A 71966-nucleotide genomic window follows, 5' to 3' on the forward strand; every position below is an offset into this window, starting at 1 on the left:
AAGAGGTACTTTTACTGAGTTTGAAATGATAGCAGCGAAAAAAAAAGCAAGATCTGAGCCAAAAGGCATGAACGTTACATATTGAAACTTTCCCCAAATTCCTCCCTCCAGGGACCCAGGCTGAATGTCCAATCCCCATTCCATATGGTGTCATGTGGGGCACATCTTCAGGTGCTTTCACCCATGTGGTATGCCAAGACGGTTGACTTTGACTGGGAATAGACTGGGTCTATTCAGCTGCACAGTGGATCATGAGACCTGTTCTGTCCACCCTCGCCTCCATCCGAATGATGGCTTAATTAGCCAGCACTATCAGCTCTGGCAGCAGAATAGCCAGTGTCTGCCAAGAGCCTCCGTTATCTTCCACGACACTGGTGAGTCACCTAGAAACAAACTTCAGCTCTTAATCAGTGGATTACAAAGAGACCCAGCAGCTCTCGCTGCCTTTTACATCTTGTGGGATGTGGCTCCATGATTCAGCACTTCCTGGGCCTGCCCCACCCTTGCTTCTGTTGTTCCCTCCTCTCCTGCCTACGAAATCTAGGGTTCAACCAAGCCTGATTGCCGTCAGCTGGGTCTGCAGGTCGTGGCCTGGGGGGGAAAGAGTCAGGGAATGGAAGCCTCATTATCTCCTCCACCTGGCCTGCTTCTGGCTCCTGGAGCTGAGCCAGGGAAGCCGGTGCTCCCAAGGTAAGTCCTGACGGCCCTTCCCCCTCACTGTCCAAGTCACTTTCTGGCAGCAGGCCCGGCTCCAAGTCACTTTCTGGCAGGAGGCCCGGCTTGGGGGGCACAGACACAACAAGACCATCCCTCCCTTTTGGTTCACACACAAGCCACCTTCACTCCAGCTCACTTCCCCACCCAAATGCCAATCTCCCCCCCCTCCCCGTTACTATGGCAGCTGATAGCAAGCAAGCATCAAAGAGGCTGACAGCAGGGCTTGACTGATGAGCGGTCTTTCTGTCAGATGATTTCTTTTAACTCACCTCACGGCATTCATTCTGGATCTTAAGGCAAGGAAGGCAAAAAAGGAAACACCAAAATTGAGGATTCAGAATCTCCAACCACTCCCACTATGGGGACTTCCCCTTCAAAGCCACCCACCTTCCTGAGTGGAGATGGTCCCTTCCCCACAAGGAACACAGTCGTAGCAGCAAGGGGGCTCCCCTTCCTGAGGCACCATGAAGGAACCAAGATGGCAGCTCTTCACACATTTCGATTCAGGGAGGGACTAAGCAAAAATAGAAGACATGTCAAGGGCAATGTGTAGAAAATGTGTTGTGAACATCTATGACATATGGGCATATGGGCCTGTTAATCTAGCTGATCTTCCAGTGATATTATTTTCCACTACCAGTTCTCCAGAACTGGTCAGAACCTGCTGAAACCCACCTCTACTCTGGAGGCTCAGAAGAGGAGGCAGTGCAGCAGAATCAGTCCGGCAAGACTCTGTCATTAGAGCCAATCTTCCAGAGACCAGTTCTGCTACACCTGTGGTTTTGAAAAGAAATGAGGAAGAAAAAATTCTTTCACCTGATTGAGCCATTTGGGGGATACCATCGCATCCTGGTCAAGAGTAAACATGGCTTTTCCTGATCCCTGTCTTGTTAGGCTCCCAAATTTTGCCCGGACAACTGACTGATTGGGAAACTGGGCCCAACTCATGATGTCAAGATCAGCAGACAGCTCTCCACTCTCATCCAGATATAATCCATCCAAGGAGATATTGTAAAGCTGTGAGTTTTGCAGGAAAAGATGAAGCTAAAACAAAAGAGATGAGGAGAAATCTCAGAAAATAGAGCACAGATTCTGACAGGATCATTCTACAGAGTTCCACTATTCCATGTATATATATATTTACTGCCATGCTTATATTTAGTGGGGATTTCTGTATGGTCCATGGGTGCAATTAACGTAATCAACAAAATACATAACGTAACAATAATAAAATGAAAGGAAAAAAAACCTTAAAGGACATTAGCTTAGAAAGGTTATGAAATTCATTTACTATGTATTGAGGCTCAGACCATGAAAAATATTGCCAGACTCCCTTTTATTGTATAGTTATTACAATAAAAGCAGTCCTGAAACCAACTATACTGGTTTCTTAGTCTGGTCTACCTTTTAGGGCTGATATTAATTTTGCAAGTTCCAATATGCTGCCATCTTGTCTCATGTTATCTTTATGTAAATTAGGGAAGGTTTAATGTTATAATGCATATGAAAAGGGCCATGTTACCAATGATGTTTACACAGACTGTAAATAGGGTGTCAGGAAAGCTAGATCTCTGAATAAAATACTAAATTCCATGGATAAGTTTAAGTTAAACAAAAATAATTGTCAGATCCATGTGTCTGTCATTCTTCATGGAAGAAGGGGATGGGGATCTGGAGTTATCACATTTAGTTCTTTTCCTATGTGTCCTAAATATCCAATTTCCTGCCTGGTCCTCTTTGTATAAACTTTAATCTGATTTATAACCATTGCCTGGCACCAGGAATGCCTGGAGAATTCTCACATCTTGGGAAATGTAAGGGGAGTGGGGAAACGAGTGGATTATAAAATGACCCCGAGAAGCTCTTCGTATCTGTTTCTCAGAGAGGCTGATACAGTTCATCTTCACACTGGCGGATTGGTCAGAATCCACATTGGAAGGTGGGAGGGGGTTCCTAATTTCCTTTATCCTGAACTGCATGCCCTGAGGGACCCCAGAGCCTGCTTTGAGTTTTGACTTGCTTTCATACCATTTAATAAAAGGCTCCTTTTGAAACACAAAGTTCTCAAGAGTTCATACTTTCTTGGAAGGGGAGAGGGGAGAAGCTGCTCCTTACAATAAGAATGGCACCAGAGGATTATGCAGAGAGAATACCTGCCATGGCTGTAAATGCCGAACAGCCAACCGATCTTTATCATCCTTCCTTTTCCTTTTGAGTCTGGATGAATACACAGCATTTAAGACCCTGGCCACAGTCCATATAGAGCCATAAATGATGTAGCTGTCAAGAGACAGGATTCCTTCTATCTGCTCTTGGGGCAGAGCTTCTACATCCTTATTCTCTGGGCATCTTGTCCACCCTTTCACGGACAAGCCATGCTTGGAATATGAACAGTGAAATGCTTTGTCCTTAAATTCTATCATAGCCTTGTAGACAGATTGAAAATCACCATAGTTGGCATTTCTACCTGTCTGGATTAAGAAGGAAATATAGCCATAGATGGATGGAATAATCAATGTAGTGTATCGTAAATCCAAAGTAAAATCCCACAAAGCTGAAGTGATCCAGATTTTTCCAGCTGTGGGTTTTGTGTAAGCTTCAATGATCTTCTGAGTAATGAATATTCCTCTAATGAAGGAATCAATCTCCACACAGTAAACAAAGACATTGACTTGACTCCATTTGTACAATTGAAAAGATTCAATATGTAAATGAGAGGTAGTTACGGGGATGGTTTGGGATAAAACGATGCAAATGCCATTCCTGACAAGCAGAGGAGTCAAACTTCTCATGAATCTCTCTCCACCATCAGAGTCCGGAGCAACCAGACCAACCAACGTCCACCTGAAATGCTGGAGCAGTTTGATAATTGCGGGATACTGAGCTCCTTCTTTGGGCACCATTCGGTAGAAAAAAGGGAAAAGAATTTTGTCATTCAGAGCCTGTGAAACAGGAACATAACTGATCTGAAAAGGGAAAATGTATTATTTGTTGAGTCAAATTCAGGCCAAGATATTGTATATATCTTTATATACCAAATATATAATCTCTCTCTCTCTCTCTCTCTCTCTCTCTCTCTCTCTCTCTCTCTCTCTCTCTCTCTCTCTCTCTCTCTCTCTCTCTCTCTCTCTCATCTATCTACAGTGGTGGGATTCAGCCAGTTCGCACTACTACAGGAGAACCGGTTGTTAACTTTGTGAGCAGTTTGGCAAACTGGTTGTTGGAAGAAATCATTAGGGTAGAGAACCGGTTGTTATATTACTTGAATCCCACCACTGTCTGTCTGTCTGTCTGTCTGTCTGTCTGTCTGTCTGTCTGTCTGTCTCTCTCTCTCTCTCTCTCTCTATCATCTTTATCCCCATTCCTAAGAGGTCTGTAAGGGGCTTGCATAAGCGCACCCGTGTGCCTTCCGTCCCTGTCCTACTGTCTTCATTTATTCATATCCATTTCCTGTATTAATAGCCATGTTTTTACTTATTCCTGTTATCTCATACTGTACATGTTTGACAAACTAACTAACTAACTAACTAACTAACTAACTAACTAACTAACTAAATATTATCTTGAAGTCTAAGATAACAATCCTAGTTCTAGCATGCTAGAGGAAAGCAGCTCAGCAAGACTATATACATGTTTTTTGTGGTTGGTCTGTTCATAGGTTACACCTCCTTCCACTAAGCCTTGAGTGTGCAATGTTTCTTCCACAAATACGAAGAATCTAACTTGGATTGGACCAAGGTATTTCAGATCTGACTGGATTAACATTTACTGTTCTTTGTTAATTTAGAACCACTCTAAATTGCGTTAGGCCAATGGTTTCAATGATGAAAAGCTGCCCTTTAATTTCATGGAAAATTCAAAGGAGGAGTAGGCCTCTTCCCCCAACCCTTGCACATACCTGTGGGATTTTATAAATGCCCAACGTATTTGAAATCTGGATGGAGATACCATCATTGGACCCATCCAAAACTACCAAGGGTCTTTTATGACTTCCACACCTGTAGTTCGGAATATTTGCCTCCCCAGTGGAAAGCAAGTCCAGCAAAGCATCCAAAGTCATGATTGAGTTGAAATGGTTTTCATGGAGGTTGTAGCCCAGGGAGATGTTGGTTAAGAGCTGGAGATCCCGGTTGATCTCCTGGATGGCAAATAGGAAGGAGAGAATTTTCCAGGAAACATGGATCCCTTCCTGGAAATCAATACATTCCACAACATCATTAATGAAGATAATCTAATTTTTGGAATGTCTAAATGTAACCAAAATCACTGCTCAACATATAAAGACAATTTGAATGTTGTAAATAATAAGGCTTCTGGTGGCTCCGCTCTCTCCGAAGGACGCCCTAAGGGTGCCCGCGCTGGGATTCTGTAAAAGCCGGCGAAATCAACGGCTGAAAGTACCTTCCCCGGTAAGGGGAAGGGAAAGAACAGAAGAAGGAAAGGTAGAGCTCTCTCTAGAGGCCCCGTTTGGGGGACTCGAAAGGGAAAGTTCCCTGGAATTCCTTTGGCAAAGCTCCAGCCCCAGTGTGTTTCTGCTTTAAGCAGACAGAGAAGAGAGCGACCACTTCTGCTTCAATTGATTGTTATGGATATTTATAAGCAGATGGAATAAAACACAGGAGATCAGTCATTTAAATTGCAAGTATTAAATCTGACTTCTATTTTTTCTTTAAAAAAAAATTTTTTTTCCCTCTCATCTACAATCAAAACAATGAAATAAAATGGCGTTTACTTGTTGAGAAAGTGAAACTGAATGGAGATTTTATCTTATTGTACTGGACTGTGGATTGTTGGATTATTTTAGTTTGTTTAAGTATTTTATAAGGGGATTTTCAGCAAGAACTTTGCCATGGAGGTTTTTTCAGAAGAATGGATTCGTGACTTTATACAGGATTATACAGAAAGAATGTATTTAATTATTCAACAATACGAATTGGAAAAAAATGGAGGTGTTTTGGATGAGAGCTTGGAGGAAATTAACCAAAGTAATCAGGACTTGGAATATGGAATGGATGTAAAGAAGCCTTTTTTAAAAAGTTTGGATGAAAAGACTGAATTTGTGCTACAGGAGGCTGTCTCCCGAAATGGAAAAATTCACAGGGTTAATGCTTTCCAAGAGTTCTCTTTTCGGATTGAGGGAATATACGGCAGTAACTCGTGGATTCTTGGACATAAGGAACTATTAGGAAATATTGTGACTGACTTTTCAAAAGGAGTAATGAAGGAAAGACAGAGACTAATGTATCAAAAATGGCAAGAGACAAAAGTATCATTTTTGAAAGAATTTTTTTTTTGAAATATTAACAGAAAAAGATTTTAGCGTTTCTGAAAGACAATACGTAAACAAGATTTGGAAGAAATGGGTTAATTATATGTTTTATAACCATCATAAAAGACTAGATATTTGGATTTATACTGGATTTTGACGAGGAAGGACTAAAGTTGAATAGATATTGTAATTTCCCTGTATTGAAATTTTATAATCTGTTGTACTGAATTTTAAATAGAATATTCTCAAAAGATCTTATGTAAGAAAGACTTGGGGGGGAAATTATATGGTTATAGAAGCTATAAGGGAGATATTCTCTGAATTGGATTGGATTTTTATGCTTTAGCTGGTTTTAAATGTTTTAGGATTAATTTGTTCTACTGATCTATATATTTTATTACTGTTTATTGTTAATTTTTTGAAGGATTTTGGTTATGTAAGGAGGAAGTCAGAGCTAGAGAGGGAGAATTGGTATAATAGTTTTGGGGAAAAATTTTTTTTAGCATATGTTTGTTTTATTTTTAACTATACCTTGTGTTTGTTCCGGGAAGCCAGGGGGGGAGGCGGTTTGTGAAGGGAGAGGGGTTGGTGGGGAAGGGGGGGAAAAATTTTTGTAAAACTTTTTGAATAAAAAAAAATAATAATAAGGCACCGATTTAACATTCTTATGATCCAGTGATGGGATTCAAAATTTTTTTACTACTGGTTCTGTGAGTGTGGCTTGGTGTGTGTGGCATGGCTTGGTGGGCATGGCAGGGGAAGGATACTGTAAAATCTCCATTCCCTCCACACTCCATGGGAAGGTTACTGCAAAATCCCCATTTCCTCCTGATCAGCTGGGACTCGGGAGGCAGAGAATAGATGGGGGGTGGGGCCAGTCAGAGGTGGTATTTACCGGTTCTCTGAACTACTCAAAATTTCTGCTACCGGTTCTCCAGAACTGGTCAGAACCTGCTGAAACCCGCCTTTGTTATGATCATCATTTCCCCAATAACCTCCATGAAATCGTCTCAGAATAGGAAATACGAAGTTAAGCAAAATGGTGAAAACAAGAATGAAAAATATAAATTTATTAGAGTGTAGCAGTAGTTTATACATCTTCTCTTGTGTTATCTCATGTAAATTAGGGAATAGTTAATGATATAATGAATTTAAGAGATGAAAAGGGCCCATGTTACCGACGATATTTATACAGAGCTAGCTGAGGACTATAAAAAGTATGGACTAAAAAGAGGACTATAACAAGTCTTATTTAATCTAAGCTTTATAATCCTTAATGCTTCAGGATGTCTAAGGGAAACTTAATCTAAGGCAAACTTAATCTTGCGTAGCTTCTTTTCCAGAAACACTACACTACTAACCAGAGCATATAAAACATTTGCTAGACCAATTCTTGAATACAGCTCGCCTGTCTGGAACCCGTACCTCATTTTGGACATTAATACAATTGAGCGTGTCCAGAAATATTTTACAAAAAGAGTTCTCCACTCCTCTGTTTACAACAAAATACCTTATGCCACCAGACCTGAAATCCTGGGTTTAGAAAATTTAGAACTCTGCTGCCTACGACATGACCTGAGTTTAATTCATAGAATCATCTGTTACAATGTCCTTTCTGTTGAAGACTACTTCAGTTTCAGTCGCAACAATACACGAGCACACAATAGATTTAAGCTTAATGTGAACCGCTCCAATCTTGATTGCAGAAAATATGACTTCAGCAACAGAGTTGTTAATGCCTGGAATGCATTACCAGAATCTGTGGTCTCTTCCCAAAATCCCCAAAGCTTTAACCAAAAACGATCTGCTATTGACCTCACCCCATTCCTAAGAGGTCTGTAAGGGGCGTGCATAAGAGCACCAGTGTGCCTACCATTCCTGTCCTAATGTTCCCTTTGATTGTATACAATTTCATATAGTTATTACATACTTATGGTTTTATATATATATGCTTATATATCGTATAGTTATTTCATGCTTATGTTTATATATAATGTTGTGACAAATAAACAATAAATAAATAAATAACTGAATAAACAGTCTTTGACTGGTGACCATCCAGATTCTGTTGAGATGCTTAGAGGAAGAAATTTCACTACCTCCTGAACTGAGAAGTAGCTCCTGGGCTCCCAAAGATGTCCTAGTGTTACCCCTCCTGCCTTATTAAAATGTCCACCTCTTGCTCCAAATTCTGCAAGGATGGCTGTTTCATGTTGAAAAATGATATTCCAGGTTTCATCTGTCTCAGAAGGTAAGGAAGTCAAATGAATTGGAAGGGACTTTGGAGTTCTTCCAGTCCAAACCTGGACCATGGTCTGTACTATCTCCATGATGGGCTTTTGGCAAGGGATGGACTGTACCTCACAAAGGGTGGGAAGAATGTTTTTGGAAAATGGCTATTTATTTTATTTTTATTTTATTTATTTGTCACAACAGTATATATAAGCATAAGCATGAAATAACTATACTATATATAAGCATATATATATAATCATAAGTATGTAATAACTATACGAAATTGGATACAATCAAAGGGAACATTAGGACAGGAACGGTAGGCACGTTGGTGCTCTTATGCACGCCCCTTACAGACCTCTTAGGAATGGGGTGAGGTCAATAGTAGATAGTTTTTGGTTAAAGCTTTGGGGATTTTGGGAAGAGACCACAGAGTCAGGTAGTGTGTTCCAGGCATTAACAACTCTGTTGCTGAAGTCATATTTTCTGCAATCAAGATTGGAGCGGTTCACATTAAGCTTAAATCTATTGTGTGCTTGTGTATAGTTGCGATTGAAACTGAAGTAGTCTTCAACAGGAAAGACGTTGTAACAGATGATTTTATGAGTTAAGCTCAGGTCCTGTCGAAGGCGGCGGAGTTCTAAATTTTCTAAACCCAGGATTTCAAGTCTGGTGGCATAAGGTATTTTGTTGTAATCAGAGGAGTGGAGAACTCTTCTTGTAAAATATTTCTGGACACGCTCAATTGTATTAATGTCTGAAATGAGGTATGGGTTCCAGACAATTCAACTTAAACCAAAATTGAGGGAGAGGGTGATCAATCTTTAGGGTCTCCAGGACCTAATTCCAAGCAAGAAAGCAAGTCAAAAGGTGAAGTAAGGAGGGATGGGAAGGAAGATAAACTCAAACACTAAATAGGAGACATAGGAAGGATACCCAGAGTCAGGCATAAAGATCTCAAGTGCCTAAAAAAAAATGCACAAAGTCTGGGGAACAAAGAGGGTGAACTTGAACTATTAATACATGAAGGTAGATATGGTATAGTTGGAATAACAGAAACTTGGTGGGATGAAATCCACAACTTAAAGTGACCAGATTTCAGCGATGGCAAAGCGGGACAAAGCAGGGGTGGGGGCTGCGCATGCACGCTAAGTCTTGCCACCTGCCTGAAGGAGGAGGAGCGGCTGCTGCTTCTCCGCTCTTCCAGGCACGCTCGGCTCTCCTCTCAGCTATTCCAGGCAGGCTCGGCTCTCCTCGGCTCTCCTGTTGGCTCTTCTCTTCCTCTCGGGTGAAGTCAAGCGGCATCTCTCCTCCCTCTCGCGCCCCCTTCTCTGCCACTCCCCCTTCTCCGCCTCCTCCTCTTGCGTTGCCACCTCCCATTTTCAGAATGGGAGTGAAACAAAAAAAAATATCGGGACCTTTTGGAATTGCCGCGGGACGAGGGACAAATTATTAAAAAGCGGGACTGTTCCGCCAAAAGCAGGACGTCTGGTCACTATACCATAACTGGAACATTCTGATAGAAGGATACAAACTGTTTGGAAAAACCCAGACTCCATAAAAGAGGAGGTGGAGTTGCACTGTATGTAAAGAACCACTATATTGCTACAGAAATGCACAAAACCAAAGACGAAAACCTCCTAGAATGCATATGGGTCAATATAAAAGAAAAAGAAAAAGAATGACATGGCTATACTAGAGGCCACCCAATCAAGCAGAAAAAATAGATGTCCATTTTGCTAAGCAACCAACAAATATATGTAGGAAAAAAACCGCTACAATAGTAATGTGGGACTTCAGAACGGTGGCAGGAACTGGGTATGTCTAGTTTAATGAAAAGAAGGACTAGGGGAGACATGATAGCAGTGTTGCAATATCTCAGGGGTTGCCACAAAGAAGAGGGAGTCAAGCTATTCTCCAAAGCACCTGAGGGTAGGACAGGAAGCAATGGGTGGAAACTAATCAAGGAGAGAAGCAATCTAGAACTAAGAAAAATTTTTCTGACAGAACAATTAATCAGTGGATTAATCAACTTGCCTCCACAAATTGTAAATGCTCCAACTCTGGAAATTTTTAAGAAGAGATTGAATAGCAATTTGTCTGAAATGATATAGGGTTTCCTGCCTAAACAGGGGGCTGGAATAGAATAGAATAGAATAGAATAGAATAGAATAGAATAGAATAGAAAATATGGGATGGAATAATTACAATGAAATAGAGTAGAGTAGAGTGGAGTAGAATAGAATAGAATAGAATAGAATAGAATAGAATAGAATAGAAAATATGGGATGGAATAATTACAATGGAATAGAGTAGAATAGAGGAGAGCAGAGAAGAGTAGAGTGGAGTAGAATAGAATAGAATAGAATAGAATAGAATAGAATAGAATAGAATAGAATAGAATAGAATAGAATAGAATAGAATAGAATTCTTTATTGGCCAAGTGTGACAGTTGCTGGAATTGGGTATGAAGGCAGGACAAGAAGCAATGGATGGAAAATCTGATCCAAGAGGGAACCTTGACAATGGACACAAAAAATTACCTTTTGCAGCTTTAAAAAAAAAATATATCTTAAACTGATGTCAACAAAAAAAGACTTGGCTATATATATAAACAATTTTTGTATGAAGGAGCCTAGCTAGCCTTGTGAATTCCCCCTTCCTCCATCTTTCTCCAGTACCAGAAGACACCAATGGATGAAAGATGACAATGGAATCGTGCAGAGGTCTGGAAATTGGAAGGTCATCTGGTAGCTCAGGCTGGTAAGACAGTCTGTTATTAACAGCAGCTTGCTTGCAATTACTGCAGGTTAAAGTCCCACCAGACCCAAGATTGTCTCAGCCTTCCATCCTTTATAAGGTAGGTAAAATGAGGACCCAGATTGTTGGGGGCAATAAGTTGACTTTGTATATAATATACAAATGGATGAAGACTATTGCTAGCATAGTGTAAGCCGCCCTGAGTCTTCGGAGAAGGGCGGGATATAAATGCAAATAAAAACAAACAAAAACAACAACAACAAAAAACCGACCAGCAGAGAAGCAGATTCATTGTGTCTGCACTGACTCACCCAGAGACCTTTGCAGAGGGGCTCCTGCTGAAATCGTAAGGGAGGAAGGTTGCTTTGATTGCACCGATGACCCCACCCAGAAGAAGGTCTCCCAGCTGGCAAAAGTTTAGTGGGTCGGCTTCATTCTTCTTCAGGTTCAGAGGGCATTTCAAAGCGAGCTTCCCATCAGCTACGTGAGGAAGCAGCATGAGAAGGAAAAGCAGGAAAACCATTTATCCGCCTGAGCGTCAATCCTCTGCCTTGTATCTTCTTCTCTTTCTATCAATTAACATCAGAAGGGGAACCAAAGCTTCCCTGAAGCTTTGAAAGGAGACAAAGCGAGTTCCTTGGTGTTGTTCCAGACTTTTGATGAAATATAGGATGCTGAGCCTGGCATCATTTCATATGGTGCTTTTTTTCCTGAAGGCTGATGTTTGTGTCAATAACTCTCTGGAGACAATCCCTAGGGTTGTGACAGGAGGGAACAAGCAAACCACAATGATTTTGATAACATGAAGGGAAAAAAAGCATCACTTTGAACATTGTGGGGCTCCATGTGGCTTTGCAATTCCCAGATAAGAATTCAAAGTTTAATTGAATGTGATGGGTTGTTGTTCTTAATTGCAAAGTCATGTCTGACTCATCCCGACCCCATGGACAATGTTCGTCCAGGCCTTCCTGTCCTCTACCATCCTCTGGAGTCCATTTAAACTCACGCCAACTGCTTCAGTGACTCCATCCAGCCACCTCGTTCTCTGTCGTCCCCGTCTTCTTTTGCCCTCAATCTTTCCCAGCATTAGACTCTTCTCCAGTGAGTCCTTCCTTCTCATTAGGTGGCCAAAGTATTTGAGTTTCATCTTCAGGATCTGGCCTTCTAAAGAGCAGTCAGGGTTAATCTCCTCTAGGTCTGACCGGTTTGACACTTTCTCCTGGGGAGGAAAGGTATGGCAAATCTAGACAGCATACTAAAAAGCAGAGACATCACCCTGCTAACAAAAGTGCGTATAGTCACGACTATGTTGCAATGTATGGTTGTGAAAATTGGGTGATAAGAAAGGCTGAGCACCGAAGAATTGAGACCTTTGAACTATGGTGCTGGAGAAGACTCCTGCGAGTCCCTTGGATGGCAAGGCGATCAAACCGGTCAGTCAGAATGTGGTGGGAGCATGTGATTAATCCATACAATCACAGAATAGAGGAATAGAAAGGCATTTGTAGAGCATCTAGGCTGGCCATTCAGGCCTCATTGGCAAATCTCCCCTTGCCTCCATGATCCTAGGCAGAGTCTTCCCACTTAAGAAATCTTTCAGACAGAAAATGTCTTAATATTTAGAAAATGTCTAATATTTAGCATGGATCCCTTCATTTAATATTTGGTCCTTGTCTTTCTTTCTTTCTTTCTTTCTTTCTTTCTTTCTTTCTTTCTTTCTTTCTTTCTTTCTTTCTTTCTTTCTTTGTCAAACACAACCATATATATAAGCATGAAATAACTATACTAATTGGATACAATCAAAGGGAACATTAGGACAGGAACTGTAGGCACGCTGGTGCTCTTATGCAGGCCCCTTACAGACATCTTAGGAATCGGGTGAGGTGAACAGTAGACAGTCTTAGGTTTATTTATTTATTTATTTTATTTTATTTTATTCAATTTTTATACCGCCCTTCTCCCAAAGGACTCAGCCAGATAAAAAATCCACAATATACACATTAAAACAAAATTAAAACAAAACATATTACAGGGTGGCCAAAATTTAAAACAATTTAACAAACCTTAAAATATAAATAGCCCCAATTATAATTTAATAAAACTTTTAAGCCAGTCCTGCTTGAATAAATAGATGCGTTTTCAGCTCACGGCGAAAAGTCTGAAGATCAGGCACTTGACGTAAACCAGGGGGAAGTTCGTTCCAGAGCGTAGGAGCTCCAACAGAGAAGGCCCTGCCCCTGGGGGCTGCCCGCTGACATTGTCTGGCGGACGGCACCCTGAGAAGGCCCTCTCTGTGTGAGCGTATGGGTCGGTGGGAGGCATAAGGTAACAGCAGGCGGTCCCGTAAGTACCCGGGCCCTAAGCCATGGAGCGCTTTAAAGGTGGTAACCAAAATCTTAAAGTGCACCCGAAAGACCACAGGGAGCCAGTGCAAACTGCGCAGGAGTGGTGTTACATGGGAGCAACATGTGGCTCCCTCAATCACCCACGCAGCTGCATTCTGAACTAACTGAAGCCTCTGGGTGCACTTCAAGGGGAGCCCCATGTAGAGAGCATTGCAATAATCCAAACGGGAGGTAACAAGAGCATGAGTGACCGTGCATAAGGCATCCCGGTCAAGGAAGGGGCACAACTGGCGAACCAAGCGTACTTGGTGAAAGGCCCTCTTGGAGACGGCCGCCAAATGATCATCAAACGACAGCCGCCCATCCAAGAGGACACCCAAGTTGCGCACCCTTTCCATTGGGGCCAATAATTTGCCCCCTACAGTCAGCTGCGGTTGCAGCTGACTGTACCGGGGTGCTGGCATCCACAGCCACTCCGTCTTGGAGGGATTGAGCTTGAGTCTGTTTCTCCCCATCCAGACCCGTACGGCTTCCAGACACCGGGACAGCACTTCGACAGCTTCGTTGGGGTGGTCCGGGGTGGAAAAGTACAGCTGCGTATCATCAGCGTACAGATGATAACTCACCCCAAAACCACTGATGATCTCACCCAGCGGCTTCATATAGATGTTGAACAGGAGGGGCGAGAGAATTGACCCCTGAGGCACCCCACAAGTAAGGCGCCTCGCGGTCGACCTCTGCCCTCCTGTCAACACCGTCTGCGACCGGTCAGAGAGATAGGAGGAGAACCACTGATAAACGGTGCCTCCCACTCCCAAGCTCTCCAACCGGTGCAGCAAGATACCATGGTCGATGGTATCGAAAGCCGCTGAGAGATCTAATAGGACCAGGGCAGAGGAACAACCCCTATCCCTGGCCCTCCAGAGGTCATCCACCAACGCGACCAAAGCTGTCTCTGTACTATGTCCGGACCGGAAGCCGGACTGGAACGGGTCTAGATAGACGGCTTCATCCAGGTACTGGGGAAACTGCCGTGCAACCACACTCTCTACAACCTACAAAGCGAAGATTGGAGACTGGACGATAATTTCCCAAAATAGCTGGGTCCAGGGAAGGCTTCTTGAGGAGGGGTCTCACCACCGCCTCTTTCAAGGCAGCGGGGAAAACTCCTTCCAACAATGAAGCATTTATAATTCCCTGGAGCCAGCCTCGTGTCACTTCCTGAGTAGCCAGCACCAGCCAGGAAGGACACGGGTCCAGTAAACATGTGGTTGCATGTAACCTCCCCAGCAACCTGTCCACGTCCTCGAGAGCCACAGACTCAAACTCATCCCAAACAACCTCAACAAGACGTGCCTCCATCATCCCACTTGGATCATCGCAATTTTGGTCTAAACTATCCTGAAGCTGAACAATTTTATCGTATAGATAACCGTTAAACTCCTCAGCACGTCCCTGTAAGGGGTCATCCCGCCCCTCCTGGTGAAGGAGGGAGTGAGTCACCCGAAACAGGGCGGCCGGGCGGTTATCTGCCGATGCAATGAGGGTGGAAACGTAAGAATGTTTCGCCTCCCTCATTGCCACTAGGTAGGTCCCTCATTGCCACTAGGTAGGTCTCACTAGTGTCCGATCAGCCTCGGAACGGCTAGACCTCCAAGAGCTCTCTAGGCATCTTCTCCGGCGTTTCATCTCCCTCAGCTCCTCAGAGAACCAAGGAGCCAATTGAGATCTACGCCGGGTCAGAGGCCGAGAAGGCATGACACGGTCCAAAGCCCCAGCCGCGGCCCGTTCCCAGGCCGCAACTAGTTTTAATGGATACATTAAAAGAAGAAGGGAGGAATTATACTTGGTTTCAATATGGACAGTTAAAGGCTAGATGGAAAGAAGATCAGAAAATTGGTATCATTCAAAATGAAGAAAATCTGGTTAAACAAATTAGAAATCAAACTCAGGGGCATATAAAGAGATTGTATACTGTGTTGATAGAAATAGATTCTGAAAGAGATTTAATAAAGGATTGTATGATAAAATGGGCACAGAATATTCAAGAACCAATAATGTTGGAAACATGGGAAAAATTTGGGTTAGAAATGTTAAATTTACGCAAGCGCAGAATTTAAGGGAAAATTTTTATAAGATGTTTTATAGATGGCATTTAGATCCTAAGAAATTATCATGTATGTATCCAGATATGCAAGCAAAATGTTGGAGATGTAATTGTGATGATGCTACATATTTTCATGTATGGTGGACTTGTAAGAAAATTAAGTCTTTCTGGATAAGAATCTGGTGGATTATGCAGAATGTTCTGAAGAAGAAGATAAAGTTCCTACCGCAATTTTTCCTTTTGGGAATAACAACGGACTGTACAGTGATTGAGACTAAGTTGATTTTGAACTTAATAACAGCAGCAAGACTGTTGATTGGACAATATTGGAAGAAAAAAGAATTACCCACAATAGAAGAATGGATATTGAAAGTTTCCAATTTGGCTGAGATGGCTAAAATCTCAGCCTTCTTGAAAGACAAGAAAATGAATGGAAGAACTGGATTGATTATATTCAAAATAGATATCAGATTAAGAAATTTTGGATTGCCTTTGAATGAAGGAAGTTGTTTTTGATTTTAATGGAAGAAGTCAGGTTATGTGAGAGAGAAGGATTATAATTGTGTTAGATTTTAAAAATTTAATGTATGACTGTTTTGTTTAATGAACTATACCTTGTGTTTGCTCCGGGAAGTCCGGGGGGAGGGGGGTTTTGGAGGGAGGGGGGGAGGGGGAAAATTTAATTGTTGTTGTAAAACTTTTTCAATAAAAAAAAAAAAGCTCAAAAACCAACTTTCACACTTTACACACACACAACTGACACACCCACCCACACACACGCAAAATGCCACATACAGCTTTCTGAGATTTTGTGTTTGTGTAGTTAGAGTGTACAGAAACACACCAAATCTCAGAAAGCTGCACAAATATTTTATTTTATTTTATTTTATTTTATTTTATTTTATTTTATTTTATTTTATTTTATTTTATTTTATTTTATTTTATTTTATTTTATTTTATTTTATTTTATTTTATTGTGGACTTCAAATCCCAGAGTTCCTCAGCCAACAAAGCCAGCCAGCATTAGTTGATCACTGAGGAAATAGATTAGCTAAGCAATTGATTCTGTCTGGCTGAAAGTGAAATTGGGGCTTTCAGGCTGGAAAAAGAGCCATGCGTTCATCAGTAATCAGGTAAGTGCCTTAGAATCTCTACTCTTACTTGTAGAAAACATGTAACATGTAAGAGTACAAGTAAGGTTCTGCTGATGAAGAACTCAGGTGAGATCACCAGAGGAGACTTTAATTTTTTTTAAGTTTAAAGGCTCTGCCGATCTCAGCTGAGGGGCGGGATCCTCAAAGGCTTTTTTTTACTTTTAAAGGCATGTTTCAGCTAAAGAAAAACCGGCTTTTAAAAGTAAAAAAAACCCCTCTGCTGATGGTGCGGCTCAGCAGAGGCAGGGGGGGGCAGGGCCAGGGATTTTTGCTACCGGTCCTCCGAACCAGCAGCTGCCATCGCTACTGGATCACGCGAGCCAGTCCGAACCAGGAGCATTTCACCCCTGGAATTGTGTATGTTTAATTTAATGAAAAGAAGGACTAGGAGTGACATGATAGCAGTGTTCCAATATCTAAGGGATTGCAATGAAGAAGAGGGAGTCAAATTATTTTCCAAAGCTCCTGAAGGCAGGTGTGAGCTTTGGAAGCCATATTGGCCCGGAAGCTTCCATGCTGCCACCTTCTCATATGTGGGAAAGTAGGAGGGGGGATTTAGTAGAGGGGTTGTCTTTAGACATAATAGTATTCTTCCTGTCGGTCAAGGTCAGGCTGGAGAAGGAGTGGTCGGAGGGCTGTCTCAAGATGGGACGGATGGTGATTGGAGCATGTGATTGACTGAGGAGGGAGGGGATGGTTTTGGGATTTACTGAGGGAAAACCTGGACCTCTCAGATTTGGGTTTTCCCAGATGTGCCAGTTTACCTGTTCTAGTATTTAGAACTTTGAAAAATGCTTGTTTCAGTCTGTTGTTCCATCAGTGTATGATAGTTCATAACCTGGAAAAGACATGGCAACAAGGTCAGCCAATGATGAGACATGGCAAGTTGGTCAGCAAATGGGGACTGCTTGGTAACTGAAACAGAATAGTTGCTGTGTGAGTCAAAAGAGACAGCAAGGAGCCTGAGCATGGCTTAGCTTAACTGCCTTGTATATAGGAGGTTCTCTTTGTCTGTACTAAAGCTGCAAGCTGTGCTGAGCTCTGAAACTGAAACTCTTAACTCCTCTCCTCTGCCTGTGTTTGCTTGTATTTGCTACCACGTTGGAAAAACCTGATTGGGTATTGTATACTTACTTCATGTGTTATGTAATATATAAAGAGAAGTTAATGAATCCTGCTGAATCAGTTACCTGTGTGTGCTTTCTGGATGTGATTGCTGCTGCAAACTCTCACATGTTCCCCATCCAGAGCCCCACACTGCTTCTTCAGCAAAAGAAATTGTTACATCTTTAGATATTATCCTTAACAGATGTCCATAATTTTGAAGCACAGAAATATTATCCTAACCCTAATATCTAGGAAAGTCTAAAAAAATGTTTTAATTCTTATTTTTTATTTTTTTATTTTTTTATTTTGTCACAACAGTATATATAAGCATAAACATATATGTATCTTACTATCAACAGAACAACTAAGAGAGGAATCCTCAATGTTGCAATGATCTCCAGGACAACAGTGCAATACACTTCTTTCCTTCTTTTTTTTTTTTGTTTACATTTATACCCCGCCCTTCTCCGAAGACTCAGGGCGGCTTACAATGTATTCTTCATCTCCCCATGGTGTGTTTTCCTAGTTTTATTGTGTGAATTGGCATCTCTTTGAATAACAATGTACTTAAAAAACTACAGATGAATAAAAGGCAGTTATCCACTCATTCCTTATTCATTCAATAATTATTCTAAGTAAATGTATCTCAATGTTTAGGATATAGGTGGGCTTCAACTCCAATTCTGGTATTCTAATTCTAGGGAATTCTGGGAGTTGAAGTCCGTACCTCTTAAAGTTGTCATAGTTGAGAAACACTCTTCTAGATTTTTCATTGTCTCTACAGGCTCAATTTTCATTTTGGGAGGTCAAAGATGGATATATGAGGGAGGAAGGAGCAGGTCTAAGTCCAGCCTCCTGAAAGAGCATAACAAACACAAATGACAACAGCCATCCTTCCTCCTCTCCCCTAGAAAAAAACTACATTTTGACAAGGGCACATATTTGACCGTAAAGGGGAATTCCACCCATCTCGGGAGGCTCAGACCCTGAGAGTAGAAGTTGAAGGCCCTGCAGTCAGAAAACTTCCTCACTTTCTATCTTCCTCACTTCAGGATGGACCTGCCTATCCCCTCAGCTCTCTCGTCTCACTCAAACACCCAGTTCTTCATTCAAAGCCAAGCGGTACATATCAAGTGACAATTCATTTCCATCTGTTCTCCAGGTAAGAAACCTAACCTCAACTATAAATCACCCAGATAAACCAGGAATGCAGGTCTCCCAACTGCTCCTCAAAGCACTTGTGTGTGTGTCACAAAATGCCTGAGTGATGGGAAACTCAGATGGGGCCCATCCCACCAAGTGGGATTCACAGAAGCAGCAAAACTCAATCCCTCCAAGACGGAGTGGCTGTGGATGCCGGCATCCTGGTACAGTCAGCTGCAGCCGCGGCTGACTGTTGGGGGCGAGTCATTGGCCCCAATGGAGAGGGTACGCAACTTGGGCGTCCTCCTGGATGGACGGCTGTCTTTCAAAGATCATTTGATGGCCGTCTCCAGGAGAGCTTTTCACCAGGTTCGCCTGGTGCGCCAGTTGCGCCCCTTTCTAGACCGGGATGCCCTATGCACGGTCACTCATGCTCTCGTGACATCCCGTCTGGATTACTGCAATGCTCTCTACATGGGGCTCCCCTTGAGGATCACCCGGAGACACCAGGTAGTTCAGAATGCAGCTACGCGGGTGATAGAGGGAGCCCCTCGTGGCTCCCATGTAACACCTCTCCTGCGCAGACTGCACTGGCTGCCTGTGGTCTTCCGGGTGCGCTTCAAGGTTTTGGTAATGATCTTCAAAGCGCTCCATGGCATAAAGCCGGGCTACTTACGGGAACGTCTGCTGCCACCGAATGCCTCCCACCGACCCGTGTGCTCTCACAGGGAGGGACTCCTCAGGGTGCCATCGGCCAGGCAGTGCCGACTGGCGACGCCCAGGGGAAGGGCCTTTTCTGTGGGGGCCCCCACCCTCTGGAACGAGCTTCCCCCAGGACTTCGCCAACTTCCTGACCTTCAAACCTTCCGCCGCGAGCTTAAGACACATCTATTTATCTGCGCAGGACTGGACTAGATTTTTTAAATTTTTAAATGTTTAAATTTTAAATTGGGTTTTAAATGGGGTTTTATTATTTATATCTTTATTTTAAATATTCGGCCTATGTAATAAGTTTTTTAAATTAATGTTTTACTTTGTATATATATATGTTTTTTTAATATGGCTGTACACCGTCCTGAGTCCCTAGGGAGATAGGGCGGTATAAAAGTACGAATAATAAATAAAATAAATAAATAAAACGGCCACTATGTATCCCTAACCCAGTTTCTGGGTGGGTCTGGCAAGAAATCAGGTCACACCATACCAGTGGTGGGTTTCAAAATTTTTTACTACCGGTTCTGTGGGTGTGGATTGATGGGTGTAGCTTGGTAGGTGTGGTATGGAAGTATACTGTAAAATCTCCATTCCCACCCCACTCCAGCGAAAGGATACTGTAAAATCCCCATTTCCTCACGATCAGCTGGGACTTGGGAGGCAGAGAATAGATCGGGGTGAGGCCAGTCAGAATTTTTACTACCGGTTCTCCGAACTCTTCCTCAAGCATCACTTTCTGGACATGTCCTGACAGGAAAGATGACAACCATTATAGAAGGGTGTCTCCAGGGGTTTTATATGCAACATTTCACAAGAATCATTTTCACCAGCTGCCCCTCAGTACATGGAGCCCTGGAAGACCACAAATTATCACTCACAGTAATTATCAGAATCCCAGACTTTGAGACGTCTACTGCTACTTTACCAGTGTCTGCCTTTGATATGATGTCAGATTGAAGCAACATGGAATGGATCTTGCATCAGAAAAAGATATAAGTCTCTACTCATGTTGAATGGTTTGCAAAGGATTTAGGACACAGGCAGGGGTTGTGCTGCCGAATGTACTTTTCTCTCTTTTCCAGGTAAAGCTCAATTTGTTTCTATTTGAATAAGGAAAGCCCCTGGATCTTCCATTTTCTGAGAATGCTTTGAAATCATCTAACTCTTCTTTGGAAACAGGCGATTGATTCAGCTCCTTGAATTATGGACCTCCTGCTTCTGCTTTCGATGCTATTGGTGTCCCAGCCGGTCTCTGGGAAGCTTAGAATGAAGTGCCCACTGAATATGGTGCACCTGGATAGAGAAAGACCCTGGAGCTATTACAGGCCAGGAGACCATCTCATCGGTATAGTCACCAGTGCAGTAACATTAAACCACAAAATGTTGTTTTTCAACCAGCTTCCTTATAATCAGTCTTACTTGTAAGTTTTTCAGTGTGATGAAATTGTATTCCTTCCATCTGCAGTTCTGACACTTTCATTCTTCCCTCTTTATTGTGCTTCCTCCTATATTTCAGGAAATGATTAATTTTTTTGATTGATCAGATTTCTGTGGGTTTCCTCTTTTGTCTTATTTAGTGGAAGAGACCCAAATATAAAGATGGTGCAGAAAAAAATACCTGAAAGAAATCCAAATTATTTTCCATTCCACATCCAATCTAGAATGCTTGACTTGAATTCTGACTTTTGTTTCAAGTAGTGATTGTTATAATTAACCTTGACCAGCTCACTTTCATATTTTTCTAACTGCTCGTTGATATTCAATGCCTGATCCTTATAGGAATAAAGGATGCCTTGATTTTAGAACAGCTTTTCTGGGTCACTTATGAAATATCCTCTTCCTTTTATGATGGCTACTTTCAAAAATGAATTGTTTTGCAGACTGGGTACTGTGCTGATTTTTTATTATTTTATTTATTTAATTTGATTTTTATACCGCCCTTCTCCCGAAGGACTCAGGGCGGTGTACAGGCAAAATAAAAACAACAATACAAATATACACAATTTAAATACCCTTAAAAAACTTATTCAAAATTAGCCTGATATTAAAAAATCATCATCAATTAAAACCCCATTTAAAATTTGTAAAATTCCCTTTTAAAATCCAATTAAGCCAGCCCCGCGCGAATAAAAAGATGGGTCTTCAGTTCGCGACGAAATGTCCGAAGGTCAGGTATTTGACGTAAACCAGGGGGAAGCTCGTTCCAGAGAGTGGGAGCCCCCACAGAGAAGGCCCTTCCCCTGGGGGCCACCAGCCGACATTGTTTGGCGGACGGCACCCTGAGAAGTCCCTCTCTATGGGAGCGTACGGGTCGGTGGGAGGCATGTGGTAGCAGCAGGCGGTCCCGTAAGTACCCAGGTCCTAAGCCATGGAGCGCTTTAAAGGTCGTAACCAACACCTTAAAGTGCACTCGAAAGGCCACAGGCAGCCAGTGCAGTCTGCGCAGGAGCGGTGTTACATGGGAGCTACGGGTAGCTCCCTCTATCACCCGCGCAGCTGCATTCTGGACTAACTGAAGCCTCCGAGTGCACTTCAAGAGCCCCATGTAGAGAGCATTACAGTAATCCAAGCGAGGTAACGAGCATGAGTGGCTGTGCATAAGGCATCCCGATCAAGGAAGGGGCGCAACTGCCGGACCAGGCGAACCTGGTAGAAGGCCCTCCTGGAGACGGCCGTCAAATGATCTTCAAACGACAGCCGATCATCCAGGAGGCGCTTTCGCACCTATCCTTTGGGGCCAATACCTCGCCCCCGACAGCCAGCCGCGGCTGCAGCTGACTGAATCGGGATGCCGGCATCCACAGCCACTTCCTGCTGCTATAAATAATAGATTATTTGTGATTCTTATCTGCTTCCCATTTTCTCAACACTTACAAATATTAAATGTTGATGGGTGACTATCATTTGCCTTTGGTTTCTGATCCATATTGGCTTTGGATTCAATAGTCATGTGTTGATAAAGATGATGAAATTTGAAAAAAGGTATTTTATTACTGCTGTTGATGATGCTTGTATTAACCAAACCATTTTTTACACTAGTGAATCTTATACTTACAAAGGAATAGAACGCTTCATTTTCACCATTCAAGAGATCAACAAGAATATTCAATTCCTGTGCAATCTCACACTTGGCTACAATATGCATGACAACTATTTGAACACACTTGGCACTTCAGAAGCCTTGCTGGACATGCTCTCTACTGGAGAAGCCAATGTTCCCAATTACAGCTGTGGAAGGAAGGACCACCTGTTGGCTCTTCTTGATGCAGCTGACAGGGAGATTTCCATCCAGATGTCAACATTAGTAGGCCCCTACAAAGTCTCACAGGTTTGTGTGTGTGTTTCTCTATATAGTAATGTGAGTGTGATGGTAGTGGGTCAGGATAGATCCATCCATATCTTCTCTATGGAATTCAAGAGCTGCTTTTAACTATGTCCATTGTAGGTGTCATGGCTGGGAACTGGGGTACACATTAGGATGGGAGCATGTATTAAAACAGTCCTATCCTCTCATGATAGCATCTCTATTCCTTTGATAGCTTCTGCTGCAAATTTGTGAAGGTGAGGAGATGCTCCGTGTCCAATCAAAGGGTCTTCTGTACAATGAACTAGATGACATCCAACCTGACTTCCAACTCTGTTGTTCTGTTAATTCCAATCTTATCTAGTGTTGATGAAACATATATGTTTTACAGTGATCACTTTTGTTGTTGTTGTTGTTAGTTGCGAAGTCGTGTCCGACCCATCGCGACCCCATGGACAACATTCCTCCAGGCCTTCCTGTCCTCTACCATCCTCTGGAGTCCATTTAAACTCATGCCTACTGCTTCAGTGACTCCATCCAGCCACCTCGTTCTCTGTCGTCCCCTTCTTCTTTTGCCCTCAATCTTTCCCAGCATTAGGCTCTTCTCTTTATTAAAAAAATTACAAGCATATTAGCCAGCATGTCAACTATTTTTATACTTTTGTATCTAGAATCAAATTCATCATCAAATTCATCATAAAAGAGGTTATTTTCTACAAGTTGAACTTTTCCAAAAAAGTACCCATGTTGTTAGTCCCACTGTTGGCAGGTTGATTTACACACACACATATATATATATATATATAAATAATACCTCCTATATCCAGTTGGGTGGAAGATGTCAATAATATTTTCTAAATAGATATAAAAAAGTATATAAAATACCCAATCAATTATTGACCCATTGCTCAAATAGATATCGTGTCTAAATAAATGCAAAGTTCCTATTGAGTAGAGTTGATAGTTGGTTGGGGAACAAATAACAAATAATTTCCAGCTGAAGGCTTTATTTATGTATTTATTTATTACATTTGTTTGCCACCTATCTCACTGCAAAGTGACTCTGAGCTGCTAACAATATTAACATTGATAAAGGTACAGAAAAACACACTTGTAATAGCACTAAAAATACAAATTACCAACTATACCTAAAACATGGGGTGAGGAGGGAGTAGGATGAGCAGGGTTGGAAGTGGGATCTGCTATTGATCAATCAAGCATCTCCAACATGACATTCCCCCATTGGGGCCACAAGCCAAATGACCAGGTCAGGTCTTCAGGTTCTTGCAGAAGGTCAGGAGAGTGGGAACTGACCTCACTCTGGGGGACAAGAGTGGCAGGAACAATGGCAGAGAACATTCTTCTCCTGGATCAACCAATCAAAATTTCCTGACTGATGGGTTCTGCAGCATGCATCCTTTGGGGTGAGATGGTTCCTCAAACTTTCTAACCAACCACATTCAGCGTGTGGTCCACAATGGAACTGCACCTACATGGAGGGAAGGATGCAGTGTGGTACCCCAAGATTCTGTCTTAGGCCCTCTTCAGGTCTAAGTGTTCTTCAACATCTTCACAAATGATCTAGATGAAGGGAAAGAAGGGGAATTCATCAAATTTGCAGATGACACTAAATCAGGGAAAATTGCTAACACTTTGGAAGATGAACTCAGGATTCAGAAGGATCTTGACAGACTTAAGCAATGGGCCCTATCCAATAAAATGCAATTCTCAGTGGTGAGAAAAGTAAGGTCCTATTCCTAGACAAGGAATACTAAATGCACAGTTATGGAATAGTTGATAACTGGCTGAACAGTAGCAATTGTGAGAGAAATCTTGGTGTCCTACTGGATCATGGCTTAAATATGAGACGCCAGTATTTTGCAGCTGCCAAAACAGCCAATGCAGACCTAGGCTGAGTTAATGTCTGCACATGTGAGTTTAATTGCATTCAATTGTAGGGGTGATCAAGAAATATGATTTGCATTTTGATTGTTATTCTTTTTAAATTTGTTTCTCATTTTTCATTTTTATGAAAATGAATATATCTTCTTAATATTCTGTGTTTAATATTTTCAACAATGGCCAATCAACAAACTATTCTAAGATGTTTATCAAAACAAAGTTGGATTTATTAAAAACTCATATTTTGGAGTTGACTTAACTCAAAACATAACACAGCATTCTTCATTGCTTTTCCAGATCAATCATAGAGTTGTTTCAGAGACTCTGAGTGATAAAAGTAAATTCCCTTTTTTCCACCGGATGCTCCTCAAGGAAGGGTTCCAGTATTCAGCAATTGTCCGAGTGCTCCTGCACTTCAGGTGGATCTTGATTGGTCTCCTTGCTCCAGACACAGAGGAGGGAGAGAATTTCCTGAGGACTTTTCCTCCTTTGCTTCTCAGGAATGGAATTTGTGTCGTTATATCACAACGATTTGCAATGACTAGACATCGAGCACCCTTCAGGGATTCCAGCTTTTCTCAGTGGAAACAAGTCAACGTCTTTGTTCACTTCACAGAACACATTATTCTTTCAAGCACATTTCATATTTTTCAGCTAACACTTGACATTTTATCAGGACCCATCAGAGAGAAAATCTGGGTCACCACAACTTTGGGAAACTATATAATGACTCATCTTGGCTATCACAAATACATCCATAGTATTTGGAGCTTTCAATTTATGCAAAAACTAAGCCCAAAATATGGTACTTTTGAACCCTTTTCCTTTATAGACTCCCAGTATGAAGACAAGAATTTTCAGTGTTCTTTTTCTAAGCATGTTTTTTCTGTCAAAGGCCGGAAAAGATGCATCCAAAAAACTCCAGTGGAGACAGAAGATGATTTGAATGGGAGGTTGATTGAAAACAGTGACTCAGTTTACACTATCTTTATGACTCTGGCCCATGTCTTGAAGGCTGCATATACATCCAGGTCCTGGAGGAGAAGGAAGGAGGCCCAAGAGACACAGGAGGCTCCAAGGCTGCAGCCGTGGCAGGTTTGGGGTTCCATCAAGCACGAGAATAGAACACTCTAATTTCATTTGGGGTTGCTCTTCTACCCTTTCTTTCCCTTCATTTCACAACAAACCTTCTTCTCCTCTTTTCCTTCCCTCCCTCCTCGCCTTTCCTACCTTCTTCTTCCTCCTCTCCTTCCTCCTTCCTTCCTCCTCCTCGCCTTTCCTACCTTCTTCTTCCTCCTCTCCTTCCTCCTTCCCCTTCCTCTCCCCCACTCCTCTCCTCTTTCCCTCCTTCTCACCTTCTTCCCTACTCTTCTCCCCTATCCTATCTTCCTCTCCTTCCCCTTCCCTCCATCCCTCTCTCTCCTTCACCTCCTCTATCTTACCCTCTATTCCTCTCTTCTTTCTTTCTTCTTTGTTGTATAATATTTCCCTTGTTTGGTATCCGAGCAACTCCAATTTTCTACTATTATATATTGTCTTTTCACTTTCTTTTCTATTTTACCCAACCTATCATTTCATAATTGTACATTTATATTTATAATCTTCTTTCCTTCCCCCCATCCCCCTTTTCCATTTACTCTGACGATATCTATTTCTTATTTGTCATTTCCGTCGTTTAATTTTCCATTATTAACATTGTTTATCTATCTATCGTCTTTTATTCATATCTCTTTTCTAACCATACATAGAAACTTCATTCCCATGTCTTGAAATACACCGATTCCTCTTTACCTTTTATTCTTAAAGTTAATCTATTCATTTCCGCACAGTCTAAAATCTTTTTTATTACTTCACCTTTTGCTCAAATACAATTCTTGCTGCTGTTATTACGTGTATAATTAAATACATATCTTTTTTACTATATCTTTTACTATATTACTATAATTGTAGAAGAAAAATTCACACATGAAAATACCAGATGGGATAACAAACCAAAGTTTCAACTTTTAAAATTCCTGGATGTTTCCATTCTAGTTCCATCCCTTTCTGGAGAAGAATGAGTTCAACAATCTTTCCCACTGGAATCTTTACACGGACCATAATGGAGAAATAGCTGCAGATATGGACATTGAATTCATGGTGATTTCTCCTGAGGGGGATTTGTTCAGAAATAAACTGGGGAGTATTGAAAGACAGAAAATTATTATCAACAAAATTGCTCTTTCATGGCTAAATCCGCTCAACAAGGTGGGTCAAATATTGCTGTCTTTTCTCTTTTTTGTAAAGATTATGACCCATTTCAAGTGGGTTAATTCTAGTCATCATGGTAGATGACCCTCACTGGGAATTTTTTTTTTAATTTGAATTTATATCCCGCCCTTCTCCGAAGACTCAGGGTGGCTTACACTGTGTTAAGCAATAGTCTTCATCCATTTGTATATTATATACAAAGTCAAATTTATTGCCCCCAACAATCTGGCTCCTCATTTTACCTACCTTATAAAGGATGGAAGGCTGAGTCAACCTTGGGCCTGGTGGGACTTTAACTTGCAGTAATTGCAAGCAGCTGTGTTAATAACAGACAGACTTAGTCTGCTGAGCCACCAGAGGCCCTGGAGATTGATGGATTAGATGGATTGTGGGAACTTCAATACTACAACACAAGACACAAAAAGGTGCGTCTTATACTCTGAAAAATACGGTATTTGTTCAGCTGACTATGCTTTGATGTCTTCTGGCTGATAGTAGAAGTTTGAAGGGACACTAACTAGGGTGTGAGTCATCTCTCAGTATCTTCCTTGGTCTGCTAAAGCAGTAAGACCTGGTGATGTCATCCAGTGGTGTTAGAGGGCAACCAATGGTTTCTTGTGCCGAATTGATTACTCTCTGTAGTGTCTTCTGTAGTGTATTCTTTTAAACTGATTCAGTCATGTCCAATTTTGGATGCTGGGTGATTATTCTTTAGGATGGAGACCATGGATCAAGCCGGTGGGATATATTCAAGTGCTGGCATTTGTGTTCCTAATAGCCTCAGGTTTTTTTAACCAGTGTCTGCATTATGGTTTGGACTGAATCAGATGAAATATCGTCATGACTGGTTAGAGGTCTTGTTGGTCCATGTGAGAAATAAGCCTCACCTTGTCCAGATTGAAAGGTCTCTATTGTTCTATAATCTGTTTAAGCAGCCCAAATCTGCTTATTCTCCCCACTGGGATAAGCAACAGGCCTTCTTCTACTCTGAAGAAGCTCCAAAGATGTAAAAACCATAAAGAGTGATTTGATGTGAGATAATGCCCATAACCTGGAAAATTTCTTTTTCTTTTCCAAAATTTCATGCAAGATCATCATACTTAAACTCATAATTATGTGAAGAATGGAGAAATGTATGTTAAGAAGGCTAGGAGGAGGAACCAAACTGGTTGTCACTTAAGGCTAAATTCTTTTCAATTCCATCCCTCCAACTCTTTCTTAAGTAGAAAAATCCTTTATTTCAATGTTATAGATGCCAGAAGAAAAGGGGAGTGAGTAAGTGAACATATTTATCTGTCCTAAATCTGTTTGGAATGAGTCAAGGATTTCATATTTATCTAAGTGAAGCCCAGGAGCTATTTGACTAATGTTAATGTCTACATCCATTTTCATGGATCCTTCATCCCAATCTATTTTCTTTGGCATTTCTTCTTTTCCTGCTTAGTCTGTGCCTCAGTCCCAATGTGTGGAAAGTTGTCATCCTGGATTTGTGAAGCGGAAGCGAGAAGGAGAGCCTGCTTGCTGCTACGACTGTATTCCTTGTCCTGAGGGGACCATCTCCATTCATGAAGGTGGGAGATACCAAGGAAAAGGGCAGGACTTGTGGAAGTGGATTCACCTGAAACACTTTCATACAAATACAAGTTAAAAGACAGATTGAAGCTCAATTGTTTTTTGTTTTTGCTAGCAGTTTGGCAGTTTGATTCTCACCAGCTGAAGGTTGACTCAGCCTTCCATCCTTCCGAGGTTGGTAAAATGAGGACCCAGATTGTTGGGGGCAATAGACTGACTCTAACCTGCTTAGAGAGGGCTATAAAGCACATGAAGTTGTTTATAAGTCTAAGCGCTATTGCTATTATTTTCAAATTGTACAATTTGCTACCGAGAGGGAGGAATAGCAGGAAAACCTTGAGGGAAGACCTTGAGGAGGATGAAGCAGAATAGACAAGCTTCTCTACTGCCAGAAAGCAAAAATCTATTCTGCTTTTTAGTTTGGATTTCAGAACTAACTTTTTTCTAGTTAATTAGATTTTGGAAGATACACATCCAGAGTCAAGTATATTAAGAAATGTTTCTAAAAAGATTACTTGATTCATTATCTACCTCTAATAATGTAGGTTCTGCAAACTACACAAGGAAGCGTACAGGTTCCAGGATTTTAAGCAATGCTTTTTGGAAAATGCTACTGGTAACAAATGTCCCAAGAAGTTATGTCTTGAAAGGTGAAAGTACAGAATATTTTAAAAAATCTTGCTTTGTTGTTGTGTTTTTTCTGGTTTATTTAGATACAGAAAAATGCACCAAGTGTCCAGATGAAAAATATCCAAATGAGGGCAAAATCCAATGTATCCCCAAAGTTATATCCTTCCTTTCTTATGAAGAACATCTGGGAATCATTCTGGTCTCCTTTGCCCTATTCTTGTTCTTAGCCACAGGCCTTGTTTTAATCATATTCATTAAACATCAGGAAACTCCCATTGTGAAAGCCAACAATCGAGACCTCTCTTACGTCCTCCTGGCCTCCCTCCTGCTTTGCTTCTTGTCTCCTTTTCTCTTCATTGGTCAACCAAGGAAAGCTACCTGCCTTCTCCGACAAACCGTTTTCAGCATCATCTTCTCAGTTGCCGTTTCTTCTCTCTTGGCCAAAACCATCACAGTGGTGCTGGCTTTCCTGGCCACAAAACCAGGAAACCGAGTGAAGAGATGGTTGGGGAAGAGCTTGGCCAACTTCATCATCCTTTCTTGTTCTAGTGTCCAAATTATGATCTGTTCCATCTGGTTGGGAATTTCTCCCCCATTCCGTGACTCGGACTTTCACTCCCAGCCTGGGGAGATCATCCTGCAATGCAATGAAGGCTCTGTTTTCATGTTCTACATCACCCTCAGCTACATGGGCTTCCTGGCTGCCATCTGTTTCATGGTGGCTTTCCTGGCCAGGAATCTCCCTGGAGCCTTCAATGAAGCCAAGCTGATCACCTTCAGCATGCTGGTCTTCTGCAATGTCTGGGTCTCCTTCCTGCCCACCTACCTCAGCACCAAGGGGAAATACATGGTGGCTGTGCAGGTCTTCTCCATCTTGGCCTCCAGTGCTGGTCTGCTGGTCTGCATCTTCATCCCCAAGTGCTACATTATCATTCTGAGGCCAGACGTGAATACAAAGGAGTACCTTACAACCAGAAGAAATGTATAAATGTGAGTTGGAGGAATTTCCATTCTCAACACATTTCAACAGGCCAAGCATAGAAATTGTTTCAAGTTGTGCCACATACATGAGCTGTGGCAATGATTTTGAGGTGAAATAATCAAAGGGAAATTGGAATATAGTGTTCTCCATCCATATCCTGTATAATTGCAAGATGCAGATAATCTAGATTATCCATCTGGCCAAATTATGTAGAAATAATTGTGTCGTCAACATAGAGTGTAACCAAACTCCTCAGCTCTGGGTGACCTTTCTCAGCAGTTTCTGGAGACAAGATGCCATGATGAAGGATAGCAGAAGTCAATTATTTAGATGTTGAATGCTTTTCCTCCAGCATCACTTTCTGAACATGTTCTGACAAGAAGGACAACAGGGTGGCAGTGGAGACCCCCAGACTTTTAGACTTTAACTTGCCATCTGCCGGCTCGTCATCGACAGTGGCTTGGGAGTTCATGGCTTCCATGACGGCCTTGGACCTGACTCAAGTAGTGGATGGCCCCACTCACATCGGGGGTGGCACTCTGGATCTTATCTTTATCTCTGGTCAGTGGTTGAAGGATCTGGATTTGAGAGATGTAGTCATAGAACCTTTGTCATGGTCAGATCACTCTCTCCTTCGCCTGGACTTTCTGACCGCCACTCAACACCGCAGGGAGACGGAACCACAACGTTGGTTCCGTCCCAGGCGCCTGATGGACCTGGAGAGGTTCCGGACGGAGCTTGGGCCACTTCCTGAGGGTCTGGCTCACGGCACGGCAGAGGAACTAGCCGCAGCCTGGCAACGGGCTGCGGCTGGGGCTTTAGACCGTGTCGTGCCTCTGCGGCCTCTGACCCGGCGCAGATCCCAACCAGCTCCTTGGTTCTCCGAGGAGCTGAGGGGGATGAAACGCCGGAGAAGACACCTAGAGAGCTCCTGGAGGTCTAGCTGTTTAGAGGCTGATCGGACACTAGTTAGGTCCTATACTAGGACCTACCTGGTGGCACTGAGGGAAGCGAGGCGTTGCTACGCCTCCTCCCTCATTGCGTCGGCAGATAACCGCCCAGCCGCCCTGTTTCGGGTGACCCGTTCCCTCCTTCACCAGGGGGAGCGGGATGACCCGTTGCAGGGACGTGCTGAGGAGTTTAACGGTTATCTATACGATAAAATCGTTCAGCTTCGAGACGGTCTAGACCAAAATTGCGACGATTCAGATGAGGCGTCTGAGGGTGGTCTTGGTGACATTTTCTGGGATGAGTTTGACCCTGTGGCTCCCGAGGACATGGACAGGTTGTTGGGTAGGCTGAATGCCACCACGTGTTTACTGGACCCGTGCCCCTCCTGGCTGGTGCTGGCCACTCAGGAGGTGACACGAGGCTGGCTCCAGGCGATTACGAGTGCCTCCTTGTTGGAGGGAGTCTTTCCGGCCGCCTTGAAAGAGGCGGTGGTGAGGCCCCTCCTCAAGAAGCCCTCCCTGGACCCGGCTGTCTTAGGTAATTATCGTCCGGTCTCCAACCTTCGCTTCGCGGCGAAGGTTGTAGAGAGTATGGTGGCATATCAGTTTCCCCTGCACCTGGAGGAAACTGTCTATCTAGACCCGTTCCAGTCCGGTTTCCGGCCCGGCTACAGCACGGAGACGGCTTTGGTCGCGTTGGTGGATGATCTCTGGAGGGCCAGGGATAGGGGTTGTTCCTCTGTCCTGGTCCTATTAGACCTCTCAGCGGCTTTCGATACCATCGACCATGGTATCCTGCTGCGCCGGTTGGAGGGAGTGGGAGGCACCGTTTATCGGTGGTTCTCCTCCTATCTCTCCGACCGGTCGCAGACGGTGTTGACGGGGGCAGAGGTCGGCCCCAGGCGCCTCACTTGTGGGTGCCGCGGGGTCGATTCTCTCGCCTTCTGTTCAACATCTATATGAAGCCGCTGGGTGAGATCATCAGTGGCTTCGGTGTGAGGTACCAGCTGTACACTGATGACACCCAGCTGTACTTTTCCACACCGGGCCACCCCAATGAAGCTATCGAAGTGCTGTCCCGGTGTTTGGAAGCCGTACGGGTCTGGATGGGGAGAAACAGGCTCAAGCTCAATCCTTCCAAGACAGAGTGGCTGTGGATGCCGGCATCCCGGTACAGTCAGCTGGGTCCTCGGCTGACTGTTGGGGGCGAGTCACTGGCCCCGATGGAGAGGGTGCGCAATCTGGGCGTTCTCCTGGATGAACGGCTGTCTTTTGAAGACCATTTGACGGCCGTCTCTAGGAGAGCTTTCCACCAGGTTCGCCTGGTGCGCCAGTTGCGCCCCTTTCTAGACCGGGATGCCTTATGCACGGTCACTCACGCCCTCGTGACGTCTCGCCTGGATTACTGCAATGCTCTCTACATGGGGCTTCCCTTGAGGGGCATCCGGAGGCTTCAGTTAGTCCAGAATGCGGCTGCGGTGATAGAGGAGCCCTCGTGGCTCCCGTGTCACACCTATCCTGCGCAGACTGCACTGGCTACCTGTGGCCTTCCGGGTGCGCTTCAAGGTGTTGGTGACAATCTTTAAAGCACTCCATGGCATAGGGCCGGGCTATTTACGGGACCACCTACTGCTACCAAATACCTCTCACCGACCCGTGCGCTCTCACAGAGAAGGACTCCTCAGGGTGCCGTCAGTTAGGCAGTGCCGTCTGGCGACACCCAGGGGAAGGGCCTTCTCTGTGGGGGCTCCCACCCTCTGGAACGAACTCCCTCCAGGACTTCGTCAACTTCCGGACCTCCGAACCTTTCGTCGTGAGCTTAAAACACACTTATTCATCTGCGCGGGACTGGATTAGATTTTAAAGTTATGGGTTTTAAGGGGTTTTTATTATTTATACTATTTTAAATTTGGGCAATAGAATAAGTTTTTTAATTGTCGTTTTTAATCTGTATTTATATGTATTTTAACTGCCTGTGAACCGCCCTGAGTCCTTAGGGAGATAGGGCGGTATATAAATTTGAAAAATAAATAAAAAATAAATAAAATAAATAAAACAACACTTCCTGGGTTCTTTGGTGATTTTTCTCTTACATGAACTTCAGGATCCCCAGAGAAGTTGCTTCCCATCATAATTATCATTATTCTGGTGATAATGGAGATCTATTCTGCTAGGGGGTAAGAAAGCTGAGCTTGTTGATCGAAAGATCGGCGGTTCGGCGGTTTGAATCCCTAGTGTTGCCGTGTAATGGGGTGAGCTCCTGTTACTAGTCCCAGCTTCTGCCAACCTAGCAGTTTCGAAAGCACATAAAAATGCAAGTAGAAAAAATAGGGACCACCTTTGGTGGGAATAACAGCGTTCCGTGCCCCTTTGGTGTTGAGTCATGCTGGCCACATGACCACGGAGACGTCTTCGGACAGCGCTGCTCTTCGGCTTTGAAACGGAGATGAGCACCGCCCCCTAGAGGCGGCAATGACTAGCACGTATGTGCGAGGGGAACCTTTACCTTATTCTGCTACAGTGAGTGCCTTTGATGTTATCATCACCCAGTACCTTAATCACTACACGAAACTAGTCTGGTTCCTATCCACACAATCCACTTAGCCTGGTCACATCACCAATGGCTGCATTCACATTTGTAACTTTTATCTATGGTTTATTTTCAGAAGTCGAACCCTTTGGCTGATGGATCAGTGAATTACTGAAACCCTGAAATACATGAATTTAGTGGAGACAAGATGAACAAGAGAAAATTCTCCTAGCCAAACTGAGACAAGAAGCAGGTCTACGTCCAGCCTCCTGAGAGACTGTAACAAACCACAAGCACATAATAGATACAAATTTATGGTAAACCACGCCAAACTCACAGGGCCTCTATGGTTCAGACTGCTAATGCAGTCTGTTATTAACAGCAGCTGCTTGCAATTACTGCAGGTTCTAGTCCCACCAGGCCCAAGGTTGACTCAGCCTTCCATCCTTTATAAGGTAGGTAAAATGAGGACCCAGATTGTTGGGGGCAATAAGTTGACTTTGTATATAAATATACAAATAGGATGAAGACTATTGCTAACACAGTGTAAGCCGCCCTGAGTCTTCGGAGAAAGGCGGGATATAAATGCAAATTTAAAAAAAAACTCAATTGAAGAAAATATGACTTCAGTAACAGAGTGGTCAATGCCTGGAATGCACTCCCTGACTCTGTTGTTTCTTCATCAACTCCCCCCCCCAAAAAAAACTTTACCCTTAGACTGTCTACTGTTGACCTCACCTCATTCCTAAGAGGTCTGTAAGGGGCATGCAGATGCGCACCAGCATGTCTCCCGTCCCTGTCCTAATGTTCCCTTTTATTCGTATCCATTTCATGTATTCATAATCATGTTTATACCTATATCTGTTATCTAATGCATGCTTGATGAAAATAAATAAATACAAATAAATAAATTATTTAAAAATAAATAAATAAACAGTTTATTTGACGAAGACTATTTCAGCTTCAATTGCAACAATACACGAGCACACAATAGATTTAAACTTAATCTGAATCGCTCCAATCTTGATTGTAGAAAATATGACTTCAGTAACAGAGTTCTTAATGCCTGGAATGCACTACCTGACTCTGGTCTCTTCCCAAAATCCCCAAAGATTTAACCAAAGACTATCTACTATTGACCTCACCCCATTCCTAAGAGGTCTGTAAGGGGCGTGCATAAGAGCATTAGCGTGCCTACTGTTCCTGTCCTAATGTTCCCTTTGATTGTATCCAATTCATATGGTTATTTCATGCTTATACTTATATATACTGTTGTGTTTGACAAAATAAATAAATAAATTAAAAAATAAAAATAAATATTTGCAAGGGCACATATCTGACCAAAAAAGGGAATTTCTCCCATCTCAGGAGGCCCAAACCCTGAGAGTAGAAGTTGAAGGCCATGCAGTCAGAAAACTTCCTTACTTTCTCTCTTCCTCACTTCACGATGGACCTGCCTATCCCATCATCTCTCTCCTCTCACTCAAACCCCCAGTTCTCCATTCAAAGCCAAGCTGTACATATCAAGAGACAATTCATTTCCATCTGTTCTCCAGGTAAGAAACCTAACCTCAACTATAAATCACTCAGATAAACCAGGAAGACAGCTCTCCTAATTGCTCCTCAAAACACTTGTGTGTAAATGTCACAAAAAGCTTAAGAGATGGGAATGTCGAATGAGGCCCATCCCTCCAAGTACATCCATAGAAGCAGAGAAAGGGCCACTATGTATCTGTAAACCAGTTTCTCAGTGGGTCTGGCAAGAAATCAGGTCTCACCGTCCACCACGCTGTGAGCACCACCACCATCTCAACTGCAGACTTCACACCCATGTTTTATTTAATGAACTATGAAACTTCAAAATATAAAGTATTTCAGTGTTTTCCATGAATATTGAAGGACAACAGAGAGTCAAGGGAAATAGATTGCCACCAAACCGCATAGCTCTAGGTAACCTTCTCTAGCAATCTCTGGAGACCATCTGCCACAATGGCAGACAGCAGAAGTCAATTCCTTAGGTATTGAAGCATCTTCCTCCAGCATCACTTTCTGGACATGTCCTGACAGGAAGGATGACAAGCATTATAGAAGGGTGTCTCCGGGGTGTATATGCAACATTTCACAAGAATCCTTTTCACCAGCTTCCCCTCTGTACATGGAGCCCTGGAAGACCACAAATTATCACTCACAGTAATTATCAGAATCCCAGACTTTGAGACCTCTACTGCTACTTTACCAGTGTCTGCCTTTGATATAATGTCAGTCTGAAGCAACATGGAATGGATCTTGCATCAAAAAAAGATATAAGCCTCTACTCATGCTGAATGGTTTGCACAGGATTTAGGACACAGGCAGGGGCTGTGCTGTTGAATGTACCTTTCCCTCTTTTCCAGATAAAGCTCAATTTGTTTCTATTTGAATAAGGAAAGCTCCTGGATCTTCCATTTTCTGAGAGTGCTTTAAAATCATCTAACTCTTCTTTGGAAACAGGCGATTGATTCAGCTCCATGAATTATGGACTTCCTGCTTCTGCTTTCGATGCTATTGGTGTCCCAGCCGGTCTCTGGGAAGCTTAGAATGAAGTGCCCACTGAATATGGTGTACCTGGATAGAGAAAGACCCTGGAGCTACTACAGGCCAGGAGACCATCTCATCGGTATAGTCACCAGTGCAGTAACACTAGAACACAAAATGTTGGTTTTCAACCTGCTTCCTTATAGCCAATCTCACTTGTAAGTTATTCAGTGTGATGAAGTTGTATTCCTTCCATCTGCAGTTCTGACACTTTCATTCTTTTCTCCTTATTCTGCTTAGTCCTCTATTTCAGGAACTGATCAATTTTTTTGATTGATCAGATTTTCATGGGTTTCTTCTTTTGTCTTATTTAGTGAAAGAGACCCAAATACAAAGATGGTGCAGAAAAAAATACCTGAAAGAAATCCAAATTATTTTCCATTCCACATCCAATCTAGAATGCATGATTTGAATTCTGACTTTTGTTTCAAGTAGTGATGTTTAAAGTCGTAATGACCAGCTTACTTCCATATTTCTATAACTGCTCGTTGATATTCAGTGCCTGATCCTTATAAGAATAGAGGATGCCTTGATTTTACAACAGCTTTTCTGGGTCACTTATGAAATATTGTCTTTTATCATGGCTGTACTTTAAAAAATGAATTGTTTTGCAGACTGGGTACTGTGCTGATGAATATTCCTGCTGCTATAAATAATAGTCTATTTGTGATTCTTATCTGCTTTCCATTTTCTCAACATTTACAAATATTAAATTTGATAGGTGACTATCATTTACCTCTTGGATTCTATTAGTATTGACTTCAGACTCAACAGTCATGTGTTGATAAAGATGATGACATTGGAAAAAATATATTGTATCACAGCTGTTGGTGATGTTTGTATTAACCAAAGCATTTTTTTTACACTAGTATACCTTATGCTTCGAAAGGAATAGAACGCTTTATTTTCACCATTCAAGAGATCAACAAGAATATTCAATTCCTGTGCAATCTCACACTTGGCTACAATATCCATGACAATTATCTGAACACACTTGGCACTTCAGAAGTCTTGCTGGACATGCTCTCTACTGGGGAAGCCAATGTTCCCAACTACAGCTGTGGAAGGAAGGACCACCTGTTGGCTCTTCTTGATGCAGCTGACAGGGAGATTTCCATCCAGATGTCAACATTAGTAGGCCCCTACAAAGTCCCACAGGTTTGTGTGTGTGTTTCTCTATGTAGTAATGGGAGTGTGGTGGTAGTGGGTGCAGGATAGATCCATCCATATCTTCTCTATGGAATTCAAGAGCTGCTTTTCACTATGTCCATTGTAGGTGTCATGGCTGGGAACTGGGATACATATTAGGATGGGAGCATGTATCAAAACAGTCCTATCCTCTCTTGATAGCATCTCTATTGCTTTGGGGAAGGAATTGCTAACACTTTGGAAGATGGACTCAAGATTCAAAAGGATCTTGACAGACTTAAGCACTGGGCCTTATCCAATGAAATGCAATTCAGTGGTGAGAAAAGTAAGGTCATATTCCTAGACAAGAAATACTAAATGCAGTTATAGAATACTTGTTACCTGGCTGAGCAGCAGCAACTGTGAGAAAACTCTAGGTGTCCTACTGGATCATGAGTTAAATATGAGGCACCAGTATGTTGCAGCTGCCAAACACACACACACACACACACACACACACACACACACACACACACACACACACACACACACAAACAAAAAATAACAACAAACACCCTAACCCTAACAGCCCTAAAAATCCCTAACCCTAAAATAGTCCTAACTGTGAGAGGGATCTTGGAGTCTTAGTGGACAACCAGCTAAATACGAGCCAGCAGTGTGCAGCAGCAGCCAAAAAAGTCAATGCAATCCTAAAGATTATATAGTATATAAAGACATATATGAGTAAATATAAGGAGGTATAAGCATATATATATATAGGAAGAAGAAAAGAAAAACAATAGGACAGGAACGGTAGGCACGTTTTTGCGCTTATGCACGCCCCTTATGGTCCTCTTAGGAATAGGGTGAGGTCAATAGTAGAAAGTTTTTGGTTAAAGCTTTTGGGATTATGGGAAGAGACGATAGAGTCAGGTAAAGTATTCCAAGCACTGATGATTCTGTTACAGAAGTCATATTTTCTGCAATCTAGATTAAAGCGGTTGACATTAAGTTTAAATCTATTAGTTGTTCTAGTATTATTGCAATTAAAGCTGAAGTAGTCTTTAACAGGAAGGACATTACAATAGATGATTCTGTGAGTTAAACTTAGGTCTTGTCGAAGGCGACAGAGTTCCAAGTTTTCTAAGCCTAGGATTTCAAGTCTGGTGGGATAAGGTATTTTATTGTTTTCAGAGGAATGGAGAACTCTTCTTGTAAAATATTTCTGGACACATTCAATTGTATTGATGTCAGAGATGTGGTGAGGGTTCCAAACAGGCGAGCTGTATTCTAGAATTGATCTAGCAAATGTTTTATATGCTCTGGTTAGTAGTGTGGTGTTTCTGGAAAAGAAGCTAAGCAAGATTAGGTTTACAACTCTTAGAGCTTTATTTGCTATGTAGTTGCAGTGGGCTTTGGCACTTAGATCATTTGACATGAAAACTCCAAGGTCTTTAACGGGATGGGGGTCATCTGTAAGGTAATGTCCATCTAGTATGTACTTAGTGTTTGGGTTCTTTTTTCCTATATGAGCATTTGCTGGTTGAAATTTGGAGCTGCCAATTTTTAGACCAATTTTTAGACCAATTTTTAGACCAAGCGGTTAGATGATCAAGGTCGTTTTGAATGATAGAAGTATTGTCTGTGGTGTTAAATGGTTTGACATCGTCAGCAAAGAGAACACAATTACTTGAGATGTGGTCACAAAGATCATTAATGTATAGTATAAAGAGTGTTGGTCCAAGGACGCTGCCTTGAGGAACGCCACTCTTGACAGGAACAGGATTTGATAAAGCATTGCCAATTTTGACCACTTGTTGTCTGTTAGACAGAAAAGCAGATATCCATTCGTGAAGGGGTTCTGAGATGCCATAGGATATTAGTTTTAGACTTGCCCTGTAAATGCTGGTGGGAGTGGTTTTGGAGAGTTTTGGGTGGGCTATTTACTGTTTGTTTGGCAGTTCCTTGAGTGGGGTATTGTTTACTTCTGAATTGTTGGCCTGATGTTAATTAATATCAGCTAACCAACATCATGTTAATCAACAACATCACTAATTATTGGTGCAAAATGGCTCTGCACTACATCCTACAGCATCTTGAGTCTCCAAAGACCTATGCAAGGGTCCTTTTTGTAGACTTTAGTTCAGCATTCAATACCATCATTCCAGACATTCTTCTAACTAAGCTAAACCAGCTACAGGTACCGGAACAGACTTGTAAGTGGATCAAAGCTTCCTAACAAACAGGAAGCAGCAGGTGAAGCTAAGCAAGATCACATCAAATACCTGTACAATTAGCACAGGGGCCCCCCAAGGCTGTGTGCTCTCCCCACTTCTCTTCTCTCTGTATACCAATGACTGCATCTCCAATGATCCATCTGTTAAGCTACTGAAGTTTGCAGATGACACAACAGTGATTGGTCTCATTCGAGACAATGACGAATCCGCATATAGACGAGAGGTAGAACGACTAGCCTTGTGGTGCAACCAAAACAATCTGGAACTGAACACACTCAAAACCGTAGAAATGGTGGTAGACTTTAGGAGAAACCCTTCCATACTTCCACCTCTCACAATACTAGACAACACAGTATCAACAGTAGAAACCTTCAAATTTCTAGGTTCTATCATATCGCAAGATCTAAAATGGACAGCTAACATCAAAAACATCATTAAAAAAGGACAACAAAGAATGTTCTTTCTGCGCCAACTCAGTAAGCTCAAACTGCCCAAGGAGCTGCTGATTCAGTTCTATAGAGCAATTATTGAGTCTGTCATTTGCACCTCTATAACTGTCTGGTTCGGTTCTGCAACCCAACAAGAAAAACACAGACTTCAGAGGATAATTAGAACTGCAGAAAAAATAATTGCTACCAACCTGCCTTCCATTGAAGACCTGTATACTGCACGAATCAAGAAGAGGGCCGTGAAAATATTTACAGACCCCTCGCATCCTGGACATAAACTGTTTCAACTACTACCCTCAAAACGACTGCACACCAGAACAACTAGACACAAGAACAGTTTTTTCCCGAAGGCCATCACTCTGCTAAACAAATAATTCCCTCAACACTGTCAAACTATTTACTGAATCTGCACTACTATTAATCTTCTCATAGTTCCCATCACCAATCTCTTTCCATTTATGACTGTATGACTATAACTTGTTGCTGGCCATCCTTATGATTTATATTGATATATTGACCATCAATTGTGTTGTAAATGTTGTACCTTGATGAACATATCTTTTCTTTTATGTACACTGAGAACATCTGCACCAAGACAAATTCCTTGTGTGTCCAATCACACTTGGCCAATAAAAATTCTATTCTATTCTATTCTATTCTATTCTATTCTATTCTATTCTATTCTATTCTATTCTATTCTATTCTATTCTATTCTATTCTATTCTATTCTATGGAAACTACAAACTCCCAGAATTGTGTCTGTTAGATCAGACAAAATTTCAATTAAAGGCTTGGCTTATTTGTTGTTGTTGTTAGTTACGAAGTCGTGTCCGACCTTATACAACTTATAAATTACACAACTGACAAATTATATGAGGAACGATGGTCTCCTTGTCTCTTGTACAACTGGGGAAGAAAGTAAAAAGATGGCTGCTCAAAGAATCTGAAATATAGAAGGAAAGAACGATGTAGCAATCTTCCAAAATTAAATGTAATATGGCTCTTTATTGAATAGAATAGAATAGAATAGAATTTTATTGGCCAAGTGTGATTGGACACACAATATACTTCAGTTAAGATCTGCACATGTGAGTTTAACTGCATTCAATCCTAGGGGTGATCGAAAAATATGATTTGCATTTTGATTGTTATTCTTTTTAGTTAATTTGTTTCTCATTTTCCATTTTTATACAAAATCGTCTTAATATTCTGTGTTTAATATTTTCAACAATGGCCAATCAACAAATGATTCTAAGATGTTTATCAAAGCAAATAATTGGATTTATTAAAAACTTATATTTTGGAGTTGCCTTCTTCATTGCTTTTTCAGATCAATCATAGAGTTGCTTCAGAGACTCTGAGTGATAAAAGTAAGTTCCCTTTTTTCCATCGGATGCTCCTCAAGGAAGGGTTCCAGTATTCAGCAATTGTCCGAGTTCTCCTGCACTTCAGGTGGACCTTGATTGGTCTCCTTGCTCCAGACACAGAGGAGGGAGAGAATTTCCTGAGGACTTTTCCTCATTTGCTTCTCAGGAATGGAATTTGTGTTGTTATATCAAAAGAATTCTCAATGGCTGGATTTCCAGCACCCTTCAGGGATTCCAGCTTTTCTCAGTGGAAACAAGTCAATATCTTTGTTCACTTCACAGAACACATCATTGTTTCAAGCACATTTCATACTTTTCATCTAACACTTGACATTTTGTCAGGACCCATCAGAGAGAAAATCTGGATCACCACAACTTTGGGATACTGCATAATGCATCATCTTGGATATCACAAATACATCCATAGTATTTGGAGTTTTGAATTTCTGCAAAAAACAAGCCCAAAAGATGGAGCTTTTGAACCCTTTTCCTTTATAGACTCTCAGTATGAAGAGAAGAATTTTCAGTGTTCTTTTTCTAAGCATGTTTTTTCTGTCAAAGGCCGGAAAAGATGCATCCAAAAAACTCCAGTGGAGACAGAAGATGATTTGAATGGGAGGTTGATTGAAAACAGTGACTCTGTTTACCTTATCTTTATGACTCTGGCCCACGTCTTGAAAGCTGCATATTCATCCAGGTCCTGGAGGAGAAGGAAGGAGGCCCAAGAGCCACTGGAGGCTCCAAGGCTGCAGCCGTGGCAGGTATGGGGTTCCATCAAGCGCGAGAATAGAACACTTTAATTTCATTTGGGGTTGCTCTTCTACCCTTTCTTTTCCTTCATTTCACAACAAACCTTCTTCTCCTCTTTTCCCTCCCTCCCTCCTCGCCTTTCCTACCTTCTTCTTCCTCCTCTCCTTCCTCCTTCCCCTTCCTCTCCCCCACTCCTGTCCGCTTTCCCTCCTTTCTCACCTTCTTCCCTACTCTTATCCCCTATCCTATCTTCCTCTCCTTCCCCTTCCCTCCATCCCTCTCTCTCCTTCACCTCCTCTATCTTACCCTCTATTCCTCTCTTCTTTCTTTCTTCTTTGTTGTATAATATTTCCCTTGTTTGGTATCCGAGCAACTCCAATTTTCTACTATTATATACTGTCTTTTCACTTTCTTTTCTATTTTACCTAATCTATCATTTCATAATTGTACATTTATATTTATAATCTTCTTTCCTTCCCCCCCCCATCCCCCTTTTCCATTTACTCTGGCGATATCTGGATTTCTATTTCTTATTTGTCATTTCCGTCGTTTAATTTTCCATTATTAACATTGTTTATCTATCTATCATCTTTTATTCATATCTCTTTTCTAACCATACCTAGAATCTTTCCCGTGACTTGAAAACCACCGATTCCTCTTTACCTTTTATTCTTAAAGTTAATCTATTCATTTCCGCACAGTCTAAAATCTTTTTTATTACTTCATCTTTTGCTCAAATACAATTCTTGCTGCTGTTATTATGTGTATAATTAAACACATATCTTTTTTTACTATATCTTTTACTATATTACTATAATTGTAGAAGAAAAATTCACACATGAAAATACCAGATGGGATAACAAACCAAAGTTTCAACTTTTAAAATTCCTGGATGTTTCCGTTCTAGTTCCATCCCTTTCTGGAGAAGAATGAGTTTTACAATCTTTCCCACTGGAATCTTTACACGGACCATAATGGAGAAATAGCTGCAGATATGGACATTGAATTCATGGTGATTTCTCCTGAGGGGGATTTGTTCAGAAATAAACTGGGGAGTATTGAAAGACAGAAAATTATTATCAACAAAATTGCTCTTTCATGGCTAAATCCGCTCAACAAGGTGGGTCAAATATTGCTGTCTTTTCTCTTTTTTGTAAAGATTATGACCCATTTCAAGTGGGTTAATTCTAGTCATCATGGTAGATGACCCTCACTGGGAATTTTTTTTTAAATTTGAATTTATATCCCGCCTCTCTCTGAAGACTCAGGGCGGCTTACACTGTGTTAAGCAATAGACTTCATCCATTTGTATATTATATACAAAGTCAACTTTTATTGCCGCCAACAATAAGGGCCGTGGGTGGCTCAGGCTGTAAGATAGCCTGTTATTAACACAGCTGCTTGCAATTACTGCAGGTTCTAGTCCCACCAGGCCCAAGGTTGACTCAGCCTTCCATCCTTTATAAGGTAGGTAAAATGAGGACCCAGATTGTTGGGGGGCAATAAGTTGACTTTGTAAATATACAAATAGAATGAGACTAATTCCTTACACACTGTAAGCTGCCCTGAGTCTTCGGAGAAGGGCGGGATATAAATGTAAAAAAAAAAAAAAATCTGGGTCCTCATTTTATTTTATTTTTTTTTATTTTTTTATTTGCATTTATATCCCGGCCTTCTCCGAAGACTCAGGGCGGCTTACACTATGTTAGCAATAGTCTTCATTCTATTTGTATATTTATATACAAAGTCAACTTATTGTCCCCAACAATCTGGGTCCTCATTTTACCTACCTTATAAAGGATGGAAGGCTGAGTCAACCTTGGGCCTGGTGGGACTTGAACTTGCAGTAATTGCAAGCGGCTGTGTTAATAACAGACAGACTTAGTCTGCTGAGCCACCAGATGCCCTGGAGATTGATGGATTAGATGGATTGTGGGAACTTCAATACTACAACACAAGACACAAAAAAGTGCGTCTTATACTCTGAAAAATACGGTATTTGTTCAGCTGACTATGCTTTGATGTCTTCTGGCCGATAGTAGAAGTGTGAAGGGACATTAACCAGGGTGTGAATCATCTCTCAGTATCTTCCTTGGTCTGCTAAAGCAGTAAGACCTGGTAATGTCATCCAGTGGTGTTAGAGGGCAACCAATGGTTTCTTGTGCCAAATTGATCACTCTCTGTAGTGCTTCTGTAGTGTATTCTTTTAAACTGATTCAGTCATGTCCAATTTTGGATGCTGGGTGATTATTCTTTAGGATGGAGACCATGGATCAAGCTGGTGGGATATATTCAAGGGGAAGGGCCTTCTCTGTGGGGGCTCCCACACTCTGGAACGAGCTTCCCCCGGGTTTACGCCAAATACCTGACCTTCGGACATTTCGTCGCGAACTCAAGACTCATCTTTTTATCCGCGCGGGGCTGGCTTAAATTGGGATTTTAATGTTAAATTTATTAATTTTAAACGGGGTTTTAGTATGGTAAATTTTAATCACTGGGCTAATTTAATAAGTTTTTTAAATCGTATTTTAAACTTGTATATTGTATTGTCGGTTTTATTATGCCTGTACACCGCCCTGAGTCCTTCGGGAGAAGGGCGGTATAAAAATCAAATCAAATCAAATAAAATAAATAAATAAATAAGTGCTGGCATTTGTGTTCCTAATAGCCTCAGGTTCTTTTAACCAGTGTCTGCATTAAGGTTTGGACTGAATCAGATGAAATATCGTCATGACTGGTTAGAGGTCTTGTTGGTCCATGTGAGAAATAAGCCTCACCTTGTCCAGATTGAAAGGTCTCTATTGTTCTATAATCTGTTTAAGCAGCCCAGACCTGGCCAGAGTTATCCATGTCTCGCTTTCATCCCACTGGGATAAGCAACAGGCCTTCTGTTCCTCTGAAGAAGCTCCAAAGATGTTCATGCCTCACATGAAACCATAAAGAGTGATTTGATGTGAGATAATGCCCATAACCTGGAAAATTTCTTTTTCTTTTCCAAAATTTCATGCAAAATCATCATACTGTACTTTAAACTCATAATTATGTGGAGAAATGTATGTTAAGAAGCCTAGGAGGAGGAACCAAACTGGTTGTCACTTAAGGCTAAATTCTTTTCAATTCCATCCCTCCAACTCTTTCTTAAGTAGAAAAATCCTTTATTTCAATGTTATAGATGCCAGAAGAAAAGGGGGGTGAGTAAGTGAATGTATTTATCTGTCCTAAATCTGTTTGGAATGAGTCAAGGATTTCATATTTATCTAAGTGAAGCCCAGGAGCTATTTGACTAATGTTAATGTCTACATCCATTTTCATGGATCCTTCATCCCAATCTATTTTCTTTGGCATTTCTTCTTTTCCTGCTTAGTCTCTGCCTCAGTCCCAATGTGTGGAAAGTTGTCATCCTGGATTTGTGAAGCGGAAACGAGAAGGAGAGCCTGCTTGCTGCTACGACTGTATTCCTTGTCCTGAGGGGACCATCTCCATTCATGAAGGTGGGAGACACCATGGAAAAGGGCAGGACTTGTGGAAGTGGATTCACTTGAAACACTTTCATACAAATACAAGTTAAAAGACAGATTGAAGCTCAATTTTTTTTTGTTTTTGCTAGCAGTTTGGCAGTTTGATACTCATCAGCTGAAGGTTGACTCAGCTTTCCATCCTTCCGAGGTTGGTAAAATGAGGAGCCAGATTGTTGGGGGCAATAGACTGACTCTAACCTGCTTAGAGAGGGTTATAAAGCACATCAAGTTGCGCTAAGCGCTATTGCTATTATTTTCAAATTTTACAATTTGCTACCTAGAGGGAGGAATAGCAGGAAAACCTTGAGGGAAGACCTTGAGGAGGATGAAGCAGAATAGACAAGCTTCTCTACTGCCAGAAAGCAAAAATCTATTCTGCTTTTTAGTTTGGATTTCAGAACTAACTTTTTTCTAGTTAATTAGATTTCGGAAGATACACATCCAGAGTCAAGTATATTAAGAAATGTGTCTAAAAAGATTAATTGATTCATTATCTACCTCTAATAATGTAGGTTCTGCAAACTACACAAGGAAGCGTACAGGTTCCAGGATTTTAAGCAATGCTTTTTGGAAAATGCTACTGGTAACAAATGTCCCAAGAAGTTATGTCTTGAAAGGTGAAAGTACAGAATATTTTAAAAAATCTTGCTTTGTTGTTGTGTTTTTTCTGGTTTATTTAGATACAGAAAAATGCACCAAGTGTCCAGATGAAAAATATCCAAATGAGGGCAAAATCCAATGTATCCCCAAAGTTATATCCTTCCTTTCTTATGAAGAACATCTGGGAATCATTCTGGTCTCTTTTGCCCTATTCTTGTTCTTAGCCACAGGCCTTGTTTTAATCATATTCATTAAACATCAGGAAACTCCCATTGTGAAAGCCAACAATCGAGACCTCTCTTACGTCCTCCTGGCCTCCCTCCTGCTTTGCTTCTTGTCTCCTTTTCTCTTCATTGGTCAACCAAGGAAAGCCACCTGCCTTCTCCGACAAACCGTTTTCAGCATCATCTTCTCAGTTGCCGTTTCTTCTCTCTTGGCCAAAACCATCACAGTGGTGCTGGCTTTCCTGGCCACAAAACCAGGAAACCGAGTGAAGAGATGGTTGGGGAAGAGCTTGGCCAACTCCATCATCCTTTCTTGTTCTAGTGTCCAGATTATGATCTGCTCCATCTGGTTGGGAATTTCTCCCCCATTCCGTGCCTCGGACTTTCACTCTCAGCCTGGGGAGATCATCCTGCAATGCAACGAAGGCTCTGTTTTCATGTTCTACATCACCCTCAGCTACATGGGCTTCCTGGCTGCCATCTGCTTCACAGTGGCTTTCCTGGCCAGGAATCTCCCTGGAGCCTTCAATGAAGCCAAGCTGATCACCTTCAGCATGCTGGTCTTCTGCAATGTCTGGGTCTCTTTCCTGCCCACCTACCTGAGCACCAAGGGGAAATACATGGTGGCTGTGCAGGTCTTCTCCATCTTGGCCTCCAGTGCTGGTCTGCTGGTCTGCATCTTCATCCCCAAGTGCTACATTATCATTCTGAGGCCAGACATGAACACAAAGGAGTATCTTACAACCGGAAGAAATGTATAAATGTGAGTTGGAGGAATTTCCATTCTCAACACATTTCAACAGGCCAAGCATAGAAATTGTTTCAAGTTGTCCCCCATACATAAGCTGTGGCAATGATTTTGAGGTGAAATAATCAAAGGGAAATTGAAATATAGTGTTCTCCATCCATATCCTGTATAATTGCAAGATGTGGATAATCTAGATCATCCATCTGGCCAAATTATGTAGAAATAATTGTGCCGTCAACATAGAGTGTAACCAAACTCCTCAGCTCTGGGTGACCTTTCTCAGCAGTTTCTGGAGACAAGATGCCATGATGAAGGATAGCAGAAGTCAGTTATTTAGATGTTGAACTCTTTTCCTCCAGCATCAGTTTCTGGAGATATTCTGACAGGGAGGACAACAACACTTCCTGGGTTCTTTTGTGATTTTTCACTTACATGAACTTCAGGATCCCCAGAGGAGAAGTTGCTTCTCATCATAATTATCATTATTCTGGTGATAATGGAGATCTATTCTACTACAGTGAGTGCCTTTGATGTTATCATCACCCAGTACCTTAATCACTACACGAAACTAGTCTGGTTCCTATCCACACAATCCACTTAGCCTGGTCACATCACCAATGGCTGCATTCACATTTGTAACTTTTAACTATGGTTTATTTTCAGAAGTTGAACCACTTGGCTGATGGATCAGTGAATTACTGGAACCCTGAAATACATGAATTTAGTGGGAAAATTCTCCTAGCCGAACTGAGACAAGAAGCAGGTCTAAGTCCAGCCTCCTGAGAGACTGTAACAAACCACAAGCACATAATAGATACAAATTTATGGTAAACCACGCCAAACTCACAGGGCCTCTGTGGCTCAGACTGCAAATGCAGTCTGTTATTAACAGCAGCTGCTTGCAATTACTGCAGGTTCTAGTCCCACCAGGACCAAGGTTGACTCAGCCTTCCATCCTTTATAAGGTAGGTAAAATGAGGACTCAGATTGTTGGGGGCAATAAAGTTGACTTTGTATATAAACATACAAATAGGATGAAGACTATTGCTAACATAGTGTAAGCCGCCTTGAGTCTTCGGAGAAGGGCGGGATATAAATGCAAATTAAAAAAAAACTCGATTGCAGAAAATATGACTTCAGTAACAGAGTGGTCAATGACTGGAATGCACTACCTGACTCTGTAGTTCCTTCATCACCCCCCCCAAAACTTTACCCTTAGACTGTCTACTGTTGACCTCACCTCATTTTTAAGAGGTCTGTAAGGGGGGTGCATATGCGCACCAGCATGTCTCCCGTCCCTGTCCTAATGTTCCCTTTTATTCATATCCATTTCATGTATATACCTATATCTGTTATCTAATGCATGCTTGATGAAAATAAATAAATACAAATAAATAAATAAAAATAAATAAATGACAACAGTCATCCTTCCTTCTCTTTCCTTGGGAAGAACTACATAACTACATACTAATTAGAGCATCCAAAACATTTGCTAGACCAATACTAGAATGTAGCTCGCCTATCTGGAACCCATACCTCATTTCAGACATTAATACAATTGAGCGTGTTCAGAAATATTTTACAAGAAGAATTCTCCACTCCTCTGAATACAACAAAATACCTTATGCCACCAGACTTGAAATCCTGGGTTTAGAAAATGTAGAACTCTGCCGCCTTCGGCATGACCTGAGTTTAACTCATAGAATCATCTATTACAATGTTCTTCCTGTCGAAGACTACTTCAACTTCAACCATAACAATACACGAGCACACAATACATTTAAACTTAATGTGAACCGCTCCAATCTTGATTGTAGAAAATATGACTTCAGTAACAGAGTTGTTAATGCCTGGAATGCACTACCTGACTCTGTGGTCTCTTCCCAAAATCCCCAAAGCTTTAACCAAAGACTATCTACTATTGACCGCACCCCATTCCTAAGAGGTCTGTAAGGAGCGTGCATAAGAGCACCAGCGTGCCTACCATTCCTGTCCTAATGTTCCCTTTGATTGTATCCAATTCGTATGGTTATTTCATGCTTATTTCATTTCATTTCATTTCATTTATTAGATTTTTATACCGCCCTTCTCCCGAAGGACTCAGGGCGGTGTACAGGCAAATAAAAACAGACTAGACAATAACCTATAAAATGCAGAATTAAAAAACTTATTATACTTGCCTAAAATTTTAAAATATATAAAAATTAAAACCCCGTTTAAAATTAATAATAAAACTATACAATCCGTAAAATTTAAGCCAGCCCCGCGCGAATAAAAAGATGCGTCTTCAGTTCGCGGCGAAAGGTCCGAAGGTCAGGTATTTGGCGTAAACCCGGGGGAAGTTCGTTCCAGAGTGTGGGAGCCCCCACAGAGAAGGACCTTCCCCTGGGGGCTGCCAGCCGACATTGCTTTATACTTATATATACTTATATATACTGTTGTGTTTGACAAAATAAATTAATTAATTAAAAAATAAAAATAAATATTTGCAAGGGCACATATCTGACCAAAAAAGAGAATTTCTCCTATCTCAGGAGGCCCAAACCCTGAGAGTAGAAGTTGAAGGCCATGCAGTCGGAAAACTTCCTTACTTTCTCTCTTCCTCACTTCAGGATGGAGCTGCCTATCCCCTCAGCTCTCTCCTCTCACTCAAACCCCCAGTTCTTCATTCAAAGCCAAGTTGTACAAATCAAGTGGCTGTTCATTTCCATCTGTTCTCCAGGTAACAAACCTAACCTTAACTATAAATAAACCAGGAAGACAGCTCTCCTAATTGCTCATCAAAACACTTGTGTGTAAATGTCACAAAAAGCTTAAGAGATGGGAATGTCGAATAATAATAATAATAATAATAATAATAATAATAATAATAATAATAATAATAATAATAATAATAATAATAATAATAATAATAATAATAATAATAATAATAATAATAATAATAATTTAATTTTTATACCGCCCTTCTCCCGACGGACTCAGGGCGGTTAACAGCCAGATAAAAACAGTACAATACAATACAGTAAAATCACTATTAAGAAACTTATTCAATAAGGCCGATAAATTAAATTTTAAAATACACGTTATAAAATAAAACCCCATTTAAAATCCAATTTAAAAAACCCCTCTTATGCCAGTCCTGCTCTGAAGAATAAATACGTCTTCAGCTCATGGCGAAAGGTCCAGAGGTCTGGAAGTTGTCGAAGTGCTGGGGGAAGCTCGTTCCAGAGGGTAGGTGCCCCCACAGAGAAGGCTCTCCCCCTGGGTGTCGCCAACTGACATTGTTTGGCTGACAGTACCCTGAGGAGCCCCTCTCTATGGGAGTGCACCGGTCGGTGGGAGGCATGTGGTAGCAGAAGGCGGTCCCGAAGATATCCCGGTCCTAAGCCATGGAGCACTTTAAAGGTGGTAACCAGCACCATGAAGTGCACCCGGAAGACCACAGGTAGCCAGTGCAGCCTACGCAGGATAGGTGTTATAAGAGAGCCACGAGTGGCTCCCTCTATCACCCGTGCAGCTGCATTCTGGACCAGCTGGAGCCTCCAGGTGCTCCTCAAAGGGAGCCCCATGTAGAGAGCATTGTAGTAGTCCAGGCGAGATGTGACGAGGGCGTGAGTGACCGTGCATAGGGAATGAGGCCCATCCCTCCAAGTACATCCATAGAAGCAGAGAAAGAGCCACTATGTATCTCTAAACCAGTTTCTCGGTGGGTCTGGAAAGAAATCAGGTCTCACCGTCCACCACGCTGTGAGCATCACCACCATCTCAGCTGCAGACTTCACACCCATGTTTTATTTAATAAACTATGAAACTTCAGAATATAAAGTATTTCAGTGTTTTCCATGAATATTGAAGGACAACAGAGAGTCAAGGGAAATAGATTGCCACCAAACTGCATAGCTCTGGGTAACCTTCTCTAGCAATCTCTGGAGACCAACTGCCACAATGGCAGAAGGCAGAAGTCAATTCTCGGGTATTGAAGCATCTTCCTCCAGCATCACTTTCTGGACATGTCCTGACAGGAAGGATGACAACCATTATAGGAGAGTGTCTCTAGGGGTTTTATATGCAACATTTCACAAGAATCCTTTTCACCAGCTGCCCCTCAGTACATGGAGGCCTGAAAGAGGACAAATTATCACTCACAGAGTGATAATTATCAGAATCCCAGACTTTGAGACCTCTACTGCTACTTTACCAGTGTCTGCCTTTGATATAATGTCAGTCTGAAGCAACATGAATGGATCTTGCATCAAAAAAAGATATAAGCCTCTACTCATGCTGAATGGTTTTCACAGGATTTAGGACACAGGCAGGGGCTGTGCTGCTGAATGTACCTTTCCCTCTTTTCCAGATAAAGCTCAATTTGTTTCTATTTGAATAAGGAAAGCTCCTGGATCTTCCATTTTCTGAGAGTGCTTTAAAATCATCTAACTCTTCTTTGGAAACAGGCGATTGATTCAGCTCCATGAATTATGGACTTCCTGCTTCTGCTTTCGATGCTATTGGTGTCCCAGCCGGTCTCTGGGAAGCTTAGAATGAAGTGCCCACTGAATATGGTGTACCTGGATAGAGAAAGACCCTGGAGCTACTACAGGCCAGGAGACCATCTCATCGGTATAGTCACCAGTGCAGTAACACTAGAACACAAAATGTTGGTTTTCAACCTGCTTCCTTATAGCCAATCTCACTTGTAAGTTATTCAGTGTGATGAAGTTGTATTCCTTCCATCTGCAGTTCTGACACTTTCATTCTTTTCTCCTTATTCTGCTTAGTCCTCTATTTCAGGAACTGATCAATTTTTTTGATTGATCAGATTTTCATGGGTTTCTTCTTTTGTCTTATTTAGTGAAAGAGACCCAAATACAAAGATGGTGCAGAAAAAAATACCTGAAAGAAATCCAAATTATTTTCCATTCCACATCCAATCTAGAATGCATGATTTGAATTCTGACTTTTGTTTCAAGTAGTGATGTTTAAAGTCGTAATGACCAGCTTACTTCCATATTTCTATAACTGCTCGTTGATATTCAGTGCCTGATCCTTATAAGAATAGAGGATGCCTTGATTTTACAACAGCTTTTCTGGGTCACTTATGAAATATTGTCTTTTATCATGGCTGTACTTTAAAAAATGAATTGTTTTGCAGACTGGGTACTGTGCTGATGAATATTCCTGCTGCTATAAATAATAGTCTATTTGTGATTCTTATCTGCTTTCCATTTTCTCAACATTTACAAATATTAAATATCAAAGATTATGAAATTTGAAAAAAGGTATTTTATTACTGCTGTTGATGATGCTTGTATTAACCAAACCATTTTTTACACTAGTGAATCTTATACTTACAAAGGAATAGAACGCTTCATTTTCACCATTCAAGAGATCAACAAGAATATTCAATTCCTGTGCAATCTCACACTTGGCTACAATATCCATGACAATTATCTGAACACACTTGGCACTTCAGAAGCCTTGCTGGACATGCTCTCTACTGGAGAAGCCAATGTTCCCAATTACAGCTGTGGAAGGAAGGACCACCTGTTGGCTCTTCTTGATGCAGCTGACAGGGAGATTTCCATCCAGATGTCAACATTAGTAGGCCCCTACAAAGTCCCACAGGTTTGTGTGTGTGTTTCTCTATGTAGTAATGGGAGTGTGGTGGTAGTGGGTGCAGGATAGATCCATCCATATCTTCTCTATGGAATTCAAGAGCTGCTTTTCACTATGTCCATTGTAGGTGTCATGGCTGGGAACTGGGATACATATTAGGATGGGAGCATGTATCAAAACAGTCCTATCCTCTCTTATAGCATCTCTATTGCTTTGGGGAAGGAATTGCTAACACTTTGGAAGATGGACTCAAGATTCAAAAGGATCTTGACAGACGTAAGCACTGGGCCCTATCCAATGAAATGCAATTCAGTGGTGAGAAAAGTAAGGTCCTATTCCTAGACAAGAAATACTAAATGCAGTTATAGAATAGTTGATACCTGGCTGAGCAGTAGCAACTGTGAGAAAACTCTAGGTGTCCTACTGGATCATGAGTTAAATATGAGGCACCAGTATGTTGCAGCTACCAAAAAACAACAAAAAACAACAAACACCCTAACTCTAATAGCCCTAAAAAACCCTAACCCTAAAATAGTCCTAACTGTGAGAGGGATCTTGGAGTCTTAGTGGACAACCAGCTAAATATGAGCCAGCAGTATTCAGCAGCAGCCAAAAAAGTCAATGTCAGCCTCCACTCCAAACTTCGTATCTCTTTGTACTCCTTATATTCAGTTGTTAGATAGAAGGGGATTGTATTTCAGTTATTAGATAGAATGGGATTGTATTTCTAATGTAAATAGCTATTGGATTCTAGTTAAGAAGAGAGAGGCCTTTAAGAGTGTCGGTCTGACATAATTAAGGTGGGAGGAGAGATTAATGTTTTGAATTCACAGGAATGTTTGGGCCCGAACGCTAATGGACATTGCATTCCTGATTTGATTGACAACCAGAGACCTGCGGAAGAAGATTACCACGGGACCCCGGGAAGGAGCTGGCATTGGACCAGACTTGATGACCTTTTGGGACAGAGGAGGGAGGAATGGGGTGATACAGATTGTCAGCCATATTCTGTCTCAGATTCAACTTAAACCCTGCTGCAATCCAGATGTAATTAGTAAAAGTACTTTTCTTTATTTGCAAATGAAGTCAAGGTGTATTCTTTCCTAATTATGATCGGAGGCAGCCTGACAGTAAGTTGAATTTCACAGCATGTCGACCATCCAGGATTCTAACCAGAATACCGAGGGGGCCGATAGGGAGAATTTGATGGAAAGCCAGACGATTGCTGAGCAGAGGGAGGCGTCTGGAGGAATTTCTGCTGACACGTTTAACCCTGAGCTGGAAGATTGCAGAGCTCGGTGGATTGAGCAATTAAAGCTGGAAGAGAAAGGGTGGAAACCAAGCACCGAAGAGCTTCCGTCTGGGGTAACACAAAGAAAAAAAAAGGGGAAGGTGAGACTTTCGGATTGGAAGGAAGAGCAAGAGATAAGGGACAAACTCCAGTTGGAGGAAGCCTTGCGTCTTTTCCGTGAAGTGAAAGTAAGGCAAGCAGCGCGCCAAAGGTATGAATCCCCTATTCGGTCCTCCAGGTGGGAGGGAGAAGAGGAGGAAGATAATACAAAGGGGCCAGCTGGAGGTGATTCCCAGGGCGGAGAGATTTCTGAAGAGCCAGAGCCGGGAACCCTCTCCCCAGAGGAAGCTGAATTGGATGGGGGTCGCGCGCCACCTGCTGATCAAGCAAGGCTGCGCAGGGGAAGGAAAAAGCCAAAATTTCCCCCCATATCAGAGAAATTTGATGGAAATATGAAGGAGCTGGAACTGTTCCTAGCGATAGTGAATGACCACATGATAGACTGGGGGGAAGATTATTGGTCACAGGCAGCACAAGTTAGAGCTGTGACCCACAATTTGACCGGAAGAGCAGCTGCATGGTTCGTGTCACTATATACCAACCACTCCCCCTTACTGCAAAACTACGAGCATTTTATTACTGCACTGAGGAGGAGGTTCGAGGACCCCCTAGCAGAGCAGAAGGCCAAAGGCCGGATGAAAACCATCAGGCAAGGGAGAAGGCCGGTGGCGGATTACAACCAGGAATTCAGTGATCTAGTTCCCTTAATGAGAGGATGGTCAGAGGTGACCCTGGTCGACATTTACAAAGATGGTCTGAATGGAGATCTCTATGAACTGTGCCGGGCACGAGCCTCTCCAACCACGTTGTACGGCTGGTACACCCTGGCAGCGGAGATGGAAATCGAACTGGTGAAAGACCGTGGCAGAAGACAGCGCACTGGAAGACCGTACCCTGCCCATTTTCCTGAAGGCCCTTCTAGGGACGTTCCTAGACCGGAGGGAGGGAGACAACGTTCGACTGCGTGCTACAGATGTGGGAAAGAAGGCCACCGAGCAGCCGACTGTCGGGTGAAGCTGGTGCCAAAGACGACCTCTGGTGGTGAAAAGGAACCAGTGAAGCCAGCCGCTAAGGCGCGAAAGCCGGCAAAAGTGGGAGAAGGCATCGGCAAAAGGGCCACGCCCATCAGGGAGGAGTGCGAAGCATCGACCGAAACTGATGACAGCAAAACCACGTCAGAGTCCGACGAAGACCTTCTGGTGAGTTGGACACAGGGGCCTCTGGACATTCCAGTCAAACTGCATGTACCCTCTTCGGGTAATAAGGGGGAAATGTTAGCACTATTAGACTCGGGATGTACTAGATGCATGATCAGTCCCGAACTAGTAGAGAAAATGGAACTGAAAGTGAGAACCCTAAGTAGGCCCATAGCATTTGCCCAGTTGGATGGCTCTGTGGCAGGGGGAGGACCCGCCCAATAGGAGACCATCGTGAGATCCTAAACTTCATAGTAGCCCCAGGGATGGACCAACCCCTGTTGCTAGGGTTGTCGTGGCTGCGTAAGTGGAACCCCCATATTAACTGGAGGACGGGAGTTTTACGTTTCCGTTCTAGAGCACAAAAAGGGAAGAAACGGGAAACCAAGGAGGGATCTACCGTGGCCATGTTTCAGGATACAATGGGGGCAATGATCGAACGGCTAGAAGGGGAGGAGAGAATACCTAAGGAATACTGGGACTTGCGAGAAGTCTTTAGTGAGAAAGCATCAGACGTTTTACCTCCCCATAGGCCTGTTGACTGTGCCATAGACATCCTTCCAGGAGTAAAGCTTCCAAAGCCAAAAGCCTATCCCATGACCCAAAAGGAATTGGGGGAACTACGAAAATTCATAGACAAAAACTTAGAGCGGGGGTTTATCCAACCGGCTAGGCCTCGTGTGGCTACACCAGTGATGTTCCGAGAAAAGAAAGATGGCTCTTATCGCCTTATAGTTGACTATAGAAACCTTAACGCGGTGTGCGCCGAAAACGTATACCCCATGCCGCTCATGAAAGATATGTTAGCGCATCTAGCAGAAGGAATGTTTTTCACCAAATTGGACCTACGAGAGGCTTATTACAGAGTTCGTATAAAGGAGGGGGATGAATGGAAAGCTTTCAACTGTCCCTTAGGATGTTTCCAGTTTCGAGTTTTGCCGTTTGGACTGCAGGGGGCGCCCGCAGTTTTCATGCAACTAATAAATGAAATACTCCATCAGCATTTGTTTAAAGGAGTTCTTGTCTACCTTGATGACATACTTATCTATACAGAAACAATGGAAGAACATATTAAACTAGTAAGAGAAGTTCTTAAAAAGTTATTATCTGCAGAACTTTACTGCAAATTATCCAAATGTGATTTCCATCAAACTAAAATAGACTACTTAGGATACCGCATATCAGCGGATGGACTAGAAATGGACCCAGAGAAAGTGAAAGCTGTCTTAGAATGCCCCCCCCCCGCACACACAAACAGTTGCAAAGTTTCTTGGGATTTGCGAATTTTTATCGTCAATTCATCCCTTCCTTTGCTCAAATTGCTTTACCAATCACCAACCTTTTAAAAACTAAAGGAGATACAAAACCCAAGCCATCATTACCTCTTCAATGGACAATGGAATGTCAAGCAGCGTTTGAAAAATTAAAACGACTGTTTGGCGCTGAACCTATTTTAAAACACCCGGACATGGATGTCCCGTTTGTGGTACAAGCTGATGCTAGTGACGTAGCAGTCGGAGCCGTTTTACTCCAGAACAATTCCGATGGTAAACTTCAGCCATGTGCTTTCACTTCTCGGAAATTAACTGAAACTGAAAGACGGTGGGCTATCTGGGAAAAGGAAGCATTTGCAGTCCACTGGGCTCTTCGCACATGGAGACAATTCTTAGAGGGCTCTAATCATCCCTTTGAAGTTTGGACTGATCACAAAAATTTAGAAGCGCTAAAAACTCCTAGAAAACTTTCGCCTAAACAAGCCCGATGGGCTCAGTATTTTAACCGCTTTAATTTCTCCTTACATTACATTCCTGGAGGGAAAAACTTTTTGGCTGATGCTCTTTCACGCTTGCCCCAATACAATGGTACTCGCTCCGAGGTAGTTCGCCCAATACTTCCCATTCAACAGTTAGCAGCTCCAGCGATAACTCGAAGCCATACCAAAACTGAGTCATCACTACCAGATGAACTAACTAAGTTGTTTAAGGAAGCTTTGAAAACTGATGACTGGTTTTTGGCGCATTCGCATGAATGCACACTCCGTGATGGACTAGCGTGGATTGGAGCGAAGCTATATGTTCCTTTATCACTCAGAGAAACTATCCTACAACGATGCCATGATGCCAAAATGGCAGGACATTTTGGATTTGTAAAAACCTTGCATCTTCTTAAAAGACAATTTTGGTGGCCAAGTCTTAAAAAAGACATTCAATCATATATCTCAAGTTGCCCTGTTTGCGCATCATCTAAAAGGCCTCCAGGAAAACCTCCTGGACTACTCCAACCAGTAGCCCGACCAGGAGCTCCATGGAAAGAAATATCCATGGATTTCATAGTGGAGCTACCCGAAAGTGCAGGCAATACTGTAATCTGGGTAGTGACAGACCTTTTCTCCAAACAAGTCCATTTTATTCCGTGTTCGAAAATACCTTCCTCAAAGACTTTGGCAAAGTTGTTTGTACAACACATTTATAGACTGCACGGTGTCCCTGAATGCATCATCTCAGATCGCGGAGTCCAATTCACTTCTCAATTTTGGAAAGAATTTCTGCGACTGATTGGCTCCACCCAAGGATTAAGCTCCTCCCATCATCCCCAGACTAATGGAAGTTGCGAACACTCGAACTCGGTACTAAAACAATATTTACGGTGTTACATTAACTATCAACAAGACAATTGGGCAGACCTACTTCCTTTTGCTGAAGTCACCTACAATAACTCAATTCATAGTAGCACAGGATTTACTCCTTTTAAAGTAGCTTCAGGCCAAGATTTTGTCCCCATTTCAGAACTTCCAAAGGAAAAAACCACGGTTTCTTCCTTATCAGAATGGATAGATCAAATACAAAGCACATGGAAAACGACTCGCAAAGCGATCGATGACGCTCACCATGCACATAAAAAACAAGCAGATAAGAAAAGATCCCCTGAGAACAAATACCAAGTTGGTGACAATGTTTATCTCTCCACCAAATATTTACAAACTACTCAAAAGTCTAAAAAACTGGGACCTAAATATGTGGGACCTTTCCCCATAGTGAAAATCATCAACCCCGTGACTGTACAACTACAATTACCAAAAACGCTTAGAAGAATTCATCCTGTCTTCCATGTCAGCTTGCTGAAACCGGAACACACTTCCACTTTCCGTGCTGACCATATACCCCCTCCTATACCAATTCTCATAGAGGGCGAACAACATTTTGAAATAAAAGAAATCTTGGATTCAAGAAAACATAGAAATAAAATTCAATATCTCATTGCTTGGAAACACTTCCCTTTGTCCCAAGCCGAATGGGTGAACAAGGAAGATGTTCGTGCTTCAGAGAAGATAGCTCAATTCTATAGACAATATCCTGACAAACCCTAATTTTTATTTTTTTTTCTTTCTAGGACTGACTCCTTGTTGCAGGAGGGCCGAATGTCAGCCTCCACTCCAAACTTCGTATCTCTTTGTACTCCTTATATTCAGTTGTTAGATAGAAGGGGATTGTATTTCAGTTATTAGATAGAATGGGATTGTATTTCTAATGTAAATAGCTATTGGATTCTAGTTAAGAAGAGAGGGGCCTTTAAGAGTGTCGGTCTGACATAATTAAGGTGGGAGGAGAGATTAATGTTTTGAATTCACAGGAATGTTTGGGCGCGAACGCTAACGGACATTACATTCCTGATTTGATTGACAACCAGAGACCTGTGGAAGAAGATTACCACGGGATCCCGGGAAGGAGCTGGCATTGGACCAGACTTGATGACCTTTTGGGACAGAGGAGGGAGGAATGGGGTGATACAGATTGTCAGCCATATTCTGTCTCAGATTCAACTTAAACCCTGCTGCAATCCAGATGTAATTAGTAAAAGTACTTTTCTTTATTTGCAAATGAAGTCAAGGTGTATTCTTTCCTAATTATGATCGGAGGCAGCCTGACAGTCAATGCAATCCTTAATTGCATTAACAGAGGGATACAGTGAAGATCATATGAGACACTAATACCACTCTATAAGTCTTAGTAAGACTACACTTAGAATGCTGCATCCGGTTTTGGTCACCACACTATAAAAAAGACATTGAGACTCTAGAAAAAGTGCAGAGAAGAGCAACCAGGATGATTAGGGGAGTGGAGGCTAAAATATTACAATGGATGGTTGCAGAAACTGGGCATGGCTAGTCTAGTGAAGAGATGGAGCAGGAGAGACATGATAGCAGTTTTCCAATATTTGAGGGGCTGCCACAGAGAGGAGGAGGTCAAGCTATTTTCCAAAGCACCAAGACAAGGAACAATGGATGGAAACTGAACAAGGATAGATTCACCCTAGAAATAAGGAGACATTTTCTGACAGTGAGAACAATTAACCCATGGTACAGAAGTTGCCTTCGGAAGTTGTGGGAGCTTCATCACTGGAAGCTTTTAAGAAGAAACTGGACTGCCATTTGTCAGAAATGGTTTAGGGTCTTTTGCTTGGGCAGGGGGGTTGGACTACATGACCTACAAGGCCCCTTCCAACTCTGTTCATCGGAATCTGAGAAGCCAATGGAGACCTAGGCTGCATCAATAGAGGGATGAGGTCAAACTGATAAAGGAGAATATTTGTAGCTCAGTGTTGAAATGAGGGTTTCTTGTTGGTTTTCTTGCAGACATTTCATTACCCAAACTAGGCAACATCATCAGTACTAACAAGGATTGGGGAGTGCTCTCAATTTTATCTTGTAGTGACTTATTTATTTTATTTATTTATTTTATTTTGTCACAACAATATATGTAGGTATCATACAAAAAAGATTATATAGTATATAAAGACATATATGAGTAAATATAAGGAGGTATAAGCATATATATATATATATATAGGAAGAAGAAAAGAAAAACAATAGGACAGGAACGGTAGCCACGTTTGTGCGCTTATGCACGCCCCTTATGGTCCTCTTAGGAAGGGGGTGAGGTCAATAGTAGAAAGTTTTTGGTTAAAGCTTTTAGAATTATGGGAAGAGACCACAGAGTCAGGTAAAGTGTTCCAAGCACTGATGATTCTGTTACAGAAGTCATATTTTTTGCAATCTAGATTGAAGCGGTTGACATTAAGTTTAAATCTATTAGTTGCTCTAGTATTATTGCAATTAAAGCTGAAGTAGTCTTTAACAGGAAGGACATTACAATAGATGATTCTGTGAGTTAAACTTAGGTCTTGTCGAAGGCGACAGAGTTCCAAGTTTTCTAAGCCTAGGATTTCAAGTCTGGTGGGATAAGGTATTTTATTGTTTTCAGAGGAATGGAGAACTCTTCTTGTAAAATATTTCTGGACACGTTCAATTGTATTGATGTCAGAGATGTGGTGAGGGTTCCAAACAGGCGAGCTGTATTCTAGAATTGGTCTAGCAAATGTTTTATATGCTCTGGTTAGTAGTGTGGTGTTTTTGGAAAAGAAGCTACGCAAGATTAGGTTTACAACTCTTAGAGCTTTTTTTGCTATGTAGTTGCAGTGGGCTTTGGCACTTAGATCATTTGACATGAAAACTCCAAGGTCTTTAACGGGATGGGGGTCATTTGTAAGGTAATGTCCATCTAGTATGTACTTAGTGTTTGGGTTCTTTTTTCCTATATGTAAGACTGGGCATTTGCTGGTTGAAATTTGGAGCTGCCAATTTTTAGTCCAAGCGGTTAGATGATCAAGGTCGTTTTGAATGATAAAAGTATTGTCTGTGGTGTTAAATAGTTTGACATCGTCAGCAAAGAGAACACAATTACCTGAGATATGGTCACAAAGATCATTAATGTATAGTATAAAGAGTGTTGGTCCAAGGATGCTGCCTTGAGGAACGCCACTCTTGACAGGAACAGAATTTGATAGAGCATTGCCAATTTGGACCACTTGTTGTCTGTTAGACAGAAAAGCAGATATCCATTCGTGAAGGGGTCCTAAGATGCCATAGGATATTAGTTTTAGACTTGCCCTGTAAATGCTGGTGGGAGTGGTTTTGGAGAGTTTTGGGTGGGCTATTTACTGTTTGTTTGGCAGTTTCTTGAGTGGAGTATTGTTTACTTCTGAACTGTTGGCCTGATGTTAATTAATATCAGCTAACCAACATCATGTTAATCAACAACATCACTAATTATTGGTGCAAAATAAAAGCTATGGAAACTACAAACTCCCAAAACTGTGTCTGTTAGAACAGACAAAATTTCAATTAAAGGTTTCTTGGCTTATTTGTTGTTGTTGTTAGTTGCGAAGTTGTGTCCGACCTTATACAACTTATAAATTACACAACTGACAAATTATATGAGGAACGATGGTCTCCTTGTCTCTTGTACAACTGGGGAAGAAAGTAAAACGATGGTTGCACAAAGAATCTGAGATATAGAAGGAGAGAACGATGTAGCAATCTTCCAAAATTAAATGTAATATGGCTCTTTATTGAATAGAATAGAATAGAATAGAATTTTATTGGCCAAGTGTGATTGGACACACAATATACTTCAGTTAAGATCTGCACATGTGAGTTTAACTGCATTCAATTGTAGGGGTGATCGAAAAATATGATTTGCATTTTGATTTTTATTTGTTTCTCATTTTCCATTTTTATACAAAGTTTTCTTAATATTCCGTGTTTAATATTTTAAACAATGGCCAATCAACAAATGATTCTAAGATATTTATCAAAACAAAAAGTTGGATTTATTAAAAACTCATATTTTGGAGTTGACCTCACTCAAAACACGATGTAGCAATTTTCCAAAATTAAATGTAATATGGCTCTTTATTGGAACAATATACTTCAGTTAAGATCTGCACATGTGAGTTTAACTGCATTCAATCCTAGGGGTGATCGAAAAATATGATTTGCATTTTGATTGTTATTCTTTTTAGTTAATTTGTTTCTCATTTTCCATTTTTATACAAAATCGTCTTAATATTCTGTGTTTAATATTTTCAACAATGGCCAATCAACAAATGATTCTAAGATGTTTATCAAAGCAAATAATTGGATTTATTAAAAACTTATATTTTGGAGTTGACCTCACTCAAAACACGATGTAGCAATTTTCCAAAATTAAATGTAATATGGCTCTTTATTGGAACAATATACTTCAGTTAAGATCTGCACATGTGAGTTTAACTGCATTCAATCCTAGGGGTGATCGAAAAATATGATTTGCATTTTGATTGTTATTCTTTTTAGTTAATTTGTTTCTCATTTTCCATTTTTATACAAAATCGTCTTAATATTCTGTGTTTAATATTTTCAACAATGGCCAATCAACAAATGATTCTAAGATGTTTATCAAAGCAAATAATTGGATTTATTAAAAACTTATATTTTGGAGTTGCCTTCTTCATTGCTTTTTCAGATCAATCATAGAGTTGCTTCAGAGACTCTGAGTGATAAAAGTAAATTCCCTTTTTTCCACCGGATGCTCCTCAAGGAAGGGTTCCAGTATTCAGCAATTATCCGAGTTCTCCTGCACTTCAGGTGGACCTTGATTGGTCTCCTTGCTCCAGACACAGAGGAGGGAGAGAATTTCCTAAGGACTTTTCCTCATTTGCTTGTCAGGAATGGAATTTGTGTTGTTATATCACAACAATTCTCAATGAGTAGGTATCCAGTACCCTTCAGGGATTCCAGCTTTTCTCAGTGGAAACAAGTCAACGTCTTTGTTCACTTCACAGAACACATCATTGTTTCAAGCACATTTCATATTTTTCATCTAACACTCGACATTTTATCAGGACCCATCAGAGAGAAAATCTGGGTCACCACAACTTTGGGAAACTATATAATGACTCATCTTGGATATCACAAATACATCCATAGTATTTGGAGCTTTCAATTTATGCAAAAACTAAGCCCAAAATATGGTACTTTTGAACCCTTTTCCTTTATAGACTCCCAGTATGAAGACAAGAATTTTCAGTGTTCTTTTTCTAAGCATGTTTTTTCTGTCAAAGGCCGGAAAAGATGCATCCAAAAAACTCCAGTGGAGACAGAAGATGATTTGAATGGGAGGTTGATTGAAAACAGTGACTCTGTTTACCTTATCTTTATGACTCTGGCCCATGTCTTGAAGGCTGCATATTCATCCAGGTCCTGGAGGAGAAGGAAGGAGGCCCAAGAGACACAGGAGGCTCCAAGGCTGCAGCCGTGGCAGGTATGGGGTTCCATTAAGCACGAGATTTGGGGTTGCTCTTCTACCCTTTCTTTTCCTTCCTTTCACAACAAACCTTCTTCTCCTCTTTTTCCTTCCTTCCTCCTCACCTTTCCTACCTTCTTCTTCCTCCTCTCCTTCCTCCTTCCTCCTTCCTCATTTCCCTTCATCTCCCCCATTTCTCTCCTCTTTCCCTCCTTTCTCACCTTCTTCCCTACTCTTATCCCCTATCCTATCTTCCTCTCCTTCCCCTTCCCTTCATCCCTCTCTCTCCTTCAGCTCCTCTATCTTACCTTCTATTCCTCTCTTCTTTCATTCTTCTTTGTTGTATAATATTTCCCTTGTTTGGTATCCGAGCAACTCCAATTTTCTACTATTATATACTTTCTTTTCACTTTCTTTTCTATTTTACCCAACCTATCATTTCATAATTGTACATTTGTATTTATAATCTTCTTTCCTCCCCCCCCATCCCCCTTTTCCATTTACTCTGGTGATATCTGGATTTCTATTTCTTATTTGTCGTTTCCCTCATTTAATTTTCCATTATTAACGTTGTTTATCTATCTATCGTCTTTTATTCATATCTCTTTTCTAGCCATACCTAGAATCTTTCCCGTGTCTTGAAAAACACCGATTCCTCTTTACCTTTTATTCTTAAAGTTAATCTATTCATTTCCGCACAGTCTAAAATCTTTTTTATTACTTCATCTTTTGCTCAAATACAATTCTTGCTGCTTTTATTATGTGTATAATTAAACACATAACTTTTTTTACTATATCTTTTACTATATTACTATAATTGTAGAAGAAAAATTCACACATGAAAATATCAGATGGGATAACAAACCAAAGTTTCAACTTTTAAAATTCCTGGATGTTTCCATTCTAGTTCCATCCCTTTCTGGAGAAGAATGAGTTCTACAATCTTTCCCACTGGAATCTTTACACGGACCATAATGGAGAAATAGCTGCAGATATGGACATTGAATTCATGGTGATTTCGCCTGAGGGGGATTTGTTCAGAAATAAACTGGGGAGTATTGAAAGACAGAAAATTATGATCAACGAAATTGCTCTTTCATGGCTAAATCCGCTCAACAAGGTGGGTCAAATATTGCTGTCTTTTCTCTTTTTTGTAAAGATTATGACCCATTTCAAGTGGATTAATTCTAGTCACCATGGTAGATGACTCTCACTGGGAATTTTTTTAAAATTTGAATTTATATCCCGCCTTTCTCCGAAGACTCAGGGTGGCTTACACTGTGTTAAGCAATAGTCTTCATCCATTTGTATATTATATACAAAGTCAACTTTTATTGCCCCCAACAATAAGGGCCGTGGGTGGCTCAGGCTGCAAGATAGCCTGTTATTAAAACACAGCTGCGTGCAATTACTGCAGGTTCTAGTCCCACCAGGCCCAAGGTTGACTCAGTTCCATCCTTTCTGGAGAAGAATGAGTTCTACAATCTTTCCCACTGGAATCTTTACACGGACCATAATGGAGAAATAGCTGCAGATATGGACATTGAATTCATGGTGATTTCGCCTGAGGGGGATTTGTTCAGAAATAAACTGGGGAGTATTGAAAGACAGAAAATTATGATCAACGAAATTGCTCTTTCATGGCTAAATCCGCTCAACAAGGTGGGTCAAATATTGCTGTCTTTTCTCTTTTTTGTAAAGATTATGACCCATTTCAAGTGGATTAATTCTAGTCACCATGGTAGATGACTCTCACTGGGAATTTTTTTAAAATTTGAATTTATATCCCGCCTTTCTCCGAAGACTCAGGGTGGCTTACACTGTGTTAAGCAATAGTCTTCATCCATTTGTATATTATATACAAAGTCAACTTTTATTGCCCCCAACAATAAGGGCCGTGGGTGGCTCAGGCTGCAAGATAGCCTGTTATTAAAACACAGCTGCGTGCAATTACTGCAGGTTCTAGTCCCACCAGGCCCAAGGTTGACTCAGCCTTCCATCCTTTATAAGGTAGGTAAAATGAGGACCCAGATTGTTGGGGGGGCAATAAGTTGACTTTGTAAATATACAAATAGAATGAGACTATTGCCTTACACACTGTAAGCTGCCCTGAGTCTTCGGAGAAGGGCGGGATATAAATGTAAAAAAAAAAAATCTGGGTCCTCATTTTCTTTTTTCTTTTTTTTTATTTTTATTTGCATTTATATCCCGCCCTTCTCTGAAGACTCAGGGCGGCTTACACTATGTTAGCAATAGTCTTCATTCTATTTGTATATTTATATACAAAGTCAACTTATTGTCACCAACAATCTGGGTCCTCATTTTACCTACCTTATAAAGGATGGAAGGCTGAGTCAACCTTGGGCCTGGTGGGACTTGAACTTGCAGTAATTGCAAGCAGCTGTGTTAATAACAGACAGACTTAGTCTGCTGAGCCACCAGAGGCCCTGGAGATTGATGGATTAGATGGATTGTGGGAACTTCAATACTACAACACAAGACACAAAAAAGTGCGTCTTATACTCTGAAAAATACGGTATTTGTTCAGCTGACTATGCTTTGATGTCTTCTGGCCAATAGTAGAAGTGTGAAGGGACATTAACCAGGGTGTGAATCATCTCTCAGTATCTTCCTTGGTCTGCTAAAGCAGCAAGACCTGGTGATGTCATCCAGTGGTGTTAGGGGGCAACCAATGGTTTCTTGTGCTGAATTGATCACTCTCTGTAGTGTCTTCTGTAGTGTATTCTTTTAAACTGATTCAGTCATGTCCAATTTTGGATGCTGGGTGATTATTCTTTAGGATGGAGACCATGGATCAACTGGTGGGATATATTCAAGTGCTGGCATTTGTGTTCCTAATAGCCTCAGGTTCTTTTAACCAGTGTCTGCATTAAGGTTTGGACTGAATCTGATGAAATATCGTCATGACTGGTTAGAGGTCTTGTTGGTCCATGTGAGAAATAAGCCTCACCTTGTCCAGATTGAAAGGTCTCTATTGTTCTATAATCTGTTTAAGCAGCCCAAACCTGGCCAGAGTTATCCATGTCTCTCTTTCACCCCACTGGGATAAGCAACAGGCCTTCTTCTACTCTGAAGAAGCTCCAAAGATTTTCATGCCTCACATGAAACCATAAAGAGTGATTTGATGTGAGATAATGCCCATAACCTGGAAAATTTCTTTTTCTTTTCCAAAATTTCATGCAAGATCATCATACTGTACTTTAAACTCATAATTATGTGGAGAAATGTATGTTAAGAAGGCTAGGAGGAGGAACCAAACTGGTTGTCACTTAAGGCTAAATTCTTTTCAATTCCATCCCTCCAACTCTTTCTTAAGTAGAAAAATCCTTTATTTCAATGTTATAGATGCCAAAAGCAAAGGGGAGTAAGTAAATGAATAATCTGCCAGTATTTGTCTCTCCTTAATCTGTTTGGAATGAGTCAAGGATTTCATATTTATCTAAGTGAAGCCCAGGAGCTATTTGACTAATGTTAATGTCTACATCCATTTTCATGGATCCTTCATCCCAATCTATTTTCTTTGGCATTTCTTCTTTTCCTGCTTAGTCTCTGCCTCAGTCCCAATGTGTGGAAAGTTGTCATCCTGGATTTGTGAAGCGGAAGCGAGAAGGAGAGCCTGCTTGCTGCTACGACTGTATTCCTTGTCCTGAGGGGACCATCTCCATTCATGAAGGTGGGAGATACCAAGGAAAAGGGCAGGACTTGTGGAAGTGGATTCACCTGAAACACTTTCATACAAATACAAATTAAAAGACAGATTGAAGCTCAATTGTTTTTTGTTTTTGCTAGCAATTTGGCAGTTTGATACTCATCAGCTGAAGGTTGACTCAGCCTTCCATCCTTCCGAGGTTGGTAAAATGAGGAGCCAGATTGTTGGGGGCAATAGACTGACTCTAACCTGCTTAGAGAGGGCTATAAAGCACATGAAGTTGTTTATAAGTCTAAGCGCTATTGCTATTATTTTCAAATTGTACAATTTGCTACCGAGAGGGAGGAATAGCAGGAAAACCTTGAGGGAAGACCTTGAGGAGGATGAAGCAGAATAGACAAGCTTCTCTACTGCCAGAAAGCAAAAATCTATTCTGCTTTTTAGTTTGGATTTCAGAACTAACTTTTTTCTAGTTAATTAGATTTCGGAAGATACACATCCAGAGTCAAGTATATTAAGAAATGTTTCTAAAAAGATTAATTGATTCATTATCTACCTCTAATAATGTAGGTTCTGCAAACTACACAAGGAAGCGTACAGGTTCCAGGATTTTAAGCAATGCTTTTTGGAAAATGCTACTGGTAACAAATGTTCCAAGAAGTTATGTCTTGAAAGGTGAAAGTACAGAATATTTTTAAAAATGTTGCTTTGTTGTTGTGTTTTTTCTGGTTTATTTAGATACAGAAAAATGCACCAAGTGTCCAGATGAAAAATATCCAAATGAGGGCAAAATCCAATGTATCCCCAAAGTTATATCCTTCCTTTCTTATGAAGAACATATGGGAATCATACTGGTCTCTTTTGCCCTATTCTTGTTCTTAGCCACAGGCCTTGTTTTAATCATATTCATTAAACATCAGGACACTCCCATTGTGAAAGCCAACAACCGAGACCTCTCTTACGTCCTCCTGGCCTCCCTCCTGCTTTGCTTCTTGTCTCCTTTTCTCTTCATTGGTCAACCAAGGAAAGCCACCTGCCTTCTCCGACAAACCGTGTTCAGCATCATCTTCTCAGTTGCCGTTTCTTCTCTCTTGGCCAAAACCATCACGGTGGTGCTGGCTTTCCTGGCCACAAAACCAGGAAACCGAGTGAAGAGATGGTTGGGGAAGAGCTTGGGCAACTCCATCATCCTTTCTTGTTCTAGTGTCCAAATTACGATCTGTTCCATCTGGTTGGGAATTTCTCCCCCATTCCGTGACTCGGACTTTCACTCCCAGCCTGGGGAGATCATCCTGCAATGCAATGAAGGCTCTGTTTTCATGTTCTACATCACCCTCAGCTACATGGGCTTCCTGGCTGCCATCTGTTTCATGGTGGCTTTCCTGGCCAGGAATCTCCCTGGAGCCTTCAATAAAGCCAAGCTGATCACCTTCAGCATGCTGGTCTTCTGCAATGTCTGGGTCTCCTTCCTGCCCACCTACCTGAGCACCAAGGGGAAATACATGGTGGCTGTGCAGGTCTTCTCCATCTTGGCCTCCAGTGCTGGTCTGCTGGTCTGCGTCTTCATCCCCAAGTGCTACATTATCATTCTGAGGCCAGACGTGAATACAAAGGAGTATCTTACAACCAGAAGAAATGTATAAATGTGAGTTGGAGAAATTTCCATTCTCAACACATTTCAACATGCCAAGCATAGAAATTGTTTCAAGTTGTGCCACATACATGAGCTGTGGCAATGATTTTGAGGTGAAATAATCAAAGGGAAATTGGAATATAGTGTTCTCCATCCATATCCTGTATAATTGCAAGATGCGGATAATCTAGATCATCCATCTGGCCAAATTATGTAGAAATAATTGTGTCGTCAACATAGAGTGTAACCAAACTACTCAGCTCTGGGTGACCTTTCTCAGCAGTTTCTGGAGACAAGATGCCATGATGAAGGATAGCAGAAGTCAATTATTTAGATGTTGAACGCTTTTCCTCCAGCATCACTTTCTGAACATGTTCTGACAAGAAGGACAACAACACTTCCTGGGTTCTTTTGTGATTTTTCTCTTACATGAACTTTAGGATCCCCAGAGAAGTTGCTTCCCATCATAATTATCATTATTCTGGTGATAATGGAGATCTATTCTGCTAGGGGGTAAGAAAGCTGAGCTTGTTGATCGAAAGATCGGCAGTTCGGCGGTTCGAATCCCTAGTGCTGCCGTGTAATGGGGTGAGCTCCTGTTACTAGTCCCAGCTTCTGCCAACCTAGCAGTTTCGAAAGCACGTAAAAATGCAAGTAGAAAAAATAGGGACCACCTTTGGTGGGAATAACAGAATAATCAGAGAAGCCATTGAGATAGAAAAACGCCCACACAGCATGAACAAACGAGATGACACCTCCCGCCTACCAGCCATTTGGAAACCCGCTCTTATTGACAAACGAGTCCCTAACACGAGGAATGACACCAGACCCACACTCACAAGGTCCACACAGGATGTCACCACCGCACATCCACCCAGAAAGCAGACCCAAACCCACACTGATCATGAAGCACGACCAAGGACCAGAAGCCAGACCGCAGCTGCAACATTAGCCATTTCAAACCCCTCCAATCCATTCATGCAGCAGACCCACTATGAAGATGTAGCACGACCACAAAGCCAAACAACAGCTATGCAGCTCACCAGCTCAAATCCCCCTGCAGCACAGACCAGATTGAGCACAACCAAGCCCCCACCAACACAGGACACACCCCCAGCCAATCAGAGCACAGAAAAAACCCCATCCAATCAGAGCACAGCCAAGCTCCCACCCAATCAGTTCAAACCCCCACTAGCAGTTAAAAGGAAGAAACAGCTGCGATCACACATTGCTCCCAGAAGCACGAAGCTGAAGCCTGAAGATGACGAATGAGACTTATATATAATGAATGAATGAATGTATGAATGAATATAATGAATGAATGAATGAGACTATATATAATGGATTCCAGAGAAATAAGATTACCAAACCAATCCAAAAAGAACCCCCCACTAAAATCCAAGAGAGAGAACAAGAAAACGGCACAGCCCTCCTCCCATATATAAAAGGCACCACAGACAGAATCAGCAAGATCCTCCACAAACATAACATCAAGATAGCATTCTGCACAAACCGAAAAATATATACCATCCTAAGAAACCCCAAAGACAAAATTGAGTTAGAAAATCAAGGAGTATATGAAATCCCATGCACCGCCTGCCCCACCACATACATCGGACAAACCAACAGAAGAATAAGTGCACGCATTGAAGAACACAAGAACTCAGTCAAAAAAGAGGAACCAACTTCTTCCCTGGTCCAACACCTTAAAGCCACAGGACACGATATTGACTTTAAAAAGATCAGAACTATTGCCAAAACTGAACACTTTAACAACAGAATAATCAGAGAAGCCATCAAGATAGAAAAACGCCCACACAGCATGAACAAGCGAGATGATGCCTCCCACCTACCAGCCATTTGGAAACCCGCCCTTATTGACAAACGAGTCCCTAACATGAGGAATGACACCAGACCCACACTCACGGGGTCCACACAGGATGTCACCACCACACATCCACCCAGAGAGCAGACCCAGGCCCACGCTGATCATGAAGCACGACCAAGGACCAGAAGCCAGATCGCAGCTGCAACATTAGCCATTTCAAACCCCTCCAATCCATACATACAGCAGACAGACACCCACTATGAAGATATAGCACGACCACAAACACGAAGCCAAACAACAGCAATGCAGCTCACCAGCTCAAATCCCCCTGCAACTCAGACTAATCTGAGCACAACCAAGCCCCCACCCAAACAGGACACACCCCCAGCCAATCAGAGCACAACCCCCCCCCATCCAATCAGAGCACAGCCAAGCTTCCATCCAATCAGTTCAAACCCCCACTAGCAGTTAAAAAGGAAGAAACAGCTGCAATCACACATTGCTCCCAGAAGCACGAAGCTGAAGCCTGAAGATGACGAATGAGACTTCATCGAAACGTCGCCAAGACACTTCCAATTTTACGTGGGAGAGAACTCGAATAGCCAAGGACCTACATGCAAACACCCGCGAAAACCTCAGAATATATATATATATTCTGTTTCTGGACATGTTCTGACAGTTTCTGGACATGTTCTGACAAGAAGGACAACAACACTTCCTGGGTTCTTTTGTGATTTTTCACTTACATGAACTTCAGGATCCCCAGAGGAGAAGTTTCTTCTCATCACAATTATCACTGTTCTGGTGATAATGGAGATCTATTCTGCTACAGTGAGCACCTTAGATGTTATCATCGCCTGGTGCCTTTTTTAAAATTTGAATTTATATCCCTGCCTTCTCCGAAGACTCAGGGCGGCTTACAATGTGTTAAGCAATAGTCTTCATCCATTTGTATATTATATACAAAGTCAACTTTTATTGCCCCCAACAATCTGGGTCCTCATTTTACCTACCTTATAAAGGATGGAAGGCTGAGTCAACCTTGGGCCTGGTGGGACTTGAACTTGCAGTAATTGAATTAAAACCCCAATAACAAGAATTAAAATTCTAAAATCCTATGCCAGTCCTGCTTGGCGCATCACTTTCTGGACATGACCTGACAGGAAGGATGACAACCATTATAGAAGAGTGTTTCCAGGGGTGTATCTGCAACATTACATAAGAATCCCTTTCTCCAGCTGCCCCTCAGTAGATGGAGCCCTGGAAGAGTACAAATTATCACTCAC

At 41.7% G+C, this 71966-nt stretch overlaps 2 protein-coding genes across 2 annotated transcripts; both read left to right on the forward strand.

The window, feature by feature from the left end:
* The first annotated feature begins 22690 nt into the window (after nucleotides 1-22690).
* On the forward strand, nucleotides 22691-42038 carry LOC131190420 (vomeronasal type-2 receptor 26-like). Its single transcript, XM_058167741.1, has 5 exons — nucleotides 22691-22879; nucleotides 26792-26896; nucleotides 28452-28578; nucleotides 29437-30065; nucleotides 41988-42038. The coding sequence occupies exons 1-5, from the start codon at nucleotides 22691-22693 to the stop codon at nucleotides 42036-42038; spliced, it is 1101 nt and encodes a 366-aa protein (XP_058023724.1).
* A 26191-nt stretch (nucleotides 42039-68229) lies between these two features.
* LOC131190421 (vomeronasal type-2 receptor 26-like) lies at nucleotides 68230-69369 on the forward strand (the record flags this gene model as incomplete). The annotated part of the gene is made up of 2 exons (XM_058167742.1): nucleotides 68230-68704; nucleotides 69293-69369. Coding segments are annotated over 2 exons (552 nt in total), but the record flags the coding sequence as incomplete, so codon positions are not given.
* Between the last annotated feature and the right edge of the window lie 2597 nt (nucleotides 69370-71966).

This window comes from Ahaetulla prasina, chromosome 2 (assembly GCF_028640845.1).
Source record: "Ahaetulla prasina isolate Xishuangbanna chromosome 2, ASM2864084v1, whole genome shotgun sequence".
Taxonomy (NCBI): domain Eukaryota; kingdom Metazoa; phylum Chordata; class Lepidosauria; order Squamata; family Colubridae; genus Ahaetulla; species Ahaetulla prasina.

Excerpts from the sequence above, each read along its gene's own strand:
- LOC131190420 (XM_058167741.1), top strand. The coding sequence starts at position 22,691 with ATGCATGACAACTATTTGAACACACTTGGCACTTCAGAAGCCTTGCTG. Across the intron at positions 22,880-26,791 it reads GCCCCTACAAAGTCTCACAG|TTCCATCCCTTTCTGGAGAA; the intron begins GTTTGTGTGTGT and ends TTTCCATTCTAG. Across the intron at positions 30,066-41,987 it reads AGGGGAAATACATGGTGGCT|GCCGGAAAAGATGCATCCAA; the intron begins GTGCAGGTCTTC and ends TTTCTGTCAAAG.